This window comes from Nuphar pumila, chromosome 4 (assembly GCF_984573655.1).
Source record: "Nuphar pumila chromosome 4, dmNupPumi1.hap1.1, whole genome shotgun sequence".
NCBI classification, from domain to species: Eukaryota; Viridiplantae; Streptophyta; class Magnoliopsida; order Nymphaeales; family Nymphaeaceae; genus Nuphar; species Nuphar pumila.
In genome coordinates this window covers 140,094,853-140,166,941 of record NC_143252.1, presented here as the reverse complement: position 1 = coordinate 140,166,941, position 72,089 = coordinate 140,094,853, and the positions used below count along the sequence as shown (strand labels likewise).

Below are 72,089 nucleotides of genomic sequence, written 5' to 3'. Positions count from 1 at the left end.
TATTTGCAGATAAGATTCTAGAAGTCATAAATCCAGAGGATGATTTTGTCTGGGTGCATGATTACCATTTGATGGTGTTGCCAACATTTCTACGGAAGAGGTTCAATCGGGTGAAACTTGGTTTTTTTCTGCACAGCCCATTTCCTTCTTCAGAAATTTATAGAACTCTACCTGTCAGGGAAGAGATTCTTCGAGCCCTTCTAAATTCTGATCTGATTGGCTTTCACACATTTGATTATGCTAGGCATTTCCTTTCTTGCTGTGGAAGGATGCTTGGCCTTTCCTATGAATCAAAGCGGGGTTACATTGGACTAGAATACTATGGGCGCACTGTGAGCATCAAAATTCTTCCTGTTGGCATCCACATGGGCCAGCTTCAGTCTGTGCTGAGTCTTCCAGAGACTGAAGCTAAAGTGGCTGAGCTAATGGAACAGTTCCGACACCGAACCATGTTGCTGGGTGTGGATGACATGGATATATTTAAGGGCATAAGCCTGAAGTTTTTGGCAATGGAACAGTTGCTCATTCAGCATCCAGAGTACAGGGGGAAGGTGGTCTTGGTACAGATTGCAAACCCTGCTAGATCCCGAGGGAGAGATGTGAAGGAAGTGCAGGCAGAGACTTTCACGACTGCAAAGAGAATTAATGATGTTTTTGGAAGGCCTGGTTACAAGCCTGTAGTGTTGATTGATAGACCACTTCAGTTCTATGAAAGAATTGCATATTATGTAGTTGCTGAATGCTGTCTTGTAACTGCAGTGAGGGATGGAATGAATCTCATTCCGTATGAATATATCATCTGCAGGCAAGGCAATGAAAGGCTGGATAAGATCTTAAAGTTCAGTCCATCAACCCCTAAAAAGAGCATGTTAGTGGTTTCTGAGTTTATTGGATGCTCACCTTCTTTAAGTGGTGCCATTCGAGTGAACCCATGGAACATAGATGCAGTAGCCGATGCAATGGATTCTGCTCTTGTAATGGCTGGACCGGAGAAGCAATTGAGGCATGAGAAACATTATAGGTATGTTAGCACTCATGATGTAGGTTACTGGGCTCAGAGTTTTCTCCAAGATTTGGAAAGGAATTGCAGGGACCACGCACGGCGTAGGTGTTGGGGTATTGGTTTTGGGTTGGGTTTCAGGGTTGTTGCACTGGATCCAAATTTCCGAAAGCTTTCAATGGAGCACATAGTATCTGCCTACAAGAGAACAAAGAATAGAGCAATTCTTCTAGATTATGATGGCACCATGATGCCTCAAGCATCAATCAATAAGAGTCCTAGCTCTAATTCAATAGATATTCTAAACAGCTTATGTAGAGACCCGAGTAATGTGGTATTTCTTGTCAGTGCCAAGGACAGAAAGACTCTCAGTGAATGGTTTTCTCCTTGTGAAAAGCTTGGACTTGCTGCAGAACATGGATTTTTTCTAAGGTGCTTAGATTTCAATTGTTTCTTCTGTGGTGTTGTTTAATTTTTCTTTGAGCATTGGTTTTACCTAGCATTCAGTATGTACAACATTCATCGATCTCTTGATTACCATCTATGGATTGCTCAACGCTTTTTATATGAACCTTTACAATATGTTATTTTAACTGGGTTGATGTGTATTTTATGTTCAGGTTGAAGCGTAATGCTGAATGGGAAGCATGTGTGCCCGTGACAGACTTGGATTGGAAACAGATTGCAGAGCCTGTGATGAAGTTATACACTGAGACAACTGATGGTTCCACTATAGAAAACAAAGAAAGTGCTGTGGTTTGGGACTACGAGGATGCTGATCCAGATTTTGGATCATGCCAAGCTAAGGAGCTTCTTGATCACCTTGAGGGTGTTCTTGCCAATGAGCCAGTTTCTGTCAAGAGAGGTCAGAACGTTGTAGAAGTTAAGCCCCAGGTTGGTGTAATGCCTCTTTCATAGTTGCATTCATTTGTCTAAGTATTAATTTATGCTCCCAACTCATTTGCATGCATTGCTAAATACACAGGGTGTCAGCAAGGGGCTTGTGGCTGATCGTCTTCTTTCAACAATGCTACAAAGGGACATGGTGCCGGATTTTGTTCTTTGCATTGGAGATGACAAGTCTGATGAAGATATGTTTGAGGTGATCTCTAAAGCCATGGCTGGACAGACTTTGTCTCCCTCAACAGAAGTATTTGCATGTACTGTTGGTCGTAAGCCTAGTAAGGCCAAGTATTATTTGGATGATACAACAGAGATTGTGAGAATGCTGCAGGGTCTTGCTTTGGTTTCAGACCAAGGCCCCAGGATTTCACCTTCATGACGCCCTCCGAAATCACGACCTGCAGGATGTGAATCTTTGGTGCTTCTTATCACGGGGAGTCAGGTTTTTGAATGGGGGTTGATTGATGCAAGAGTCTTGTACCTATACCTACACTTTTTCTTCTGTTCCGCGACACTGACAAGCATCTGGTTCACATGAAGCATTGGGCATTGAGTTTAAATGGGCTTCAAGGATCTTCCACTGGTAATGCAGTAACTTCCAAGTGCGTTTAATGCCCTTCATATTACAATAACATTTTGGTTGTTGTAAACAGAATCACCAAACTCATTTGTATGTTGTGTTCTCATCCCATATACAGTGTAAATTATGTACTTGTCCTAGGAAGTTTTGGGGGACTTTTACTGATAGTCTGATACATACTCGTTTTGTGTAGCTTGATCGGTTTCCCAGAAAGTATTAATAGAAAAGCTTGCAATCATAGCTTTTTCAGTCAAACTTCTCTTTGAGTGGATGATGAAACGTGTTTTAAAGCGTTGGTCAACTGATGCTGAGGAAACATTAAACTACGTTTACTGGGAATTGAAGTCGTCTGTCATCCTCAATGCAGGCTAGTTTCACTGCCACCATAGCCAATCTAGTTACGAGCAAAATACCATTGCTTCAGCTGCACGTCCATCCTCCGTTAAACAAACTTTGAATTTCAAGTTCAGATCTACATTCAGTATTTTCTGACTATTTTTTGCTTGTATATCACAACAAACGCACAATAAAAAAGAAAAAAATCACAACAAACCTAAAATTTTAATAAAATCAAACAAGAAATCATGATTAATGCTAATTGAAAAACAAACAAAGAAAACCCTAAAATCCTAACAGAAATCAAATATAGAATGATAATTATTTTTAATTGAAAAGAAAAAATAGAGAAAACGATCAAAACCCTAATTGGACATTTATATCATGCCAAATAATGCAATCAAAAACCTAAATCCTAACACAAATCATGTAAGGTTTATTGAAAAAAAACATAGATCTACATAATTAGATATTCATGTCATTTGGAAAACCAAAGTAAAATACCCGGGTCTGTCATAGGGCACCACAGAGACGCCCAACTCGTCCATGATTTCCTGGAATTCCAATTCACTTGTTTTTGTTACCAAACACCAAAAAAAAAAGGAAAAGGATGATGAAATCTCTTCTTGGTTTTTTACCGTCGATGACTCCAAAGAAATTGAGTCAGAAACCCATGAAGCTGTGGGTGAAGACGATCTTGTAGTTGGCAGCCTCTTTGGGAACGCCGTATTCGTGGTAGGCCAAAAAATGGCCATCCCTTGGCCGGATTCTTGGCGCAGTCACCAGAGGGCCACCAAGGGAGCCATATATTCTTGGCAATGGGGGTTGTATCTACACGGTGAAGCAAGCATAGAGAACCACCAAGATGGGCGGAACCATCAGCTTTCCGGCGAGTCCTATTGGGATTGCAAAGAAGCATACCAGATGAGAGAGAGAGAGAGAGAGATTAGGGTCGGTGGGAGCTGAAAGCCCAAAGGCTGTCAGGTACGAGTGCCCACCCTCCCCACAATGTGGCTCCGCCCCTGCCTGGTCACGTTGGTCTTTAGCCTGCCGTACTTATGGTCAACGCTCAAGTGACATAAAACTCCATGGTGCCCCCCTAAATCCTTGCTTCCCCTTATGGAAGGGGATGCCCTTAGGAGGACTCAATTCATAAGCACAAGGCCCTTGGGGTCTGAGTGAAGAACACCTTGCATGATTATTTTTTCAAGTTGAAGTTGCTAGAATTGGCATGGTAAATTCAGCATTCAATTATAGAGGAGTTTCATTTTGTTTATAATTCTGATAACGTAAAAAATGGTTGCAGTTCACAGGACTTTGATTATCTTACAAGGAACTTGTGTTGGAAAAATCTGTTGGTGGTGGGGTCTCAAGATATTCGATTCTGATTTTTTTGGGTTGTCCCATTTGTTCATTATCTATAACAAATTCCCATCCCACCAAATACCAGTGATGATGCTGTGTATTTCTCACAAAAATTTCAGGACTTCTTGTCTTGGGCTGATGCATGGTTGCCAACCTTTTTGGTTCCATTGACCCTTTAGGGAGCAAGAGGGTCAAATGAACAAGTCGCATCACATTGTTTTTCTTTATGGCAGTTTGTGAGTGCAGCAGCAGCTCCAGGAATTTGGGTCCCAGTGGCGTTTGAGTTGGATATGTTTCAGAAGTCAGAGTTGAGTTAATCTTTTTTTTGTACCACTCCTTGCAAACAGTCTGTGGGTACAAATTTATCCCTTTAGTTGTGTGGGCAGAAGCTTTCCACCTCTGATTTCTGTCATTACATTGCTTACATTGATGCAGCCAGCGTCAGACTAGACATGAAAATTGAAACTTTAGCTTCCCCAGTCACCATGAATAAATTGGGGACTCATCATTTGCCTCACCAGATATCTGAGATATGTTCTCTTTTACTTTCTAGCATGTTTATTGTTGTGGCTAGAAGTGAAACTCTTGAGATAGAGATGAACCAAGAAGGGCAATTTTATATAGCAGGAAGCTAATGCATCATGTGAAAAATCAGCCTTGGTAAGACTTTTATGCAAAAACAAGCCATAAGATTGCTAAATTACACATGGTCACGTTGTGGAGGCAACGCAGTTTAAATTCTTTGAAATTTAGCTTTTGGTGGTCTCACATCAATCGTCCTCCTCCAAAAGGCCAAACAGACAAAGCTATTAAATCTAGAATAGCCTCTTGGCCACGTTACCTTTTTCGAGACAAGGACTCTCTCTCTCTCTCTCTCATGGTGCCTTAGTTATCAGGAAACAAAATGGATAAGAGATATGATGCCTAAAGTGAAAGTAGGGAAGCAAATGTAAAAAAGTAGAATAAAGCGAGAAGTGGGGATCCAATTGAAAAGCTATTATGGAAGCGCATGTGAAACTAAAAGAAAACACAGGAAACAATATGAAGCATGGGCAAGAGTAACGACATGATAATAAGTAGGTGATATATAACCAACACACTATCTTGTCATAAAATTATTTTAATATAAAAAAACTAAGTGAGTGGGAGGCGAGAGGAAAAGAAAGGTAAACGCTAAAGAAGCAAGGGAGGAAGAGAGCTTCCCATTAAAGAGAAGCATGTTTTTCACATTTTTGATGAGAGTTTCTCAAAGCTTTTCTATTTCAGAGAAGCAAGAAGTTTTTCTCTTTCGTAGCATGCTTTACGAGAAACTCGCTTCGAAAGCGCGATACTCTTAGCTTTCGAAAATTGATGATAATCGCAATTTTCCTATGTTTTTACATGCTTCATTTTATTCTTTTTATATGTTTTTTTCTCTACTTTTCATATTTTTTGATGTGTTTTTCTCACAGGCTTCTCACTTACTTTCATGTGCTTTCTTTAAATTGACAATCATCTTTTTTAAATTTTGTTAAAAATATAATTCTTACACTAAAAAATCATGAAATTTAAGAATAATCACTTTTATTTTAGTTTTTATTTGTGTTCCGTTTTGATTCTTTGCTTCTTGCTTCCTGTACATTTTAAAATGCATCGCTTCTTACTTTTGCTTCCCATATCATTTTCTGCTTACCTTCAGCCAAACCAATAATTTTCTTTCACAAAAGTAACAAAAATCGATGGCATATGTCTTAGCTGTTACTTTATAGCCTCAAATGAAAATTGCCATTGCTCTAGACCCCATATAAGTTAATCAATCCACGGGCTCTATTTAAATTTCAAAGTCTCTGTCAGAACTAGGAGCCCACGATTTTGTTCCTTTGTGTTAAGTTAGGGTGCGTTTGAATGGCCGACACGTGTGGACAGGATGCATCGGGATGTCCATGCACATCCGGGAACAGATCCTATAATAGTAAGATTATCAACACAAAAATGGATGTAATACATTTTATTGGCCAATAGAAGAGTCGTGTTCGTTTTAAGCATGCTCTGTCCGGTGGTCATCCTAAACAAGCGTCTGGTGCACTACACCAAACATGAGAACAGAATACCAACGGGAGCAGCTAATGCACGTCACCTTGTGTTGGGACGTTGCAGGTTCAAAACCTAATGGTATTGTTGTATAACTGGTACGAGTCTGCTTAACCCCAGCTGGACTTAAAAAAAACAAAAACAAAAACACGAGAACAGGAAAAGTAGAGATATCATATATATGGCGACCTGTGCAGTAACTCAAGGGTCAAGCCTCCGTCACTTTATGCAGCTATACAAAATTCAGGGTACTTTTGGAATTAATAAAAGGGCAGAGGTGTTTTGGAGAAAACACTTCATTACATTGCACATGGCAGCAGTTAGCTGTGAAGGCTTATTCTTCAAAACCAACAACATGAGGGGAGGTGAAAAGATCAGGTGCAATATGATTATACAAATATTTGTGCATTAATCCCCTGATCACAAAGATCAGGTGAAATGTTCACTTGTTAATTACAATTAACAAAGAAATGTTCACAAAACACAATAGGTATGGCGACCTAAATGCTCGCGATAAGGGTCCGCTTGTGTGCAATGGGGGCTCCGCTTGTTTGGTAGGAGTTGTTAGCGAACGTCACCTTGTGATAGGAGGTTGCAAGCTCAAAACCCAATGGTACGTTGTATAACTGGTGGGGGTCTGCCTAACCTCATCTTGCCTATCTAAAGAAAATTAAATAAGAAAAGGGTCAGTTTGTGTGCAGCGGAAGAAGACTCCATGCATGGGTTGCCGTGGAGTCTTCTTCGCATTGAAAACGAGCAGCGGTTTAGGCAGACCTCACCAGTTATTATTCAAAGTACCACTCGGTTTTGAACTTGCAACACCCCCACCACTAGGAGACGTGCACTGACAGCTCCTACCAACCACGACGGTCGGGCTAAGTACTTTTCAAGGTATTTGGCCACTCAAAATGTGACATGTATCCCATGCCTCCTTTTTTAGGGATTGCCCAACAAACCAGTAATCTTCAAAAATTGTTAAACAAAACAACAATTTTTTGAAAATTGTATGTTTAGCTACTGATAAAAGGTGTATTAGTATTAGGGCTGGACAACGGGCCAGGCCGGATATTAGTAGTTAACAATATGGCGCACAAGCAGAAGAACTAGAGGCACACTAACGGGGGCTCTGCCTGTTTGGTAGGTGCAATTTGTGCAAGTCACCATGTGATGGGACGTTGTAAGTTCAAACCCCATTGGTATAGGTAGTTGAATAACTGCCTGGTTGTACAGGGCCAGTAGGTCTTGTCTACTGGAAAGGAGGGGGGCCTTAATTCCTCATCTTCATCATCCAAAAAAAAGAAGCAGCAGAACGTGAGGCACTTTGTTGCATTTTGGGGGCCCGAGTATTCAACCTCTTGATTTTTTTTTTTACTCTGATAAACAGCTCCAGGCGGAGAGACCTATCCCTGCTAGCTCAGCCTGCCATACTTATGGTCTCTGTCCATGTCAGCTTTAAACTCCGAGGGCTTACTCCTCGACCCCAGAAAGTCGTCAAGCTTCGGCTTACGCAGGGGGGTCACTCATGGGATTTGAACCTAGACTGCCCATCAAATAATCTAGGCTCCATCCCACTACGCCAAACCCCTTGGGTCTACTCAGCCTCTTGATTTGTTCTCTAAGAAAGCTCAGCAAAATTGGTTTTCTTCAGTTTTTTTTTGAAGTCCAAAATTAATGACATGATAGAAAATTTTAGCCGTTTCAAGATATCAACCTCATGTCTGGTTTAGTGTGGGTCCGAACCGAATCCATCACATGCGTGCCGATCCTATTAGACATGAGTTCAAGCAGCTAAATTATCATATGCAAGACCAATTTATATATGCACAGATTCAGGCAGATTATTAGTTGAAATTTCAATATTAAATTAGAAAACAAAAAGTATAAACAATATAGGTTAGCCATCAGTGAGTTTGGTCCTGACTCAAGAACCAACCCGACCACCATGAGGTCAGGATTGAATCCACCCCAAGTCGGGCACGCTTAGAAAATTGGGCTTGGTAGGATCCAAAGGACCCACAAACATGACCTGAGTTGTGTAAGGCCCAACTGGACCCACTTCATAATTCGATTCTAAATCTGGATCTGGCAGAAAGACCTGGAACACTGTAAAAGACCCCTATGTGACAGTCAACATGTTGTTTGGATGTAGTATTTGGATTCTAGACAAGGATATCTAACATGGCATGACTCTTCAGAAGACACATATACTAGGATATGAATAGCCATGTCTAGTGTTTGCGTGGGTAAACCCAGTGGAAAAAGAGTCATTTCCAAATTGGAACCAAAGTTTTCAGCAAAATACAAAAAATCCACCACCTAAACGACGTTATTGGTAATAAAAAAATCCAAGGACCTTTTTGTCATTAAACTTATAGTGAAATCTCAATAATATCTACTACTCCTTCAGTTTATAAGGTGGGTGCAGTCTTGATTTTTCATATTTTATTTTTTTTTAGTTTTGTTTTTAGAATCTGAACAGCCGATTCTTAGCAAATGGATCATGTTTAATACATCTGCGGTCAGTTTTGCAAAAATACAATTTAAAACATTAAAAATCAGCAATGTCCATACCGTATGGAGGTACACAGAATATGAGAAGGCTCAGCGTGGTTGGTAGGAGCTGTCAGCGCACGTCCCCTTGTGGTGGCACATTGCAGGTTCAAAACCCAGTGGTACGTCGAATAATAATTGGTGGGGGTTCTGCCTAACCCTAGATTGCCTTTCAAAAAAGAATTCCTATACATATGTCCAAGACATGTGACCTAGGACTATAATGAATCAAAGTATTACCGCAAGGAGGAGAAAGAAATGGAACTCACCACCGCGTTTTGTTAGAACAAACAAGTCTTTTTGAAGGGATCTGATCATCTGATAGGGGCGGCTTGTGAATGTCACCAAGTCGACGAGACGTCAATGAAATCCATGGGTGATGTCCCTTGCCATAAGGTCGAAGCTGGGTGGTACTCCCTGAAACAAGAGAGGGGGAGGGTCCTCAAGGTTTTACCAACCAGAGCCCAGCCAATTTGCGGTCGACTGGGGGGGGGTGAGAATGATTTCTTCCCATAACATATATGAAGCAAGCATGCGCCTATAGTGAATATTTGCTTTGAGTGCACATGATATAGTCTAATTAATGTTTTGTTCTCGGATATCATTTGGTATTGGCCTTTTTTCTTTTTCTTTTTTAGGCAAATTAAGCTGGGTGATAACCCCAATGAGATCCGAACTCAGGACCCCAATTGTCCTAACCATTCAACTGTCTTGATGACCCTATCTCTTGGTTAAAGGAACTTTGTTTAATCAAATAGGACTTATAATTAACTCGGAATCCCAATGTTTTATTTTTCATATATATGAATATCAAGGATATGAGGACAATTTGGAAGCGAGAAAATTGTAGGAAAAAAATGCAAGTAACAAAGAAAAAATGACAACTTTTCCAATCATTCCAAAAAATGCAAGAAAATTTTTTTGAAAGAAAGTTTTTCTAAAAAGTGTGATTTTTTTATACTAAAAATTTCTCCACCTTGAGTGGGATGGAAGATTTTTCTTATCAGAATTTCTTTTTTATTAGGGCAACCATTCACCCACAACACCTCATCCCATGGGCTGCCACAATAAGAGCTTCCTCCATCTTCATCTTCTTTCTACCCACCACCTAGCTAGGTGTGTAGCTCTTTAGGCTCAGGGCACGTTTGGAAGCAAGAAAAATTCTCAAAAAAGCTAAAGACCTTCAAGTTGAAGGACATCATGAGTTTAATACTTAGTGTATGCATCTTTTGCAGGCAGAAGCAGCAGGCTCTCTAGTGGTGAGGGGGACAGTCTCAGGGTTTTACATCATCGAGCATGGTAACTACAGCTCAGCAGGATTTTCCATGTAGCAGGCCTTCCGATCGGGGATGCCAGTTTGCTCATGTAATAAATGAAAAAAAATAAATTTCAAGGATATTCATATATGAAAAAGCATGCTATCTTTAGTTATCATTTGCAGCAACGCCAAGTATTGGTAGATTTAGTGAGATCTTCCTGTTTGGTGCCAAATTGCAATTTTCTAGGATAACCATGGGCAGAAACTGATAAAAGGTATTAGCAGATCCAGATGAAAGAAGAAATTTTCAAATATCTACTTTAGCTAACTGTCGTGCATTAGTATGATGCAAATCTATAGTGAACCATCTCCCCTGGGATTGTGAAAGATGCTTTACTATAAATTTTCTTGTTATTGTTTCTATTCATATTGCTCAAAAAGTACATCCTGCTCTAATAACTCCAAATACATGCATTAAGATATAAAGGCTAATTATTCATCAACGACAAAAACACTTTTTCTTGGATTCTTTTTTTTCTTTGGAAAGGCAAGCTGGGGGTTAGGCAGATCCCTATCAGTTATACAAATATACCATTAGGTTTTGAACCTGCAACGTCCCAACATGAGGTGACGTGCACTAGCTGCTCCTACCAGGCAAGCGGAGCCCCGGTTGGTACTTTTTCTTGGATTCCTGAAAGGAGAACAGCTCCTTCTTTGCATCAGTTACCTTTCAAGGTAAGCCTCTAATAATATGAACATGATCTGCCATTAGAGAGGAGTTCAACTGCTCCGAAAGCCCTCTCTAAGTCAAGTTTGTTTACAACAAAGGATTTTCTTTTTTGGCGACGAAGGAAAACCCTCACCAAGAACTGAGTCACTTAATGGGCCTGCCTTCCTGCGAGTTAAAACTCCGAGTGGAGTTGAGGACACAACCATCCAGCATTACGTGCCCTAACTGTTATAAAACAATGGCAGCCTCCATGCACCATCAAGATTCGATCTTGGGCCTTCAGTTTAACATAGGACCCCGCTGACCACAGGGGTAACCACACTTTTTCATTATTTCATATGCTTGAGGATTCCCTTTGGAAAAGAACATGCCCATAATAATGGATTTTGGGTTCATGATGCAATTCTTTGCCAACTTTCTTATTAACCGGTTCATATTACTTGGTGAGCTATCACAATCAGAAAACTTATCCTTGTGAATTTTCTTGGCAAGAAAGATCGCTTTTTTCTATTAGAAAATCTTAAAAACAAAAGATACAATTATACAAAACACAAATAATACTTGCAAAATTGAGTTAAAAAATGCATTAGTTATTAATATTGAAAATAATTGATAAAATGAAACAAAGGTGACATCATCAAAATTTTATTTGTGATTTATTCAACAAAATTGTGACAAATTTAGTTTGCGATCCGAACCATGACCAATGTAGGTAGTTTTTGGCAATGAAGCTAGATTCCAAGCCTGAACTGACCTCAGATGGGGTCTCCTGAGCAGTTAATGCTTGTCACCTTGTGTTGGGAAGTTGCAAGTTCAAATCCCAATGGTATGGTTGTATAACTGGTGGGGTCTGCCTAACCCCAGCTTGCTTATCAATATAATATTAACCAAATCCATCAAATTGTTCCCTTGCGACTTACAGTGTACAGTTGCGCTAGAGTCTGTTTTGCTTTTGTTGAGTCTAATGTAAGCTGCCCGGTTCAGGTGAATCAATACCCCGAAGGGGCAGCCCGTATACTTGAACTGTAATCGCTTGCGGGCAAAATTGTGAATGAATTAAATGCGTTGAGCTTTCTTTTGTTCACCCTCGTTGTGATTGCTTCTTGTGATTGCAATTTTTCTCACTCTATTCTCTCTTGCTCTCTTGCACTCTGATTACAAGCTTCCGCGACTGGCAAGCGAGCTGACGAGTAGGCTTGCGGCGGTAAGGAAGGACCGTCGCGCCGCGCTGGCCCATTGAAGGAAATAGGCCCGTGACAAGTGGTATCAGAGCCCGTTCTCGTGCTGGGGAAGGGACTCCGGAGTCGGTGTCGACAGACACGCCGACAGGCTGCGATTTGTGAGCAAGACATCGTTGCACCTTATCAACACTTGCGCAACACCAAGGGCAAGGCAGTTGCCGGAACTGAGGAGATGGGTTCACCTCGGGGCCAAGAAGAGTTGGCTGCAACTGTTAACAAGCTGGTGGAAGATGTGACTTCGCATGATGAAGCGATTTCACGCGCATGTGAATCATTCAATGGGTTGAATGATGTGGTGGCGAGCCTGCAAGAGCAGGTGAACTTACTAATGGGGCAGGTCACTTTGTTGACGACTACAGTGACCGATCTTGAGTTGAGGAACCGTACGTTGCAGCGGACGGTGACCCTGAATGGCGGAAATGGTGAGAGACCATCAAGGATTGATGTACCTAGACCCGTAAAATTCAATGGTTCTCGCGACAGCAAGGCCATTGAGAACTTCTTGTTCCAAGTAGAAGACTACTTGGATATCCAGAATGTGACCCTCGAAGATCTGAGGATCAAGGCTGCAGCGGCCTTACTTGATGGTGATGCTATCGCTTGGTGGAGGCGGAAACGCAATGACATGGAGAGGGGTCAATGTGTGATAGACACCTTTGACGACTTCAAAGTAGAGTTGCGCAACTACTTCATGCCAAGAAATGCGCAGAGACAGGCTTACCGGATGGTTCGTGAGCTCAAACATACTGGTTCATTGCAAGACTATGTCAGAACATTCCAGAAGCTTATGCTGGAGATACCTAACATGCCAGAAGACGACATGCTCAACTAGTTCATTGTGGGGCTTCAACCATGGGCACAGTCTGAAGTGGAAAGGAGTAACCCCCGTATTTTGGAAGATGCATATGTGGCAGCTGAGCGCTTAGTTGACACTCAGCGCAAGCCTTTCACCCCATCAACCAAAGTTGGGAAGAAGCCTGCCCACGGAGGCAAGAAGGATGAGCAGCGCAACGATAAAGGCGAGGCGTCGACAAGCCATCAATCCGAAAAGAAACAGAACTACACAAAGCATAGCAACAGCAACAAGGGTGCGGTTGTGACATGTTGGTTCTGTGGTGATAGACATATCGCTCGGCAATGCCCAAAGCGTCTTGTAAAGGACGACGGGCAAGCCAATGCTGCACAGGAAGAATGCAGCGATACTGAATGCAGCGACACTGAGACCATGCAACCGAGGATGGGCGCCATGCGATCGATTAATGCAGCCAGAAGTTGTGCAGCTAAAAACATGCAGGTCAGTAAGAAACTCATGTACGCTGAAGTTATTATGAATGGAAAGTCTACTTCAGCAATGATAGACTCCGGGGCCACACACAACTTTGTCTCGCGGGAAGAGGCAGAGCGGTTGGGCTTGAAGCATGGGCCTAAGCAGAAGACCATTAAAACGGTAAACTCTGAGGCCAAGCCCATCCTTGGTGAAGCAAGGGATGTGGCTATTCAAGTGGGAAGTTGGGTCGGTAAAGCCAACTTCTCTGTGGTGCCCCTGGACGATTTCAAGATGATTTTGGGTATAGAGTTTCTACGAAGCCAGAATGTTATGATGTTGCCAAAATTCAACACGCTGACGATCATGGAGTCAGACCTGTCCCACACAGTGCAGTGCCTTAGGCAGAAAGGCAAGTCTTCAGTGTTGTCGGCAATGCAACTAAAGAAGGGTGTCAAGCATGGGGAGCAGACATTCTTAGTGGCAGTGCGCGCAGAGGAAGAGAAGGTGGAAGCAGCAGTGCCACCGACCCTAGCCCCACTGTTGGAGGAGTTTCGAGGGGTGATGCCCCCAGAATTGCCAAAGCGTCTTCCGCCAAGACGCGAGGTCGACCATAAGATTGAGTTGACCCCGGAAGCAAAGCCTCCCGCAATGGTTCCATACTGTATGGGGCCAGCAGAGTTGAAGGAGCTGCGCAGGCAGCTAGATGAGATATTGGACGCAGGCATTGTTCGTCCATCAAAAGCCCCATTTGGTGCCCCGGTCCTTTTCCAGATGAAACATGATAGCTCTAAACGGTTATGTGTGGATTACCGTGCTTTGAACAAGGTCACGGTGAAGAACAAGTACCCATTGCCATTGACAGCGGACTTGTTCGATCAGCTAGGCAGTGCCCGTATCTTTTCCAAGTTAGATCTGCGATCGGGTTACTGGCAAGTGAGGATTGCTGAAGGTGATGAGCCGAAAACAACTTGTGTCACCCGCTATGGTGCTTACGAATTTCTAGTAATGCCATTCGGGTTGACAAATGCTTCAGCCACGTTCACGACTTTAATGAACCAGATCTTCTACCCTTACTTAGACAAGTTTGTGGTAGTCTATCTGGATGATATCGTGATCTACAACAGTAACATGGAGGAACATGTCGGGCACTTGCGAACAGTGTTTCAGGTGCTGAAGGAGAATGACCTCTGTGTTAAACGAGAAAAGTGTCTCTTCGGGCAAGAGGAGATCAGCTTCCTTGGCCACGTTGTGGGGCGTGGTGTGCTGCGTATGGATGGGCAGAAGATAAGGGCCATCCAGGAATGGGTTCCGCCAAGCAAAGTACCAGAATTGCGGTCATTCCTCGGCTTGGCAAATTATTATCGACGTTTCATCGAAGGTTATTCCCTCATTGCTGCGCTCCTCACAGATTTGTTGAAGAAGAATCAGGTATGGCTCTGGACAGGAGCGTGCCAAGATGCCTTCGAGGGCTTGAAGAAAGCTTTAGTGAGAGAGCCAGTGCTGCGACTGCCTGATCATTCGAGACCCTTCGAAGTCCACACGGATGCCTCAGACTTTGCCATTGGCGGAGTTATTATGCAAGATGGTCATCCGATCGCATATGAGAGTCGCAAGCTGAAGGATGCAGAGAGGCGTTACACAGTGCACGAACGTGAGATGACCGCCATTGTGTATTGCCTCAGGACCTGGCGGCACTACCTTTTGGGTGCCGAGTTCGTCGTCAAGACGGACAATGTGGCCACGAGCTATTTTCAGACGCAAAAGAAGTTGACGCCCAAGCAAGCTCGATGGCAGATGTTTTTGGCTGAGTTCGACTTTGCCTTAGAGTACAAGGTTGGAAAAACCAATGTTGTGGCGGATGCCCTAAGCCGTAGGGCTGAATTAGCTGCTGCGCGCGCAGAGCCTTCTGAAATGCATTTGGAGGGTGCTTTGCTGAGCCGTATCCGCGAGGGTACGCAGCAGGATCCGACCGCACAACACCTTGTTTCTCTGGCGCAGGCAGGGAAGACTCGGCGATTTTGGCTACAGGACGGCCTCCTCGTAACAAAAGGGGGACGCATCTTTGTACCACGGTGGGGAAGCCTTCGTCGAGAGCTACTCAAGGAGTGCCATGATACACTATGGGCCGGCCATCCTGGCCAGGAGCGGACCTTAGCACTCCTTGAGCGTGGCTACTATTGGCCGCAGATGAGAGATGATGTTGAGGGGTATGTGCGGACATGCCTTATCTGCCAGCAAGATAAGGGGACAAACCAGAAGGTTGCCGGTCTCCTTGAGCCTCTACCAATTCCAGAACGTCCTTGGGAAAGCATCTCTATGGACTTTATTGTTAGTCTGCCAAAGGTAGAGGGCCTCAGTTCTATTTTGGTCGTGGTGGATCGTTTCTCAAAGTATGCCACCTTCATCTCAGCTTCCAAGGAGTGCCCTGCAGAGAAGACTGCAGAGTTGTTCGTAAAGCATGTGGTGAAGCACTGGGGCATACCAAAGAGCATTGTGAGCGATCGCGATGCTCGCTTCACGGGCAAGTTCTGGCGTGAAGTATTTCGGCTACTTGGCTCTGATTTGTTGTTTTCAACAAGCTTCCATCCGCAGACAGATGGGCAGACAGAGCGCATCAACGGGATACTGGAGCAGTATCTTAGGCACTTTGTTAGTGCCAATCAGAAAAATTGGGTGAAGCTCCTTGATGTGACACAGTTTTGTTATAATCTGCAGAAGAGCGAATCTTCAGGCCACAGCCCGTTTGAGATAGCCACGGGGCAGCAGCCACTGACCCCGCACACTCTTGCCGCACAAGAAAAAGGAAGGCCATCCTTCGCCTATCAGTTTGTTCGCGACTGGCACGAGCAGAATGAGTTGGCGAAGGCATTCTTATACAAAGCGGCGAAGAGAATGAAGAAGTGGGCGGACAAACACCGTCGGCCCGCAGGGTTCCAAGTTGGGGACCAAGTGTTGGTGAAGCTATATCCTGGTCGCACAGGCATCTTCCGCGGGCGGCACCGCGGACTACTCAGAAAGTATGAGGAACCCTTCACCATCACAAAGAAGGTGGGCAAGCTGGCATACAAGTTGGAGTTGCCCCCAGACTTCAAGGTGCACCCGGTGTTCCACGTGTGCAACCTCAAGCAGTTCCATCCAGATGATGGAGACCCAGAACGCAGTGTGCCACAACGCGCTCCCATCATGCAAAGGGCCCCGACAGCACAACGGGCTGAGAAGCACCTCAGTCAGATCCTTCGCCATAAGGTCAACTACTTGGGGCAAGCGAAGAAATATTTGGTGCAGTGGGAGGAAACAACAGAACCAACGTGGGAGCCTGCATTTCGAATGAACAGCCGCTACCTGGCTGAAGTCAGGGCTTACCACGAAACAGATGGCGCCGAGGACGACGCATGATTTGAAGGGGGGAGCATGTTCCCTTGCGACTTACAGTGTACAGTTGCGCTAGAGTCTGTTTTGCTTTTGTTGAGTCTGATGTAAGCTGCCCGGTTCAGGTGAATCAATACCCCGAAGGGGCAGCCTGTATACTTGAACTGTAATCGCCTGCGGGTAAAATTGTGAATGAATTAAATGCGTTGAGCTTTCTTTTGTTCACCCTCGTTGTGATTGCTTCTTGTGATTGCAATTTCTCTCCCTCTATTCTCTCTTGCTCTCTTGCACTCTGATTACAAGCTTCCGCGACCGGCAAGCGAGCTGACGAGTAGGCTTGCGGCGGTAAGGAAGGATCGTCGCGCCGCGCTGGCCCATTGAAGGAAATAGGTCCGTGACACAAACATTCACCGTAATTAGATCTTGTAATCAATTGACAAGGGTCCAAACAATCTGTTTTTTAGTGAATGGGGAAGATGACTTTTTTTTTTATGACGAGGAACGAAAATAAAGTCACTTAGGGCCTACCCTCTTCCAAGGTAAAATCCGGGTGGGGCCACTAACACCCAAGCTCTTACGGAGCCAGTTAAAGGCACCCACACACCCAATGGGAGGTCGATCCTAGGACAAAAAGGTCAGCACCCTCCCCAGGCCCGCTGCCACTCGGGCAACCTGGGCAATAGGGGTATCAACGAGTCAGGTTTGGTTCGGACCCAGGTGGAACCAGACCTGACCTCGATTTTCAGGTATGGTATCAGGTCTGGACCCAAATCTAATCGGACCCACTATAAGAGAAACCATACCCAGAGCAGATAAGAACTACATGAACTAGACCCGGTAAAATAATATTTTTTTTTATCATTTTTACATTGAAAAATTGCAGATCTTAATCAGAACTCAGGTTGGGCTCAGGTATGATATAAAATTTCACAAACTATACCCGGCTCCATGTATTAATGGGACCCTTGAGTCCAGACCCGGGTCTTAATCGGGTATTCTTATTTATCACCATACTTGGACCCTATAGGGTTTGGTACAGGTCAGGTCCAGGTAAACCTGACCCGTTGACACCCTTAATGGGCAGGTGTGGAAAGTTGACTACGTTGCTAGAGACACAGGATTGTGTCCGACCGGTGTTGCAATGATATTTTGAGGAAAATAAACCATCATAAGAACCAATCATAAAGAGTCACACAACGAAAGGATGAGCTCTACATGGAACACAATATAAACAGATAGAGGTTAACAGAGTGCAAAAGAAATAAATAAAAAAGCACACCAACGACCTTTTCATCCAATATCTACACCAAGTCACCAACTAGGACCTAGTTTCTATCATAGACAATATGAATAAGTCCAAGCAATTCTTGGACTATAGATTGAGTATTAGCATTGTCGCGGGCCTATTTTTTCAATAGGTCAATGCGGCGCGACAGTCCTTCCTTACTGTCGCAAGCCTTTCGGTCGCTCGCTTGGTGCTGTGGAAGCTTTGATCATTGAGAGTACAAGAAAGCAAAAGAGAATAGAGTGGGAGAGAAATCGTAATCACTCAAAAGCAATTACAACAAGCGTAAACAAAAGAAAGCTAAATATATTTGCATTCATTTATAATTTTGCTCGCATGCTCATTACAATTTAGATCTACGGATTAACCCTTCAGAGTATTTATCAACCTGAGCCAAAGTGCAAGGGTCAAGTGACTCGACACTTTACATCAAGACTCAACCAAAGCAAAACAAACTCTAGACAAAACTTTACAAAGTAGGTCGTAGGAGAACAGGCTCCTCCCTTCAAATCATGTGCCACCATCGACGCCATCTGCTTCGTGGTATGCTCTGACTTTGGTCGGGTAGCGACTCTTCATTCAAAATGTTGGCTCTCACGTCGGTTTTGATGTCTCCTCCCACTGTACCCGATACTTCTTCGCTTCGCCCAAGTAATTGACTTTGTGGCGAAGGATCTTGCTGAGACACTTCTCAACCCGTTGTGTTACCAGGCCCTCTACAAGATAGGAGCGTGTTGTGGCATGCTACGTTTTGGATCCCCCTCATCCGCATAAAACAATTTCAAGTTGCACACATGAAATATCGGGTACACCTTGAAGTCTGAAGGCAAGTCTAGCTTATACGCTAGATTGCTCACTTTCTTGGTGATGGTGAATGATCTTTCATACTTCCTGATCAGTCTGCAGTATTGTCCACAAAAAATGTCTGTGCAATCCGGATAGAGTTTCACCAATACCTGGTCCCCAACACGGAACCCAGCAGGTCGGCGATGTTTGTCTGCCCACTTTTTATCCTCTTGGCCGCTTTGTACAAAAACACTTTCGCTAGCTCAGCTCGTGCTAATCTCGAACAAACTGGTAGGCAAAGGATGACCTTCCCTTTTTCTGTGCGGCTAGAATATGCAGGGTCAATGATTGTTGTACTATAGCTATCTTAAACGGGTTGTAGCCTGAAGACTCGCTCTTCTAAAAATTATAGCAGAATTGGGCCATGTCCATGAGCTTTACCTATTTCTTCTGATTAGCACTAACAAAGTATCTAAGGTATGCTCCAATAGTTCGTTGATGCACTCTGTCTTCCCATCGGTCTGTGGGTGAAAACTTGTTGAAAATAGCAGATCGGAGCCGAGTAACCAAAATACTTCACGCTAGAATTTCCCCGTAAAGTGAGCATCACGATTATTCACAATGCTTTTTGGTATACCCCAGTGCTTCACCATATGCTTTACGAACAACCCCACAGTCTTCTCTACTGGGTACTCCTTGGAAGTTGAGATAAAGATGACGTATTTGGAGAAATGATCCACCACAATCAAGATGAAGCTGAAGTCATCTACCTTCGACAAGCTAACAATAAAGTCCATGAAAATACTTTTCCAAGGACGTTCTGGGATAAGTAGAGGCTCAAGAAGGCCGACAGTCTTCTGGTTTGTCTCATTGTCTTGTTGACAGACGATGCACGTTCGCACATACTCCTCCACGTCGTCTCTCATCTGCGACCAATAGTAGCCATTCTCAAGAAGTGCTAAGGTCTGCTTCTGACCTGGATGACCGACCCATAAAGTATCATGGCACTCCTTAAGCAATTCATGCTAAAGGCTTCCCCACAGCGGCATGAAGACGCGTCCCCCTTTAGTCACGAGAAGGCCAGCTTGCGCTAAAGAGATAAGGTGTTACGTTGTTTGTCCTGCTGCATTCTTTCATGGATGCAGTTATGCAATGTGCCCTCCAAGTGAACGTCGAAAGGCACCTCCCGCATAGCTGTCAGTTCTGCCTTGTGACTTGGGGCATCAACAACAACGTTGGTCTTCCCTACCTTATATTCTAAAGCAAAGTTGAACTCAGTTAGAAACATTTGCCATCGAGCTTGCTTGGGAGTCAGCTTCTTCTGCATTTGAAAATAGCTCATGGAGACGTTGTCCGTCTTGACGACAAACTGGGCACCTAAAAGATAATGCACGATGGACGTCATCTCATGCTCATGCATAATGTAGTGCATCTCCGCATCCTTTAGCTTCCGACTTTCATAAGCAATCAGATGACCCACTTGCATAATAACTTCATCGATGGCAAAGTCTGAAGCGTCTTAGTGAACTTCAAAGGGTCTTGAGTGGTCCAGCAACCGCAACATTGGTTCCCCCACTGGGGTTTTTTTCAAGCTATCGAAAGCATCTTGACAGACTCCTTTCTAGAGCAATACTTGATTCTTCTTTAGCAAATTTTTAAGGGGTGCAATAATGAGAGAGTAACCTTCGATGAATAACTGATAATAATTGGCCAAGCCAAGGAATGACCACAACTCTGACACCTTAGTTAGCGGATTTTATTCATAGACGACTCTTATCTTTGCCCGTCCATGCGTAGCAAATCACACTCTTGACATAAAGGTCATTCTCCTTCAACACCTGAAATACTGTTTACAAGTGCCCGACATGTTCATTCATGTTGCTGTTGTAGATCACGATATCGTCGAAATAGACTGCCATGAACTTGTATAAGGGTAGAAGATCTTATTCATTAACGTCGTAAATGTGGCCGGTGCATTAATCAACCTGAATGACATCACTAGGAATTCATAGGCACCATAGCGAGTGATATAAGTCATCTTAGACTCATCACTATCAATAATCCTTACTTGCCAGTAACCCGATCACAAATCTAGCTTTGAAAAGACACAGACACTACTTAGCTGATCGAGCAAGTTCGCTATCAATGGCAATGAATACTTGTTCTTCACCATGCCATCATGCTTTATCTAGAAGAGCACAGGGGCGCCAAAGGGTACTTTAAAAAGATGAATAATGTATGCCTCCAACATCTTGTCTAGCTGCCTATGCAACTCCTTCAATTTAGTCGGCCCCATACGATAAGGGACCATGGCAGAAAGTGCACCTAAGCACAATTTGAGGAGAGAGAAATATGTGGCTGTCACTATAATTCAACAAGTCCCCAACATTTGGCAAAGTTCATAAAAGATTAAGAAATGAAGATCATGTCTGTCAAATGGCTTTTCCCAACTCTTGATAGTGTACTTATGTTGTTTTTAGGATTGTGATAATTTTAAGGGTTGTTGATTATTATATAAAGTCAGAGAAATCAAGATCCCAATTACATTTTAATTGGAAAGACATTTTTATACTAAATTCTCATTGTTTGACACTTCCTCCTAAAATCTGTGACCGTTATACGTTAAGGCTTCAAAGGATGACTATAACAATTATCAACAGAAAGCTTGCCATTCATCATGTCCAGTATCAACTGAGTAAGAGAAATGATCATTTGGAAGAACTAGTTTACAAAATAAATACCTCCATTGAGACATTGCGATCGGGATCTTTTGGTAGTGCAGGATCATAGTCCATAGGGTGAATTTGCAGGGGTGGAATAAGCGCAGAATCCCAACGCACAAAGTACAAATCTCCATCCAGATCACTCCCAGAGCATTCATTTGGATGTGGCCTTGAAATAACAATTCCAATGTTGGTAACAATTATGACATGTGGATCAATCTAGTGACATTTCTAAAAAGCCATTTTCGTTACAAATCATGATGTTAATGATGGAGATTGATACAAAAAGGCAAGGGGTATGACGAATGTATATTAGTTAATGCATCTGAATGCATGTACATTGTCTTTTGTCTTAGGCTGTGATATATTTTTACAGAGTAACTGGGCTCTTTGCTCCTCTCAAGTAATGCCTGTCTCCTTCCAATCTTAAGCAGGGGAGACCTGAAGTAGCTTCAAAGAAAGGAAATAAAGAAAGGAGTTTGAGATGGAACTAGATGGTACACATCAGTTTTATACTCCAATAGGTGTCTGATCAACACTGTTTCATGACATTCATAAATGATTTTTTTCACATCAGACAAATTTAGAACAATAAGGTTATATTAGCAAAAAAATAGATAACCAGTAATAGTCCGAAAAGACCATCATACCTTTTCCCCTTCTGTGGAAAGACAACAGAATCAACCATATGATGCAGAGCCGGGACATCAATAGCCCGCAAGACACGCACATCACCAGGGTGTAGGCAAGAGTTTTTGGCAACTACAACTGAGCTCTGAACAACGTAAGTGGTTGACACTCTGAATCTCCAATACCACAAAAACCTGGCCATATTCCAGAGTTCTAGTTTCATCCATGCAACCCATCATGGTTCTTCCCTCTGTAACAAATAATCCTTGCTCTTCTCTTAAGTTCCCACAATTTAGTTGCTCGAAATGTTTGCAGCATCATTGAAAGAAATATCTCAGAATTTGGCATATAACCGCAATGTAGCATCTCTGTAAGAACCTTAATGTTTTCGTCTGGAGACATGACCTGAAGGGACTTCACTGCAACTTCTGCATCTATTAAAATTTTATCCAGTTGATCTACAGCTTCATTTTGTTTTGTTTCAAAGATGTGATCTTTAACCCCCAGAGTTGACAAGAGATTGATTATTTGACGATTCAGGAAACAAGGCTGGTACTTGCTCCAAGCTAAAAGGTCCAGCTGGGTGTTGTTTGACATGTACTTACACATGCTCTTTCTTAAGGACAACTTAAAAATTGATCTAGGATCAACAGCAACAACACCTTTGTAGCCTCCATATCTTATTTGGAAGGCAGATGGTGTCCTTATATTACAGCAACATTTTTCTGCCACCTTTTTATCAAAGGAAGAAGAGATCTTTCCTATTCCGTCAGAAAAATTGTACTTACCATATTCTACATCAGGAATATTTTCAACTTCAGATGCATAGACATTAAGAGTTTTCGTTGATGAATTGAATGACTGCCCCAATCTTGCAGCATATTTTGCGACATTCCTAATTTCAACCACTTTTCAGGTTCAAAGCCGCAATCTCTTAATTGGGAGAGCTTTTCCAGGGCCAGTTCTATGTAACGAAGTGGTGTCACAGAAGGACTCGGCAACTGGTAGAACTCGTTTGTAAGTGTTGGACCCACAAGATAGCCAAAGTGAACCAAATAATTTATCTTAAATAGTATATTGTAAGGCAACCTTATTCCAGATGGAGGTTTGACAATGGGAACCAATTCCAGACCATGTGAATAAGAAAACCCTTGTTGCAATGTGAATTTACCTTCTACATCTTTGTAATAAGCAAAATATTCACGGATATCTGGTAGAGAAGACTTGGAAGTTCCAGGCAGAGTGTTGATGACTGCCCTATACAACAGAGTGGCGTAAAATCTGTTCTTCTAACCCACTGTTCATCTGGAAGATCTTTATAAAAGTCAAGAAGTGGATCTCCATAAGTTACAGATGAGCTGCACACAGGTTTCTCAAATATGCGTGGTGCACCTTGCAGCTGCAGCCTGCAGATCAGGAATACAAATTGGTTCATGGCTCTTCTAAGGGATAATCATAAAATGGTTCAAAACTGAAACTGCTTGCCATATTGCATTAGCTTGTTGAAGAATCTCATTGTGTTTAATATACAATCTATGATGTAAGAGATGCAGTTACCAGTAATTTGACAAAAGTGATTTGCGTTTTATTCAGGCTATTTTACAAACTTTCAATTCAACCAAAATTTCGATTTGCCGCACAACCTTCACAAGCTCGTCATTATCCAATTACAGTTTTAGTCATTCTGATTTAAGGGTGTGAAAAGTCTTATATGTTATATTTTGACGTAGGAATTATATTGTATGTCTTACCATCATAAGCAACTATAGGATAGAAAAGAACATATGTTTGGCCGATCTTTCTGAATAGGACACATAGGACACGCAAAGCTCTACTGAGTGAAAAATGCATCGAGTGTAGGAACATGCGGTATGAGTTCGCTTGATCAGTGACGTGCAGTGGTAGCACGACATGCGATAGACATCAGTATCGTCGTTAATGCATTACTGTGTGGCAGCACAAACGTGAAGTGTTGTTCGGTTAAGTAGTGCCAACGGATCCGAGGATGTTGCCTTTAGAGATTTGGTTAAGGACTTCTCGGCTTGCAAGAGTGTTCCACACAGCGGTTGGATGCACGGGGTGCATGTGAGTTAGGGCTAATTCCCCTAAGGATCACATTAGGTGATTCCAACTGAATATGGTGACTCAGGGCTAGGCGAGTGAATGCCTAGGCACCGGCGAATGAGTTTGGGTGGTGCTCTTCGCTATGATGTTCAATCATCAATTGGTCTTCAGACTGAGGGCCATAAGGTCTTGTTCCTTTGATGACGAGGTTTTGTTATGTCGTACGCATGGAGCTATAATACGCTTCATGGCACGTAGGGCTCAGGCAAAGTTTGTGCCGCTTTTGGAAGTGATAGTTGGTATAGAACGGCTATGCACTAAGCGGCATGGACTACATAAAATGCGCATTTGGAAATGTGCGTGATCAGCTTCCACTAGGCAGCTACGCACGGGGTGGTGCACAGGGCTAATGAAAATGATTCAGCACATAAAAAGGTGTTGGTACGCGGCCTTCGGCCATTAGGCTGTCCAGCTTAGCCAGCTTGGTGTGTTGCGGGTTTGCAAAGCATTCTATGTTCGTGACAGAGTGATAGAAAGACTTGTGGCGATAAGGAAGGATCGTCGCACCGCACTGGCTTATTGAAAAAAGTAAGCCCGTGACACTTAATTGCCAAGACAAACTTATAAATGCATAACAGAGAGAAAAATGTAAATAATAAAGAACAAAGCAACAACCATATTATCAAGCTATATGATAAAGCACATACGAACATTACATTATCAATTTGGTAAATCATGGCTACCTCTATATGATTCATTTTACTACAACATCAACTCTTAAGTGGGAAGTGCATATAGAAATTTGGCATTTGTTGCAAAAGGCATTATGAAACAAGAGGACTTTGTTTCCTCTATCAATGCTAGGGGAAACAACCATCTTGCAGTGTCACACTAGCATTAGTGATGACTGATTTGATTCGTTCTATTTTTTTTCTTAATAAACTAATTTTTATCAACATTGGGGAATTGTCTAACACTAATTTTGTTATGAGAAATAAAGGAAATGTGATGGCATTTGTGAACTCCAGTTCCTAGTTTCAGCTAGGGATGGCAGTAGACAGAGGCAGGGGACAAGGACTACACCCACGCCTCATCTCAAATTTTTGCCCTCCATCTCTGCCTTCATCCTCACACGAGTTTTGATTTTAGTCTCCATCCTTGGTTCATTCCTCGTTTCATGTCCTCCATCTCCGGTCCAAATGGGGGGAGACAAGGAGGGGCCCTGTTTCCCCGATCCTTCAGCAGTTGTCGCCTTCCGTCGTTAGAGGGAGGAGAGGATAGAAATGAAAACTCTCATGACTCGTTAAAGGAAGATGAGGAAAAAGGGAAGATATTTGAGAAAGGTTCTATGTTAGGGTGAAATATATATATATGTATATATATATATATATATATAGAGAGAGAGAGAGAGAGAGAATTTTATAATATGTGTAAGGGTATAATAGTAATTTTTTAACGAAGATCAGGGATAGAGTGGGGTCGGGTGAGGTAGGGTGGAGGCAAGAGTAAGTCCATCCCTGACTCCATCCTCACATAGGTTTTGATTTTAACCTCCATCCCCATTCCATTCTTTGTTTCATGTCCTCCATCCTCAGTCCAAGTAGGGCGTGACAAGGCAGGGCAGGGCCCCGTTTCCCCCCGATCCAGTGCCATCCCTAATTTTAGCTAACATTCAAATGAGGTGTTAATTACCAACTACTACTTTAATTACCACACTGACAGAGCATTCGATTGCTGGAGCAACTCTCCAAGAGACCTTACCACATTTAGGGTTTGTTTGATTCACAAATAGGAGAGGACAAAACAATGTGTCTTGTCGTGCAGTCTATGAACAAGATAGGACATGCATATGTTCCATGAACGTATTAATTGTCATGATGTGTTAGTTGACACTAGGCAAAATGGCATGTCCCTATGACAATCCTTAACTATGTCATAATTTTTGTGACAGTTTTAGTATTATATATTACTAGGGTGTCAATGGGTCAGGTTTGGTTTAGACCCAGATGGAACAAGACCTGACCTTTATTTTTGGGTATGGTATCGGGTCTCAATTTGAGTCTAATCGGACCCATTATAAGAGAAACCATACTCGGACTCGATAATAACTACATGAACCAGACCCGAGCCATAGCTAGTAAAACCATAAATTTTATCATTTTACATTAAAATTTTTTAGGTCTTAATCATAACTCAGGTCGGCCCCCGGTTTGGTACAAAATTTCATAAACTATACTTGGATCCATGTATTAATCATATCTTTGATTCCGAACTCGAGTCTTCTTATTTATCACCATACCCGAACCCTATATGGTTTGGTTCGAGTCGGGTCAGTGTAAATCCAACCTGTTGACATCCCCATATATTACACCTAATAGCAAAAAATACTGCATTGTAAAATAAGTTTGCTCGTGCTTGGCGAATATAGGCTTGTTAAAAGAATGCTATATTTGGAAAGGCAAACCTCTTGAGTTCTTAATGGAGGCCTGAATTGAATTGTTAATCTTATGATTGTTTAATAGCTTGTTTAGGATTGGACGAAATGAACAAACAAAATGGACGGAACACTCATTTTATTTGTTTCGTAACAAGTGCACCAAGTTCAACATTTGCTTCGACCATACACGGATGTTGTGTTCCAAATGTTCGTTGTTTGTTGATGATGTGCGAACAACTTGGACATACATAGATAATGGGTCTGATTATTTCATTGTGGACAGTAAGACCTAATTCGACCATCATTTTACATGTTTTAACAAGTTTATAATGGATTTTTGTCTCTCATATAGATCCAATTACGAACATGTCTAAAATTATGATTTTTTGCCTAGAATATAAATGCTAAATTGCATTCAAATACCATATCATAAAAAATGCGCAATAATTTTTTGATATCACAACGTTATAATTGGTATTATATATGGATCCAATTACGAACATATGTCTAAAATCATAAATTTTTGCCCCAAATATGGATCTTGAATTGGATCTAAAAATGAAAAAATATTTAAAATTTTAGTATTTTAAGAAAAAATAAGAATTGATATTTTTTTTATATACAAATAATTCAATCAATGTCATATTACATCTAATTATGAATGTTTATCATAAAAATATCAAATCCTATTAAATCAAATTAACTATAAAAATCAAATTATCAAACTCTATTAAAACATTAAACCTTAAAATGCAAGAAAATAAATCATAACTAAACCAAAATAACATAAACTATAAAAAAATAAACCATAAAATTAAATAAAAAGCCCTAATTCAAACCTTAATCAAAGAAAATAAAAAAACAACCCTAATCAAATAAAAGAAAATCCCTAATAAAATTAACTATAAAAAGCCTTAATTAAAAAAAAATTGATTCAAAGCCCTAATCATAGAAAATAAAATTAAACACTAATCAAATAAAAGAAAACCCTAATCAAATTAACTATAAATAGCCCTAATTTTAAAATTTTGATTCAAAGCCCTAGTCAAAGAAAATCAAATAAAAAATTCTAATCAAATTAACTATAAAAAGCTCTAATTTAAGAAATTTGATTCAAATGCCTAATCAATGAAAATAAAAAAAATCCTAGTTAATGAAAATTAAAGAAAACTAATCAATGAAAAAACCCTAATTTATGAAAAAACCTAAAAATGGGGAAAGAAAGAAGAAGAGGGGGGGATCAAAGAAGAATGAAGAAGGGGGGAGAACGAAGAGGAAGGAAGAAGAAAAGGGGGACACCACCTATCTTGCTGGTGGCATAACCAACGATGCTGGTGTCCCCCGACGTTGCCTCGGTCTCATTGACCTCATCCTTCGCCATCGGCCACGCCCTCACTGCTGGCTGCAGTAGGTAAAGAGAGAGAGAGAGAGAGAGAAAGAGAGAGAGAGAGAGAGAGAGAGAGAGCATTCAACATTACCAAAATATTGGATGAGAGAAGAACATAGGAGTAAGACAACCACAATTTAGATGGTGAATGTGCACAGTTCAGAGTACAAGCAGATAACACCCCTGTCTCTACTATATAATTGAAGAGCTAGATACACATGAGACATAACCCATTGGCGAAGCCTTCCAAAATCAAATTTGATGCCCCTGAAGAAGATGTTGTTTCTTTCAGTCCAGATCACCCACCATGCTGAAAAAACCATACCCACCATAATAATCCCCATTTTTTTTTGCTGTAAAATCATGGGACCAAGCAAGAGGTCCCGAATAATGGAACTCAGACGAATTTGAACAGACGGTGCACCCCAAGTTTGAAAAAATAGGTCTAGAACAATCGAGCAAAACCAAAATAGGTGAGTCATGTCCTCTTTTGCCTTCTCGCAAAGAACACACATGTTGGAAAATTGAAGCCCTTGTTTTCTGACATTAATCTGGGTTTGAACACGATCCAAAGCCACTAGCCATGCCAAAGCTTTAGCCCTTAGAGCAGGCCCCTTACCCCACATACAATCAGTGGAAAACCAGTCCATCCCGAAAGGCAACAAGGAATGGTAAACTTGCTTAATGGAGAACCTATCTCCGCTCGCAATAGCTCAATGCAACCATGAGCAGCCATGGACAGGCCTAAGATCCCTGCCACTAAAGGAGCAAAGTGTCTTCTGCCACTCCAGCCTGAGGGACGAATGACACACTGAATTGGGCGTCGAAAGAAGGGAGTCAGGTAGACTACCATATTTTTGCCTAACAAACGTAGCCCAAGGAGATGAAGATGTGAAAGCGACCGAGGCCCACTTTAAGACTAAAACAATACTCCGCTTTCTTAGAGTTGGAATCTCCAAGCCACCTCGTTGCCTCGGGAAAACGATCTGTTGCCAATAAACGAGCGAGGTCTTTTTGTGAGACGCATTTCCAGACCAAAGGAAGTGCAAGAGAAAACGGTTAATTGTTTGTTCTACTGTCGTCGATATAATGGACATGCTCATACAAAAATATAGTAATCGGGACAAAACATGGAATATTAGCGTCAATCAGCCCGCAAAAGATAAATATCAAGCCTTCCAAGACTGCAATCTCCCTTGCACTTGCTCTATAGTAGACATTCAAGACGAAATTCCTGACAACTGCAGTGAGTGCAATGATAGACCCAAGAAATTGACTGGAAGGTCGGATATCAGGCAGTTGAAGATCCTTGCAGCAATCAATTGAAGAAGAGAGCCAGCATTGAGTAAGACTAGAGCGCACTTAATCTCGTTTAGGCGAAGGTCTAAAATTGCAGCGAATACTGTAATAATGAAGCACAACATGGACATTTGATTAACATTCGTATGACCAAATATTATAGTATCATCTGCATATTGAATGATGTGACCAACAAAACCAAGAATGCCTAAGGAATCCAAGAAGTCTGTTTATTCTGCCCTTTTCATGAGAATAGGTAAACCATCTGTTGCGATATTAAAAAGGATAGGGGCTAGGAGGCAACTCTGTCGCACACCTCTAGCCAACTTGAATTCTTCCCCTCTCAGTCCGTTGATGAAAATCGATTACACGGATTTCGTGACCAACTCCTTAACCCATGCTATAAACCGGCTGTCAAACCCCATATTTGTTAGAGATTCAATCAGAAAATCTCATGCCAGACTATCATAAGCCTTGTGAAAATCCAATTTTAGCAAGAAGTACGGTGCTCTAGTCGATTGTAAAGAGTGAAGAAGTTCAGTTACACAAATAAAAGACCCTTGCAAACTTCGATCTGGAATAAAAGCCCCCTGGTTCGGAGAGACAAGTCGAACAATGATAGCACACAACTGATTAGCCAACACCTTAGAGATAATGCAATACAGAACACCCATCACCGAAATCGGCCTGAAGTTGGATATGTCTGTCTCCCCTAGCCTCTTAGGAATCAAAGAGATGACTGCCACATGGTATGGTTTAGGCAGCCTTGCATTACAATAGAATTCATGAAACAAGTGGAGCAAGTCAGTTTTAACAATTGACCAAAAGGCTTTGAAGAAGTCGATGTGAAAACCATCAAGGCCTGAGGTCTTCCATCCCGAGAGGCCGCTAATAGCATTAGAAGTCTCAACTTCAGTGAATCGAGCCTGCAGAGGAACAATTTGGTTTGCTGCCAACCACTTATAACCCATACCGTTGATGACACCCCCCCCCCCCCCCCCAATGCCTAAGTCGACCAAATACAACCTGAAGAAATAAGAGGTAATAGCTGGTAGGCAATTTTGCTGACCAAACTGGCATCCATCGATCTCGACCGAAAGGAATCGGTTCTTACTATATTTATTTGATGCGTTCATGTGAAAATTTTGTGTATTATCATCACCATTAGCCAACCATGCAACTCTGGCCCTCAACTTCCATCTAAGCTTATCTTGTGCTCTTCATTCTGCAACAAGAGCAGAGAGGACGACGATACGCTCCTACATCTGAAGCACTTAACCCTCTGTTACACCATCAAGATCGACCTGACGTTGGGTCAGAGAGGAGAGCTCAGCTTCCCACTGACCGATGAACCTAAACTTGTTCAGATTATTAAAGTTGAGCCAATCCTTAATACGTTTCTGAAGACGAAGAAGCTTTGCATGGATGCAGAAGGCCACCCAAGATCTCGTAGCAGGTTGAGCTCACAATTGTCCAACCAGCTGATGAAAGTCTGGCACACGAAGCCACCACTCCTCAAAGAAGAACCTACGACACACTTTGAAGCCTGCGCCCCAAGAAACAATCAGTTGTCCATGATCGGACAGGTTCCGCGACAACAGGTAAGCAGTGACATCCAGAACTGCGTGAAATATTTCTGGGGAGAGAAATACATGATCAAGTATCCACAAGCAAGGGCGAGACCTCATATTTGACCATGAGAATTGCTCCCCCACATAAGGTACCGAGTAAAGTTGGTTCCGCCAAACAAACTTTTGAAACCTAATGGAGGGGTTGAGAAGAATCAGTAGACTAGAATCTTGCGTGGACAACAGACAATTGAAATCTCTTCCTAAACACTGAAGAGCTTCAAATGTATCCAAAACTTGGTCTAAGTCAGCTTAGAAGTTGGTCGCGAGGCAGACACAACAAGGCCATACACAAAGGTGAAGACTGCATCTTATAGCGACGACAACAAGTTTGCAGAAAGAGAGATGGAATAATGACCAATATCCACAATCACCACTTTAAGAGAAGTTTTCCAAAGAACCAGGATGCCCCCAGCAAACCCAACAACCGGTTTAAAAGCATATGTTCCACATCTCCATAAGTAAGACACCATTGATAACGGAATATCCTCCATTTTGGTTTCATAAATTGCAACGACGTTCGGACTTTCATATCTAATCCAATTAGCTAAGAACAAGTGCTTACGAGAGCAATTCATGCCCCTAATATTCCAAATACACATCTTTATGATAAATAATCAGGTAGCACCCTAGGATGCCTTTTCCTGGTTGAGCGTCGAACTGAGCTGAAACCATCTTCTTGAAGCTAGGCTTGCGAATAGGCCAATGATTTAGATCTATGAAGACTATTTGCGACCCTAGCCATCGATCGTGCTCAAGGAACAATCTGTTGCTGGATCAAAGAAAGTTGTCCGGTTGAAATCTGCATCCTAGTGCTCGTGCAACCTCAGCGAAGGACATACCCCATATGTTGAACATGTCATCGACCCCCTGCGACACTCCTCCCTGAACCTAACGAATCTGGGCAAGGTTGTGGATGCACGGACAAGCAGGAGACCCCCGAGGCCCCCTGAACAGACGCTTCAAGAACCTCCACGGGTCATCCCCCGTCTTGACCGGGTAGGCAGTCCGTCGAACACAGAAAGTGGGTTTGTTGCAGCATGTAAGGTGAACACAAGACCATGCAGGTAAAATAAAAAAAACACATCGGGGCGAACCCCATGCACACTAGGACACCTTCACACTGTAGGAATATCGTCAGAATATGAAGGGTAGAATTGGCAGAACCAAAGATCCCACGATCATCAAAAAATGAACGGGCCCAGGATCCATCATGGGCTATAAATACAACACAACTCCCAGAAGCAAGATCGTGTTGGCGGCCCAAGAGTCGAAGAGGAAAACCGGATGAACGTACAGAGCCCGATGAATTCTCAATGCAAGTCGACCCGCACTCCATCTCGCGAACAGATGTACTCATTAACTCATCAGGGTGAATGTGACAGCTTGATGGCTGAGAAGGATGCTTTCCGATGGTCATTTCGGGATACGAGCGGTAGAACTATGGTGAACGGCTGGCCTCACGGGACGAACAGATGGCACCAAATATCTTCAACGGGGCCCAGAGCGATCCTATCTTTACCGCCGAAAATGGAGAGGTACCTGCCTTCAAGAGACACACCTGTGCAACATCATATAAAGACACAACAGGTCCACGAGGAGCAGGGATCTGGTGCCTGGCCTGAGGTGAAGGTTTCGGCATACGAGACTCACCAGAGAGGCAAACAATACGTCAAATTCTTGAACGATCCGAGCCTCACCTGTGATAAAAAACTCTTGAACGAAAGTTGCGATTGAAACAGACAGTACACCACCAATCCCCCGGCTTCGCCCGACACATATCCGCCCATCGCCTAAGGTTGCAGAAAGAAGGTTGCCACGCCGACCGAACCAGAGTTCACCCCTCTAATACATCCTTGTTGGAGCACGGTCGAAAAAAAGGAGCATTGAGCGACCTCTGAATCCCATTGTCTTCCAGAGCTTCCCGGTGAAGAGACTTAACAAACCACTAGACGTCCCCTAAATCAAGCACTCGTCGATGCAAGCCGCGAACCAAGAACCTAGATAAAGATGCAAAGAATCCCTGAGACAACTTGAACGGGACCCTAGCCAGAGCCCCCCACTTCCGGAGCGACACCGCGAAGGCCCAAGCATCAGCCGGGCTTGCCTCTCATTATCAACAGAGAGAGAGAGAGAGAGAGAGAGAGAGAGAGAGAGAGAGAGAGAACTTTTTTTTCAAACAGATCGTAGTCAGCATCCACGTTCTAAGTGTAACAGGGGGTGTCACGAAAATTACTCTCAAACATGGATGCAGTGTCCAAGGATTGATTCAAGCCTTGTTCCTAGTAGGATTTCAGTCTGAAATCGAGCGGTGATAGGGGATCAAACAAGCCCTTAGAGTTATAAGACTTATGACTGGACCCCCATTCATTCTTTTTTCTCTGGTATTGAGACTTGTATTATCCAGTAGGGGTCTGCCTAAAATATTAATGCAATAAAAACTATTTACATGTGTTTGGTAAAATGGGGTTAATAATATCAGGTCTTGAGTCAAGGTGGACCTACAATAAAGGTGGGATGGATCCACGGGTGTCGTACTCCTAATCCAGACCCATCTAAAATTTACAGCATTGATTGTACTTCCAACCTCAAAGAATGGGAACTCCAATCGATCTCCCTCTTGGCCCTCCTAAAACTGAAGGCAGATTCAGTGATAGGCCTGAGTGCTTTAGAAAATACTCAGGCCATAAAAAACACAAAATCGTTGTGCACATAGCAATTTTCTATATTGTGTTTTACACAGGCGATTTTTTTATGTTTTACACAAAAAATGGCTGCATAAGATAGTGGTTTTCTGTGGCCAAGTACTTTGTAAAGCACTCTGATCCAATCACTTAACCACGCTTCCTAGATAGGCATTTTTTTCTCGCAGTATTTTAATGCCGAAAAGGTGTTTTTTTCTCTCGAAAGGCATTTTTTCTAGCACTAAAATAGTGTCAAAAAAGGGAGTTTTTCTAATGCTATTTTAGTGCCTGAAAAGAAAAAAATTTTAATGCATTTTTACTGCCAGAAATAAAAAATTTATGACGTTATTTTAGCGGCAGTAAAAACGTCTTTTCTAGCACTATGCATTTGTGCCAGTAAATGCATTACCGACAATACTTTTACTGACAAAACTAATGGCGCTAATTTAGAACCAGTAAAGGTCAGATTTCTTGTAGTGCCATATTTTAGAACAAAAATAAAGTTTAGAGATAAGTGGGAAAGATAAGGAAAGGAAATGTTAAATTTCATTCATTTTTTTTTCTTTTATTAACTAACATGAAATAATATCCACTTCTCAAACTACATAATTTGAAATCACAATAAAACTTTAATGAATAAACCATGGTGGACCTACTGATTAGTCAAATGAGATTTCAACCACAATTACCAAAAAGCAAGAAAAGAGCATGAGATAGTGGTTTTCTGTGGCCAAGTACTTTGTAAAGCACTCTGATCCAATCACTTAACCACTCTTCCTAGAGAGGCATTTTTTTCTCGCAGTATTTTAATGCCGAAAAGGTGCTTTTTTCTCTCGAAAGGCATTTTTTTTTTTGCACTAAAATAGTGCCAAAAAAGGGAGTTTTTCTAATGCTATTTTAGTGCCTGAAAAGAAAAAATTTTAATGCATTTTTACTGCCAGAAATAAAAAATTTATGACGTTATTTTAGCGGCAGTAAAAACGTCTTTTCTAGCACTATGCATTTATGCCAGTAAATGCATTACCGACAATACTTTTACTGGCAAAACTAATGACTCTAATTTAGAACCAGTAAAGGTCAGATTTCTTGTAGTGCCATATTTTAGAACAAAAATAAAGTTTAGAGATAAGTGGGAAAGATAAGGAAAGGAAATGTTAAATTTCATTCATTTTTTTTTCTTTTATTAACTAACATGAAATAATATCCACTTCTCAAACTACATAATTTGAAATCACAATAAAACTTTAATGAATAAACCATGGTGGACCTACTGATTAGTCAAATGAGATTTCAACCACAATTACCAAAAAGCAAGAAAAGAGCATGAGATAGTGGTTTTCTGTGGCCAAGTACTTTGTAAAGCACTCTGATCCAATCACTTAACCACTCTTCCTAGAGAGGCATTTTTTTCTCGCAGTATTTTTATGCCGAAAAGGTGTTTTTTTCTCCCGAAAGGCATTTTTTTTTGGCACTAAAATAGTGCCAAAAAAGGGAGTTTTTCTAATGCTATTTTAGTGCCTGAAAAGAAAAAATTTTAATGCATTTTACTGCCATAAATAAAAAATTTATGACGTTATTTTAGCGGCAGTAAAAACGTCTTTTCTAGCACTATGCATTTGTGCCAGTAAATGCATTACCAACAATACTTTTACTGGCAAAACTAATTTAGAACCAGTAAAGGTCAGATTTCTTGTAGTGTCATATTTTAGAACAAAAATAAAGTTTAGAGATAAGTGGGAAAGATAAGGAAAGGAAATGTTAAATTTCATTCATTTTTTTTTCTTTTATTAACTAACATGAAATAATATCCACTTCTCAAACTACATAATTTGAAATCACAATAAAACTTTAATGAATAAACCATGGTGGACCTACTGATTAGTCAAATGAGATTTCAACCACAATTACCAAAAAGCAAGAAAAGAGCATGAGATAGTGGTTTTCTGTGGCCAAGTACTTTGTAAAGCACTCTGATCCAATCACTTAACCACGCTTCCTAGAGAGGCATTTTTTTCTCGCAGTATTTTAATGCCGAAAAGGTGTTTTTTTCTCCCGAAAGGCATTTTTTCTGGCACTAAAATAGTGCCAAAAAAGGGAGTTTTTCTAATGCTATTTTAGTGCCTGAAAAGAAAAAAAATTTAATGCATTTTTACTGCCAGAAATAAAAAATTTATGACGTTATTTTAGCGGCAGTAAAAACGTCTTTTCTAGCACTATGCATTTGTGCCAGTAAATGCATTACCGACAATACTTTTACTGGCAAAACTAATGGCGCTAATTTAGAACCAGTAAAGGTCAGATTTCTTGTAGTGCCATATTTTAGAACAAAAATAAAGTTTAGAGATAAGTGGGAAAGATAAGGAAAGGAAATGTTAAATTTCATTCATTTTTTTTTCTTTTATTAACTAACATGAAATAATATCCACTTCTCAAACTACATAATTTGAAATCACAATAAAACTTTAATGAATAAACCATGGTGGACCTACTGATTAGTCAAATGAGATTTCAACCACAATTACCAAAAAGCAAGAAAAGAGCATGAGATAGTGGTTTTCTGTGGCCAAGTACTTTGTAAAGCACTCTGATCCAATCACTTAACCACTCTTCCTAGAGAGGCATTTTTTTCTCGCAGTATTTTAATGCCGAAAAGGTGTTTTTTTCTCCCGAAAGGCATTTTTTTTTTGCACTAAAATAGTGCCAAAAAAGGGAGTTTTTCTAATGCTATTTTAGTGCCTGAAATGAAAAAATTTTAATGCATTTTTACTGCCAGAAATAAAAAATTTATGATGTTATTTTAGCGGCAGTAAAAACGTCTTTTCTAGCACTATGCATTTGTGCCAGTAAATGCATTACCAACAATACTTTTACTGGCAAAACTAATGGCGCTAATTTAGAACCAGTAAAGGTCAGATTTCTTGTAGTGCCATATTTTAGAACAAAAATAAAGTTTAGAGATAAGTGGGAAAGATAAGGAAAGGAAATGTTAAATTTCATTCATTTTTTTTTCTTTTATTAACTAACATGAAATAATATCCACTTCTCAAACTACATAATTTGAAATCACAATAAAACTTTAATGAATAAACCATGGTGGACCTACTGATTAGTCAAATGAGATTTCAACCACAATTACCAAAAAGCAAGAAAAGAGTGCAACAAGGGACAACTAAGGCTCGAAGTGAGAAACGAGCCTTTAAGAGATGCTTGGATACGTGGCCTGCAAAGCATTCAAGAAGCATAAGTAAGAAACAATAATAGAAATGTGCAGAAATATTTAAAAACTTATTTTTTATTTAAAATAGGTTTTACATATCTTTCAACATAAGAAAGATATTTGCAATATTACTGGAATTCATTTTCATACTGAGCAAAGCAGGACTTCACATTATTTACAATAATAGTGCAGTTTCGCACTTCCAAAGAAAGTTTCATGAGAATCAAATTTTCGAAGATTTAAAGGCTTTTGTAACTATGATCCTAGCAGTGATCACATCAACTTCAGTGAGCTCATGCGCGGCTCTTCATTTCAGTACCCCTACCTTTCGCAAGTTTCATCTTCTCTTTCTTGATAGTTAGGAGCTTGTCATAGACACACCAAGGGAAGCTGATGAAATGTGGTCGGTTTTCCTCTCTGTAGGCTCCCCAGTAATTTGGATGATATGTGACATGATACCAAGCTGATGCTTTTGCATATGGACAATCCTCATAATCAGGACCATACTGCTCAGACTTGTTAGACCTTTTAGCAAACCAGCCTTTTGCTTCATTTTTAAGAGACTTTACAGCCAATTGGATGGCTTCAGAATCTCTGTTCCTTCTAAAAGATTTTGAGGGGGTCATTACACTACCAAAGAGGACTTCAGCCTCTGTTTCGAATCCATAATACTGCATGAGGCCACCTAATTTGAGATCATACTCACATTTGTAATTATATGCACCATCCAAGTAGTCCTTGTATCCATCAACTTCCATGTCTCGATCATATGCCTGTTGGGCAACCTTCTCTGTGAATGGCACTATGACGGGAGTCTGTGGAATATCCTTGACAGCCCTGAAAAGTTTTCCAATTACTCCTTTGGATTCATATGTAGGCTTGTCTGTTTTTTCCATGAAGTCTGGGTACTCTTTGACGCGAAGGTGAGATGGGATCTCAGCAGGAATTCCGGTCTTGGGAAAGTCGACGGCGACTGAGCACAGCTTGGCAAGCTGTAAGCAAGGTTCACTCAGTGCCTTCTCAGGTACCTTGTCAGCAAAGACGGTGTGGGCATTGCAAATTATGCCTAAGGTGTCGTTGATCATATAATTTACAAAGTACTCTTGAATGTCCTATGAATTTAGAGAACGCATGTCAGCAGTGCAAGGTTAATTGGCTACTTAGCTGGAGATCAACAATACAAAATCTGTCAAAGGACAGAACTGAAATACAGTAAGCAATCCACCTCAAGGCATAACAAACAGTCTTTTGCTGTTACTCTCATGAGTTTTTCAAGTCTAGGCCATAGAAGATGTATGTGAACACAAGTTACATGAGATAAATGGCAGAAGAGCATCTGTCACACAATTCAAGAAGTCCCTGAATCTGCCAGAGTCCACAATGATGGTTAAGAAATTAAAGAACCAACGATAGTGTCATGCATTTGCCTTTTACTTTATGATAGAATTACCCTTTTGTATGTTTGCATTATCTTTATGGGATCTTAATCATTTCATAAATACAGAAACTAAGATTCTTAGCTGCTTTTTACATGCAGAGTGTCTATACTTGACAAGATTCATCCTAGTTTTATTAAAGAGAAGCATTTCATTTCTTTCACTATATTCTTCTTGTTTACCTGGCAGTCTTTTCCCAAGATCAATATTTATCATGTCCTGAAGGGGACACAATGATTCTCATAACCTATACTTTGTGCAATGCTATCAAGAACGTTATGGAACCACAAGCAAAATGAGCTCAAAACAAGATGAAGAGGAGACAAAAGAGAGAAGGCACAAGAGTTGCATGTTTCGGTATTAGGCATAGGTCCATAATAGGCGGACTAAAAAATCCACTAGCAAATGTGAGAAATATAATGATGACACAAGAACTATCAAAGCCCCAAAACATACTGCACTCAAAACTCTCAGAAGTCAGAGGTGGTTCTCCATTACAAAGGAAGAAATGCTAAAATGACATGGGAAAAAATTACAAAAACAGGGCAGGTCCGGCCGTCCACTACTGCGGTACTATCACAAACTTCATTGAAAATTCTCATAGCACGATGTACAAAAAATTTGTCAGATGGGGTGATGTATCCAAGCGGGTTAAGAATTCAAAACACCCATAACAAAAAGTGAATTAACTATGACCAGTATCAGAAGATAAATACCTCCATTGAAACATCACGATCCAGATCTTTTCGTGGTGCAGGGTTATACTCCATAGGATCGATTTGCCGAGGTGGAATAAGTTCAGGATCCCAACTCACAAAGTACAGATCGCCATCCAAATCACTCCCGGAACACTCATTTGGATGTGGCCTTTCATTTGATACACCAGTACCAATGTTAGTAACCAGTGTGATGTACGACTCGGTTCAGATTAAAACTAAAAGAAAAAACTATGCAATGTACTTGAAAATGATGGTATTTCCAAAACATCAAGACAAACTTCCTTTCATATTGCTATAAGAAACATCACATCGATGTTATTATATTTTAAAGTATTGAACATATTTGTGAATATCCTTTAAGCATTGCATCTCATTACTTTGTAGCATATAGGATCAAGGTGACCAACATTATATATGTGCTGTTTGTTTCTTGCATGGATTGCAAGTTTTACATAGACAAAGGGTGGCATTGCATATTCCCCACCCTTTGATTCTTATATAGCATGATTTTTCTTTTTTGGCTAATTGGGAAAAAACAATGTTGTCAGTATCAGTATCGGCCCTGAATTGTTGGACAACCGATTCAGCTGTACTGAATCGTTTTGTATTGGCCCAAAAATAATAAAAAATTTATTATGTGTCAATCATAACATGACACATGTTAAAATCATTAAAACAAATTTAAAACAATATTTAAAATGTATTTTTTGGTATTTTTTTACATTTATTAAAAAATAGCCGATTCAGACCTGCAGCGTATGGAATTTCTGTGATACCCACCGATACTGATAACATTGGAAAAAATCACCTCACTTGCTTACAAGCTCATTGGCCTAAAAACCATAGGCTCCGGTCACCCATCAGGGAGTTCACCCAGCTTCCCCCTCACGGCAAGGGACACACCTGTGGGTTTTGAACTTGGTGACATTTATAAGTCGCCCCTACCAGATGACCCGAGCTAGGGATGTAAATGCTTTGATATGAGTCCATTTAGTGGGTTGATTAGCCAAATCTGGATCCAATTAATAATCAGATCTGGGTTTGCTATTAAGTGTTGCATTCAAACCCGAACCTGAATCCGACTAAAAACCTAACTCGATTAAGTGTAAATACCTTGCTGCAAGGTCGAAGCTAGGTGTACTTCCTGATGGACATAGAGGACCTCAAGGTTTTACCAACTGATGTAAACTGGGAGGGTGATTTATGAAGAAATCTACCCAAACTACAAATTATCTAGGGAAACAAAAAAGTAAATCTAAAAATAGCAAGAAATTCAGAAACTACTAAAAGATAATGGAAAATGCAGAAAATTAACCAAAATAGGAAATAACTTAAATGAACTAAAAATGACAATTTCTGAAATCTAACTCTGATCTCCTAAACCCTTAGATTTCCCTTCTATTTATAAATGAAAAATTTATAATCTTGATAAACACAACTTCCAATCTTCATTAAGCCGATCTAAGACAGTTTCCTAAATCTATTTAACTTCTTATTGAATATGGATCCATCATTTGGACTCAATATCCAAATACAAACTAGACAAAATCTAAATTTAATAATAAATCTTAATGGACCCTTGTGAACCCAATGCTTTTCCTCCAGTCTTGTATCATTTTTCTTGGGTTGAAGAAGACTTTCTCTCAAGTCTGGATGCCGTTTGTACTTGTTTAGGGATGGCAGTGGACCAGGGGAAAGCAGGGCCCCGCTTCGCCCCGTTTGGACCGGGGATGGAGGCGGGGACAAAGGTTAAAATTCATCCCCGTTCGGGGATGGACGCACACTTTTCCCTGCCCTGCCCGATCCCCGCCTCATCCCCATTTGAACCGGGGATGGAGGACATGAAACGGGGATGAAGGCAGGGGTGGAGGTTAAAATCCATCCCCGTGCGGGGATGGAGGCGGGGCGGGGGTGGAGACCTTGTCCCCTGCCCCACCCCGCCCCACTACCATCCCTATACTTGTTCAATTACATTCCACTTTGTGGGTTATGGGCTCACAGTATTGAACTTGATCTCGATGTTGCTTTCTAGATTAAACGAATCAAGCAAAATCTACCCTAACATGCATACTGAAGCCAAAATTTTTGCTTTTTAAACCAACCAGTCATATGAGATGCCTCAAAAGTGAAATGGTTCAAATGAATCTAAAGGAGATGGTTGAAACAAAACCTAGATACACTGTGAAGGAATCTCATCCATAGATATTTGTCAAAGCTTATATTGATCCGATTTAAGGAAGTTCAAAGTCTTAAATGGTTTTGGGTTGTAAAATATAGATATATGACAATCTTGGATCTGGTTATTAAGGTTTAGATCTTAAATATATTTAGCTATGAGTAGGGTTTGTAGAAGATTACTCTGAATTGGGTCAAGTAGGTTTAAGGTTGGATCTTTGGGACCTAAGATGGATTCAAGCAAAACTACTAAACAAGTTTGGATCTATGATGTGGTTTTGGATTTAAATCATCGTAAATTGGTTCTAGGACTTCAGATAGGTCTTGAATGGATTTAAATGAAAATTCATTTGGGGGTAAACTCTAACAAGGTATTATCTAACGGGGTTTTGGTGTTTTCTAGGTCAAATATATAAAATTGGATTTTTTATGAACTTGATAAGCATCAACTTCTTCAATTTGATCCCGATTGACACTCTTACTAGTCCTTTGCATCTATGATTGAATTTTATGCTGATCCATCGGAGCCTAACTGCATCTCAAAATGCAATAATTGCTAAGAGGACTTTTTGTGTTCTCAGACCCGGTGATGTTCAAAGGTACAGTCCATTGCATAAACCCAATCCAATAATTCACCTTGACCGTCTTGGTCTGTGAACTTAGAGCATCCAACTCATCACCATACTCAGCAGGAAACCAATATTCAACCCATTTTATCTACAGTTCTTGGTAGATGTTTGGATCTTGAGCATTGTACCTATTTTGGGAGCTTGGTTAAAGTCTAAGCTTGATCCGGTGGGTTAAGATCCAAAGTTTTAGTTTGAATATCTGTGTGAATGAGTGTTTGAATCACACTGGGTCAGTTCTAGTGGATTTTGAAGTGGGTAAGGTTCTAAGTGGGAGTTGGAATGGGTCAAAGTGGGCTTTAAGCAAGGGTTTGAAGGATTTTGGGTCCTTAGTTTGAGATTTGAGAATTTACGGGTTGGTTCTGGGCTCAATACAAGGAGTGGGTATTAGTTTGGGATGAGAACCAATTATGTGTTGAGATAACAGGGAGAGAGGGAAAAGTAGGGAAGGAAAACTGGTTCAAAACTGAACCAGTTCCATTGTCCACCCCACTCTCACCCTCAATGACTTGGGAAAGAAGGCAGTGATGGCTAGGGTTTAGAATCCCAGCCATCATCATTTCTATACCCAAGGTCAACAAAGAGGGTTTGGGTAGCAGCTGGGAGTTCCGCCGGGCATACTTGTCAGCAGTAGCTTCCCAATCGATCTTTGGTCTAGTGAGGAGAGACGGTTAGAGTGTGGGAGGTGGTGTTGTAGGAACCATGAGTGCGGGGAAGCCATCTGATCGATGGATGTGTCTCCCACCAGTTAGACCTAGCTGGTGGTGGGTCTGGTGGAGGAGGCAGAAAGGAAGACGATAGCAGTGATAGTGGAGGGGAAGACAATTATGAAGAAGAAGAAAAGGGGGCAGAAGGAGTGGAGGAAGGTGGGTGTGAACAGGGGAGGCTCGTCTCTGGCAAGTGGTTGCTCCACCAAGCAAACCCGTTCGACAGAGGACTGTCAGATGAGATTCGACTGGTGGCTAGTACTCCTCTCAGTGGATAGAGAGGTAGCAAAGAAGAAGAGAGAAGGCCAGTAGTGGGAGGCAGCCACTAACACCAGCAATTGAGGTTGCCGCTAGTCTGAGCCTGCCCCAATTTGTCGTTTCATAGCCACCAGGAAACCAACCCGTGGCCTCATTGGCTGATTTGTGTGAGAGAAAAATCAGGTAGTTGTTGGGGGCGGATTGGGTACTCAGTTGTGGTGTTTTGATGTGTTGCTGCTAGTGGACGGTGGATCTGTTACAGGTGACAAAAAAAAAGATTTAAGAAAATGGAGATCTCAAGCCTAGAGACACGTTCTTAAGATCGTTATTTTTAGAACTTCAATCGCCTCACTTCAAAATTTTCGAAGGTGCGAAAAGAATTTGTTATGATTGAACTCCCAGGATACAACTAGGCTTGAAACTCAAGAGAATCACTGCTTCGTAAGAACATATGACCTCTTTCACACTTAAACTCTGCAAGCCAAACTAGAAAGAAAGAAAGAAGAAAATTGAGGAGTCTTAAATTCGGATACTCAAAAAGATGAGAAAACGAAAAGATTTATAGACTTCTAGTAAGACCAAAACATTTTGCGATAAATGAGATTAATTGTCATAAATCTGACGATTTAAAAAGGTCTCTGAACGGTCACTCACATGTGACCGTTGATTAAATGCCTTTAAAATCGTTCAACAGCCACAATACACCATAAACTCAATATAAATGCAATTAAAACCTTTCAAACTGTCATACATCTCAAAATCAAAAAGACAAAATGAACATTTGCGCCTCATATGCACCTCGCACTGCTGCGAGCGTGCAAAGTGCACCATCAAAATGCTACATTGCGCCTCAAGCGCTCTTGCGCACACGCGTGCGTGCACACGTCCATTGTTGCACGATGTGCAGTAACATCCACAAGCCACCTAAAGACTCAAAGCTTACCAAAGTAAAGAATAAATAACAAACCTTCTATTTAAACCACTTGAAAAACTTTTCTCTCTAGATTTTCAGGCATGCCGCCACTATTCAGTTGTTACTGCCACTACCTCATATCCTTGATAGGACTGCTCCACCATGAATGGAAATGTGTCGTGATGGCTGTTGGCCCGTGTATATAGATACGGTGAATGGTACACACAATGTTACTCATTGACGACCATACTTGTCATTGATTTGAATAGCCATAAGACATGCTATCAATCGTTGTTGCTTCCCAGGTTGATCGCTTGACGAATTTGCATGGATTGTTCCTCGATCAAATCGAGACAAAATTTGTACTCTGATGTAAACTAGAGGGTCATTTACGAAGAAATCTACCCAAACTATGAATTATCTAAGCAAAACAGGAAATACACCTGAAAATAGCAAGAAATTTAAAGAACTATTGAAAAATACAAGAAATTAAGCAAAATAGAACTAAAAATAACAACTTTTGGAATCCAACTCTCATCCCTTAACCCCTTAGATTTTCCCTCTATTTATTGATGATTTTTTTTTAATCTTAATAAACCCAACTTCCAATCTTGAATAAGCCTATCTAATATAGTTTTTTAAATCTATTTAACTTTCTATTGAATATGGTTCTATCATTTCGACTCAATATCCAAATACAAACTAGAGAAAATCTAAATATAAAAATGAATCCTAATGGACCTTTGTGAACCCGGTTCTTTTGCTCCACTCATGCATCACCAGCTAATATGTGACGTTTTCCCCTTGGACTATACAAAAAATAATCTTGCCTCAAAATAATCAAGCGATGACCCAAGTCACAAAACAAGTTCAAAATAATTTTTGTAGCCACCAGAGACAGGATGGTTACATGCATAAAGATATTAGCTACATAGTCTCCATAAATCTAGCTATGGTCTCTAAATATATACCTATATCCAAGCCAGTCTCATCACAAAAGACCATATCAGATTAAGTCACACATGCAGGGATGACGACAGTATGGGTTCAAGTCAAACATCTGACCAACCCGAGTCCATTTAGATGGTTTGGCAAGTCGTATCAGAACACCTCATAATACTGGCTTTTGTGTATTGAGTATATATAATTAATCAAGTGCATGTCAAACTCGGTATTTAGTTATTTGAATTCAGATTCTTCTTAGCAATGTCCAATTTGATATTGAATCTGAATTCGAATTGATTAATGTATATCTGGTTATGTCAAGATTTGGTAAAGCCCACATCCAAACCAAGTCTGACTAGGCTCAAAGAAGGATTTATTTATCTAAGGAAGCCTTGGTTCAGGTGGTGGGGCTTGAGAGCTCCACAGTATATACGTCTCACCTTCTTAAAGGCAAGGGACGCGCACCCCTACTCAAACTCTTGATGTCCTTCATCTTGATCGTATTATGCCGAACCATCTAACCAGTCATGTGAAGCCCTTCTGGGCATCAAATTAGTATGGGTAAAGGACTGTTTCCTGATTTCTGTAAATGTGATTATCAGGTTATGACACCTAAAAGAGCTCTACTCATCTGGTAGGGGAGACTTGTGAATGTCACCAAGTTGACAGAAAGTCACAGGTTCAAAACCCATAGGTGGCGTCCCTTGCCACAACGATTGAAGCTGGGTGAACTCTGGTGGGTAGGGGGGAGACCTACCAATCGGAGGCCAACCAATGTGTGGTTAGTGACAGGGGAGTTTTCCTTTGGATTGCCCATAAGAAAAATTTCAAGTCATGGGGGTGAACATTTCACATGACAGTGCTTGTAAGTAGTAATCAGGTAACCAGTAAAAATGCATGTCGGAAATTAAGGAACTGGCATAAAATTAAACTGATGAATATCAATAACAACAGATAGACCACCGTACCTTTCCCCCTTTTGTGGGAAGACAACACAATCAACCATATGATGCAAATCCGGGACGTCGATAGCCTGCAAGACCCGCACATCACCAGGGTGCAGGCAAGGGTTCTTGGTGACCACCACCTCTCCCTCAAAAATGCAACGACAATCTGCAGCGCCAACATCGGAGAATTGTACAAAAACCTGACCATATTCCAGACTCCTAGTTTCATCCATGCAACCCATCAGTGTTCTTCCCTTTCGGACAAATATCCTCGCCTTTCTCCTAAGTTCCATCAATTTAGACGCCCGAAAAGTTTGCAACATCATCGAGAGAAAAGGCTCGGAGTCCGGCTTGTAACCACAACGCAACATATCTTTAAGAACCTTAACGTTTTCTCCTGTAGACATGAACTCAAGGGTCTCCAGTGCACTCTCTCCATCTTTCAAAACTTCATTAAGCTTGCCCACAACTTGCTTCTGCTTCATTTCAAAGATGGTATCTTCAATCCCCAGAGTTGACAAGAGATTGATTATCTGACGGTTCAGGTAACAAGCCCGGTTCTTGCTCCAATCCAATACATCCAGCTGGGTGTTGTTTGACCTGTACTTGCACATGCTCTTTCTTAGGGATAGCTTAAAGTTTGATGAGCTAAGATCAACAGCAACAACACCTTTGTAGCCCCCATATCTTATTTGGAAAGCAGAAGGTGTCCTTATCCTGCATCCACACTTTTCTGCCACCTTTTGTGCAAATTCATGAGAAATCTTCCCTATCCCATCAGAAAAATTGTACCGACCTTTTTCTACATCAGGAATCTTTTCAAATTCTTGTGCACTCACATTCAGAGTCTCTGTTGATGAGCTGAATGACTGACCCAATCTAGCAGCATATTTTGCCACGTTCTTTATGTCACTAAAGTCTCCCATCCATTCTCTGATATCAGCTGCACTGACTCTAGAGCTCGAAGCAAACATCCAAACAGAATTCTCCCTCAGCTGGCTCGTTGAGAAAGCGAGGAATTCATATTTCTTATCATCGATCACTATGCCTTTTCTCAAGGTGGAGAGTATCCTATGGTAGACGAGAGTCCGGTTGCTGCCGCCCTCGGACGCGACTCGCTGAATCAAGTCCATCGATCGGATCTTCTCCATATCCTCATCGATAAACGAGACTCGCAGAAAGTTGTCTATCTCATCGGGATACTGACGTATCACACGGTTAGAGATGTTGATCTCCGGCCCATAGAATAACACTTTTGCAGGGGTGACTTCAACCCTGTGAACGTAAACCAAGCCTCGTGCCAATGAAATGGCTGCGGTCGGAACATAGCTAGCTGACTCTAATTCTCTGAACTGTGCTTTAAGCCACTTCTCCGGTTCGAAGCAGCAATCTTTTAATTGCCAAAGCTTCGCTAATGCAAGCTCTATGTATTGAATAGGCACCTCCGAAGAACTCAGCAAGCGGTAGAATTCATCTGTAACCGTCGGACCAGCAAGATATCCGGATTGAACCAAACAATTTATCTTAAACAATACCTTGAACGGCAACTTTATCCCGGACTGCGGAAGAGGACGAACAATGGGAACCAATTCCAGGCCTTGTGAATAAGAAAACCCTTGTCGAAAGTTTAATTTACTTGGTATCACTCTGTAGTGAGCAAAGGCACGGATATCTGGTAAGGGAGCCCCACTTGGGACTTCCAGACAGAGTGCTGATGATTGCCCTATGAAACACTTTGGCGTAAAATCTGTTGTTCTGACAAATTGTTCATCTGGGAGATACTGATAAAAGTTCAGACGCGGGTCTTCTGAGCTCGACAATGGCTTCTTAAAAATGCGTGGCGCACCTTCCAGCTGCAGATCAAGAGCATACACTTAGTATGGTTCATTTAACGGATATAAGCATTAAAATCGGTCAAAACTGTAACCAGTTTCTTTGTACAATAGAGTTACAAGCTTCCAATCAACACAGCTTCCCTTTTGTTGCAGAGCCTTCACAAGCTATTGCTATATTTATATATACATTACAATTTTATTCATTATGATTTGAGGGTGCGAGAACTCCCACATATGGGCCACAAGGACACGGATTCATTCATGTGACTTGCGTACGTGATATGGGTTCTCAAAACATATATATATATATATATATATATATATATATATATATATATATATATATATATATATATATATATATATATATATATATATAGTCACTAGAATATGAGAACTATCACGTGAACTAGGATTTCTGACATTTTTATTTCATACCCAATCATGTAGATGTGTTGGCATGGTAAATTCACTGGGAATCAACTGTTGGATAGTGTATTATAGTGTATTTTTGATGAAAAAATACTATTTTTGGATGTTTGAATATTCATGAAGACTATAAGCCGTTGATTTCAAACCCTAAAGATTCTTGTTTATTATCATAATGGGATGATTCAAGAGCTAACACTACAAGAAAAATGTTAATTAGCGACGGAAATTTGCGACAGATGTTTTCCGTCGCAAATTAGCGACGGATTAGCTAGAGAAAACTTTCTTCATGAATCCGTCGCTAAGTAGCGACGGATTAGCGATGAAAGTTTTCTCTGGCTAATCCGTCGCTAATTAGCGACGGATTAACGACAACAATTGTTTCGTCGCTAATTTTCAATACCAGAAAAACATTTTAGTGAGGGATTTAGCGAGGGAATTTGTCCGTCGCTAATCCGTCGCTAATTAGCGACGGAAAAATTCCCTCGCTAATTTTTTATTTAAACCGAGCGCGAAATTTTCCCTCTCTCCCTTTCGAAATTTAAATCGATCGCGCTCGATTTAAACCGACTTCTTCGGAGGACGTCGACGTCGGAGAGTGCGTTGGAGAGCATGTACATGAGAGTGGAGGACGGCGACGCCGGAGGACGGTCGGCGATAGCTGGAGGACGTCGGCGCCGGTTCACGGTGGACGAAGACGCCGGTTCACGGAGGACGGCGACGCTAGTTAATCACGGAGGATGACGGCAACGCCGATTCACGGAAGATGACGGCGCCGGTTCATGGAGGACGGCGATGCCGGAGAGCACCGATTCACGAAGGACGGTTCACGGAGGACGGTGACGCCGGAGGACGGTCGACGATCGCTGGAGGATGTCGGCACTAGTTCACGGAGGAGGACAACACCGGTTCACGGAGGGCGGCGACGCTGGTTCACGGAGGATGACGGCAACGCCGATTCACGGAAGATGATGGCGCCGGTTCATAGAGGACGGCGACGCCGGAGAGCATCGGTTCACGGAGGATGGTTCACGGAGGACGACGGTGATGCCGGTTCACGGAGGACGACGATGCCTGTCGGGTGCGGTATAAGTCTGGCTTATTGCTGCCGGAATACCGCCCGACAGGGATCATTTTTTTTTATTTTTATTTTTTAAATTTAGCGACGGATAACATCCGTCGCTAATCTGTCGCAATATAGTTTTTTTATAGTTTTTTTTTCTAAAATTGTACCATAAGGAAATGGTCTAGATACATGGTTTTATAAAAACATACACCTGGATCATCCTATTAAGATATATAAGAAAGATATTTTAAGGCTTGAAATTAATGGCACGTAATTTTCATAAATATGCAAGCATAACGAATCACATTTCTAGATCCAATTACGATGATCCAGTAGTTGATTCCAACCAAATGGATCAGTTTGAATGCTTATGCAGGGTTAGATTTACAAAAAAACCTATGAAAATCTCAGTTCATACCAGTTTACATATTTCAATTTCAGTCTCTCTCTCTCTCTCTCTCTCTCTCTCTCTCTCTCTCTCTCTATATATATATATATATATATATATATATATATATATATATATATTATGTATTTTTAATAAAAGGAATGTTTGAAATTATACGGGTGTTGCTTAAGGTCCAACTAAGTCTGTGCACCCCAATCTCGTAGTGCTGGTGTGATCCAGTCATCCCAACCCTTTTCTGGTGTTGTAAACCCCATCCAACGTGTTCAACTCTTTTGAGAAACCCATCATGTGGTCCTAGTAGTATGTGTAGGTCTGAGTCTCCTTCCCTAATTTCACAAACCTAGTTTGAACCCACTGTAACCTAGTTAGGTTTATCTCAACCCTGTAGTCCTTGTAAAACATGTCAGATTTTAAAAAATCCCCTAGCCCAAACAGTGAAGGTTCTAGTCCTAATTTTTAAACCTAAGATACTTCTGTGTTTCCTCAATCAACTGTCCAATTTTAAGAATTAAATGAGTCTTTAGTGTCCACACTCAAATTTTACAAACCTGACTGCTTGAACCATAACTTGCATGCCTCTGTCTTATCCTAATTTTTTTAGCACCTTAAAAAAATTTGTAACTCCTTGTTTTTGTGTACTCTTGACCTAAAATTTGAACTGAACCTAGCTTAAAGTGTACGAAACTATTCTAAAAAAATTAAGATTTTTTTTACTGCACCATTTGGGAGAACCTAATTTTTTCTCAAACCTTATGTGAACCCAACTACCCTATCTACGTGAGTTGACCTATCTTAGACTTACCCCTTCTCGTATCTAAACCATTTGAACCCTCAACACAAGCATGCATCAACTAGTATCATAGCAAACCCCCATGCCACCTATGAAAACCCAGGACCAAACACAAGAGATGAATCCCAAGTTCATCAACAAGTTCACTAAAGAAATCAACACCATGTTTGGATGACGTTGAAAGTTGCATGATCGATCTCGAGGCCAACCTCCAACAAATCACGAACATGCTACAACAACTCCAAGGAAGATTTCAAGTCGTGCAACAATAATTCCTATTCACTAACCGTGGAGGAGGTTTTTGTGAAGAGCATGCCGATTCATAAGATGAGGATGTGCATAAATCTGTTCTTGGACAACACCCAGAAGAGCATGAAACGAGCCCAAGAATGCAAAATTTTAGCATTTCACTTTCTCGGCCAGTAAAAAATCTATTCCACTTTTATGAGAAAGAACCCACAAAACTTGATGTATAAGGCAAAACAATACTTTATAAGCCAAACAATTCAACCCAAAAAACAATTAAGATGTGCTATAGCTCACCTCGATTATAAGGCTTTAAGGTGGTTCCATTGGCGTGAGAAATTACATGGGACACATACCTTATTTGAGTTTGAAAGAGAACTCCTAAGGAGGTTTAGACCCTTACCCTATGTGAATCATGATGTAGAAATAAAAAAACATCATGCAAAAGGGGTATGTCTAAGAATATCAAGCAGAATTTGAAGACTTATATGCCATGTGTAGAGATTGGTATGAAACTACCTTGATAGGTACATTTGTGAGAACACTTAGGGATGATATATGAGTTGAACTCATGGCTCTGCACCCCAGACCATAGATGAATGTGTCGTGAAGGTTAGGGTGGTGTAAGAAAGATTAAAGAAGTCATCTTCTATAAAAAGACTTAATCGACTTCTAATGATCTAAAAAATCGCAAACCAAGTGAGGAAAGAGACAAACAAAATTTAATTCAAGGGTGAAGGCCGAATTTATTAGTAAGACTCAAATGATAGATAGGCGTAACAAAGGTATATGCTATCATTATAATGACAAATTGGCTCTCGGGCACAAATGTGAAAGAGAGGGTGAGAGCAAAGAAGAACAAGAGTGTGACAATAGTGAAACAAACAAACAAGAATATGAAAACTCTTATCATGCCCTTGTTGGTGTCTCTATCCCAAACTCTATGAGGGTAAAATGACATATGCATAAACAATAAGTGAAAGTACTCATCGACACCGGGTTGACCCATAACTTAGTGTGGGAAGACCTCACGCAAGTTATGGGTTGCTATGCTTAGGAACAACCCCTTTTCGATGTTATGGTTGGAGATGATAGTCATATCAAATGTGTTAGTGTGTTTCTTGATGTGGAGTTGGATCTTTAAGGACCCAAATTCAAATTGGATCTCTACGTGTTGTCCATAAAAGACGTTGATGTGGTGCTAGGGATGAGTTGGCTCTGTAATGTTGGAAAGATTAAGTGAACTTTTTACAAAATTGAGATGTGTTTTGATAAGGTCAAGAAGATGATATGCCTAAAATTAAAGCCCATAGGCTTAAGGGAGGAGATGAAGTAGGCTCAAATGAAACTCTCAAAATTTATAGAGCCACTAAAAAGGCCTTACTTTGCATGATCCATGCGAAAGATCAAAAGAGTGAGGAAAAAGTGAAGATGGTTCTCCCTAATAAAATAAAGGAGATTATTGTTGAATTCAAGGATGTACGTCACTGAATCAACCTCCCAACCTTCCCAAAGATCCCATAACCACCATATCAGCCTTATTTTGGGTGTTAGACTATTGAGTGTCAGGACATACTGATATGTGTATTCTCAAAAGGACGAGATCAAAAGACTTATTCAGGAGATGCTTGATAGTGGGGGTGATCTGGCTAAGTTTGATCTCCTATTCTTTACCAGTATTATTAGTCTGAAAGAAGGACCATACATGATACTTTTGTGTTGACTATAAGGACTTAAATATTGTGACCATAAAAGATAAATATTCAATTCTAGTCATAGACAAATTATTGGATGAATTGCATGGGGCTCAAGTCATCACCAAGATCAATCTTGGAGTTGGATATCACCAAATCTAGCTGGTTGATAGAAATATCCCAAAGATGACATTTAAGACTCATAATATTTAGTTTGGATTTCTAGTAATGTTCTTTGGATTGACAAATACCCTAGCTATATTTCAAAGAGTCATGAATGATGCATTATTAGCTAATGCTTCATAAGTTCTCGTATTTTTCAATGAGAACTTGATTTATGGCCAAAATTGGAAAGATTACTTGGGGCATGTTAGGGTGGTTCTATGCACCTTAAGGGAACATAAATTCATAGCAAAGAGATCCAAATATAGCTTTTGACACCCTGCAGTGTCCTACCTTGGCCATATTATGGACAAACAAGGTGTAAGCATTATTCTCAAGAAGATCAAAATCATGCTCTCTTGGCATAAGTTCGTATCCATCAAAGACATGAAAGAATTTTTTAGACTTACCGAGTAGTGTTGAAGGTTTGTAAGAAACTATGGTATCATTGTTTCTTTGTTAACATAAATGTTGAAGAAGATTGCATTTGCATGATCGGAGAGGTTCCAGCTCGCTTTTGAGATGCTCAAGCGGGCCATATGTGAGGCTCTCGAAATAGCATTACTAGAACTTTTTAAAAAGTTTATTGCAGAGAGTGATGCAAGTGACATCAAAATTGGTGCAATATTGATGCAAGAAGGCCACCCATTGACTTTTATAAGTAAAAGTTTCACCAATCGTGCCAAGGCCTTGTCAACTTATGAGAAGAAAATGTTCGCCATCATATTGGTGCTTGAGAAATAGAGACCTTATTTACTTGAGAGGCACTTTGTGATATGCACCGACTATAAGAGATTTAAGTACATCATGAAACAACATGTTTGGACCTCACTTTAGCAAAGGGTCACCAAAATGATGGAGTGTGGTTTTGAATTGCAATACAAGAAGAGTCTGAAAATTTGTGTCGCAGATGCCTTATCTTGGCGAATGGAAGAAGCAAAATTGAATGTTTTTTTTTGTTACAACTTGTGATGATGGAACATCAACTTGGAAGTTTGAATATAACCAGCAGAAGCATTATCTCTGATTCTTGCCTAGTGGACTAGGCAAAACTCAAGGATGAGGGGATGATACGGATCAGGTTGAACCAAATGCAAGGTCTCGGTAGCTAGAGTAGTTGGCCTTGGTGGGGCACACCCAGAGGGTATCTTCCTATTTTTAGTGAGACGAGAGAGGCAAACCCTCTTAAATATGAGTTATAAGAATGAGAAAGAGGTTGGCTTATTTTTGGATGTCAGAATTCAAGAAATAGCTGAGTTAACTTGGAGTCCAAGGAGACTTAACTAAAATTAGGAGCAATTTTAATATTTTCTAAAATTTGTGTAAAGAACTTATGAGGACCCCTTATGCCTATATAAGACCTTGTATTTTTTCTTATTGAGCATGAATGGAAAAAAATAAAGTTCTCTCTATCTCACATCTCTATCTCTAGCTAAGGCTTTTCCTTCTCTTCCTCTCTCTTGCTACTTAACCTCTTGCAGGTTGTTTGAAGCTTAGCTTGGGACTTCGGGTGCTGCCTAAGGTTCAGCCAAGTCTATGTGCCCCAAGTTCGTAGTGTCGGTGTGATTCAGCCATCCCAAGCCATCCCTTTTGAAAAGAGCTTCATGTGGTCCTAGTGGTTTGTGTAGGTTTGAGTCTCTTTCCCTAAATTCCTAAACCTATTTTGAACCCGTTGTAACCCAGTTAGGTTTATCTCAACCCTATAGTCCTTGTAAAACTCATTAAACTTTAAAAAATCTTCTAACCCAAACTGTAAAGGATTTGGTCTTGATTTTTAGACCTAAGGTACTTCAGTGTATCCTTAGTCAACCCTCCAATTTTTATTGCCAAACGAGTCTCGAGTACTTAGAAATAAATTTTACAAGTTGAACTGTCTGAACCTTAACATGCATGCCTTTGTCTTGTCTTGAATTTTCTAGCAACTTAAAAATTTGTAACTCTCTGTTCTCGCATCCTCTTGATCTGAAATTTGAATCGAATCTACTTAAGGCGTCTGAAAAAATCTTATGAAATTTAAGATTTTTCTGCTGTACCATTTGGGAGAATTGAGTTTTTCTCCCAAACCTTGTCTAAACCCAACCATCTACTTGAGTTGACCTATGTTAGACTTACCCGTTCCCGTGTTCGAACCATTTGAACCCTAGGCCAAAGCATGCATCACTTAAGCACACAAATCCAAAAATAATATGTTGGATTTGGATTGGATATCTAACGGTATTCGATCTGTTTCAACTCCTAAAAGGAACTTAAATATTGCAGTGAAAAAAAACACATATACAAGCCCCAAAAGGGTTTGGCATAGTAGGATGGGACCTAGGCCGCTTGACAAATGGTCTAGGTTCAAATCCCATGGGCGTCACTTGTGCAAGCCAAAGCGCTGCGACTCTGTGGGGGGCAAAAGGTAAATTCCACGGAGTTTTACGCTACCAGGACAGCGACCGCAAGTAACAGCAGGCAGAAGAGCACACGCGGCTACGTCTAAGATCCCGAGTGTAGTTTCTGGATGTAAATGTCAACAAAAAAGCACAGATACAACACGATTAAGATTGCAATCAATGAAAACAGACATACCTGAAATAGCAAATGCTTTGTGCTGTCGCCTTCTTGGTGATGCAGCTGAACCTTCCCAATGTTCTCGTAGCTGAGATCAAGCTTGTATTCAATGTTGTCCTGAGACAGGAACATGCAGGTTCGACGAAACCCGATCCCGAAATCAACTCTCACGTTTGGCATGGAGTAGAAACGATGGAACGTATTCGGCGAAACGAGGCATCCAAAGTGCAGCAGCACTTCTTCCATCGCAAAAAATGGAGTTCTCGGGTGTCCAACGATATCTTTCTCAAGTTCCCGAACCCAAAGTCGAGACCTCTCGTAAAAGAGGCGACGAGCTTGCGCAAGAGAACCTAAGCGTTGGGCGTCTTCGGTCGTCGCAAACTGAACGATTGTTGAGCTTTGTCGATGCCTCCTGAGCCTGCAAGCATAAACACTCCCCTCGCCTGTATGTTCCTCAAGGAAGTTCTTCACGTCCTTCGCACTAAGACCCACGGGAAAACCAGAGACCTCAACGGTCCTCCCACCCGTGTACTCGTTTTGTAAAGGAAGGCCTTCCATGTTCTCGTTTTCTACAGGAATGCCATAATTGTTGTTCTCATTTTGTGAAGGCAGGCCTCCCATGTTCTCGTTTTCTACAGGAATATCATAATTGTTGTTCTCATTTTGTGAAGGCAGGCCTCCCATGTTCTCGTTTTCTACAGGAATATCATAATTGTTGTTCTCATTTTTTGAAAAAAACCCTCCCATATTCGATCTCAAGAGTTGCACCAAATTAATGGCTATTACTCCCACGTCAATGCCCAGCACTAAATTACGCTTTAGCTTCTGCTGCTACAATCAACTGCCAAAAACCAGCGCAAGATCCTGCAACAAGAAGGTATCCCTGTTGAGAATAGGGGTATCAATCAGTCGGGTTTGGTTCCGACCAAGGTGGAACCAGACACGGACCAGATGTTCGAATATGGTATCGATCGGGTCCGAACCCGGGTCATTAAAATCAATCCACACATCAACTTTTTTTTTTTCTTTTAAATCACAAAAAGTGGTTTTATATATTCATGGATTCATCTTTGGTCATTTCACCACTCAAACTGAAAAGGAACAAACATAGGTATATTTGTGCATAAATTAGGCATAAACTCAAATTGACACATACCAAACAGAACCAATAGCCGTTAGGAACACATTAATTAATCAAACAATGTATGACTATTAGGAATCAATAACTCCACACTACCATGCATGCATGAATTCAGGCTTCATCATCAATCAGATTTATATGTTGTATACAAGTTCCCTTTATGTACTTATTTATTAATTTTAAGATAAGGTTCTTCCCAAGCCCCCAACACAAGTAAGAAATAAACATTTCATTTATGAAAGAAACAGGCTCAACATGGGTCACTGATAGGTCATTCATATCATGAATTGAGCCAACACATTTACACCAACAAGTATGTGAAACACAATAAGAAAATGAAAGAAAACTGAGGGTTAGGGATGCAAATGGGTCAGATTTAGTAATGTTTTTTTTTGGAAATTTAGGATGCCTTGGATCCGAACCTATATGACTCCACCAATGTATTTTCTGGTCCCAACTCTTAACTGTTCGCATCCCTACTAAGGGTGCGTTTGTTTCGTGCCATGTAAACGAGTTGCCGAAAGGTTTCCTGTGGGGGTGAGTTTTTTTTTTTTTTGATATTTAAACTAAGAAACCACCCTCATGATCAGAAACCTAGCTGCACTGGTGCTGCCTGCCATACTGACGGTCACTGTCTTAGTAGCGTAAAATCCTGTGGGCTTACCCCTGCCCTCGGGGAGTCACCACACAGGTTTGATTTGGGTGAAAGCAAGCGGCCCCACTCACTCTTTCCTGCTTGGTGTTTGTTTCAAACGTGTAGGCGAGAAAGAACACGGATCCCATCATTTGAAAAAGGATATATGGGCTCCATCACATATTCAATCTTAGCCATCCAGCAGAGCCATCTAGCCATTGATTGTATGGCTAGGATTGAATGTACCATGAAACCCATCCTATTTCAAATGATGGGATCCATGTTAGGCGAAAAAGAGCACCACTTTCAAGCAAAAGGGATCTTTTGCATGAAAATGGTGTGAAACGAATGCGCCTTTTGAAAATTTTGAGATTTGCCATAAGAAATGAATATATTGCTTACTAGGATCGGTAAAGTTCACCAAATATACCCGGATAAACAATTTAAGTGCGGAATAAATCAATAATTACTTCATGCTCTGCAACACGAACAAAAGCAAAGAATTTGAGAGAGTAATTATTGCTAGGAGAGAAAGCATGCATGGTTCAAGTCAACAGAGCTTCAGCATTGTGTATGCAAATGGGTCGGATCTAGGATGGGGGGTTTTGCAATTTTCGGCCGTTTCAACGCCTCCCGTGGGTTTCGAACAGTGGTCGTGCCATGTCAGTTGACAAACCACAGTCACCCCTAACCAAAAAGAACAGCGAACCGGCTCCTAGGCTGCAACACGACATTCTAAACCAGAAATCATATCTAAAAACAAACTCAAGTACTCAGAAACCACTACTAACTGAACTTATATCTCTAAGAAAACAAAGCAAAAATAAAATATATGAAGAAAAACAACAACAACAAAAAGAAGAGGAAGAGTTACGTTGCAGAAGCACCAAACCATCAAAAACTCAAAGACTATCTACGAGAGAAAGTCATACAAAAAATGTCCATGGATCGGTTGCTTACTGGAGAAGCTAAACCCAAACAACAGGCAACCAGAGTAAACTAAACGAACTGTTGAGGTAAGGAAGGAAACGAACACCCTATCTATTTATAGGGTCGGTGGGTGTGGCCTCACTCTCACATCTCGGGTGAAATGACCGAAAACAACCTCACCCTTCTAGGGTGTCAACTGGTCGGGTTTGGTTCGGACCCAGGTTAAACTAGACTCAAACCAGATTTGAGATGATGATATCGGGTTCGGACCCAAGTTTAATCAGACCTATCATAAGAGAAACCATACCTGGATCCTATAAGAACTACATGAACCAGACCCGGTAAAGTAATATATATTTTAATCAAACCCTTACCTTATAGGGTTTGGTATGGGTCAAACCTGAGCCGTCGATACCCTTACGCCCTTCTTCCCACCACATGTTTCGACTCGGGTCTGTGTTTGGCATCCAACCCAACCGGAACACAAATAAATGTTGGTTGGGTTCAAATTATGGTCTCTATCATATAAGCCATGAGGTACATACGTCTCTCAAAGTCATATGCGCAGGTTGTTCTGATCCAATCGGGAGACATGGATGAAAAACACAATCGTATGACCCGAGAAAGTATATACCCTACATTCTATGCTGTTGATTTGCTAAGCATATATATGCGTCATAATCGGATAATTCAAGAGTCAAAAACTAAAATAATAAAAAATAAAAAATAAAAAATAAAAAATAAAATACACACCAAACTTTTGGCTCTAATTCATATGTCCGATAAACTTTTGAAGGTTTTCAATTAAGCACCAAAGGTTTATCACTGTTAATCAAATGCCCTCATACTTAAACTGCCGTCAGCTAGCCCTTGAGTTAATACTAACTATTATTTTAAAGTTACTATTTTGCCCTTGCACGTCTGTGCTTTTCTTGCCAACCCAAACCTAATTTATATCCAAACTGATTTTATCCACGTTAGGATGGTGCAACGGCCCGGCCATAGATAAATGAGGTTTAAAATAAAATTTTGATTATCACAAAAATAAAAATCGATGAAGACATAAAATTCAGTATACATTTTATAATAAGATGCTTATTTGAAAAAAGTGCATAAGAAAATATAACTACCTAAACTATAAACCAAATCCAATGGTAAAAAAAAAATGCTTACTATTAAGGATGCCAACGGTCCGATTAGTCGAGAAACCTTTGGTGGTTAATTGAAAACCTCCAAAACTTTGTTGGACATATGAATTAGAGTCAAAAGTTTGATATGTATTTAAAAAATTCCTAATAATAATAATAATAATAAAGTGTTTGTACCTCATGTTACCATTATCGAAAAAAATACAAAGGGGCTTTCTCCCTCCCTTTGGTTAGGGTGTTTGTTCCACTTTCACTCATGGTGAGATTATCTGGCTAGTGTCCATGGTAGCTCAACCGGTTGGATGAATATATATACCTGTAATCGTCACACTATGGTCACCCTGATTAAAATAATAAATAAATAAACGAGTCAACTTGGGCTGAGTCCGGTTCACACAACCCAAACAAGCGCAGTCTGAACATTTCCTAACCGTAAACAAGCTGAGCATGAACAGCCCTTGCTCGGTTAGTTGATCTGGTTTAGCAGTCCCATGTAAGGTCAGCCATGGCAAACTTCAAGGGGGTTTGGCATATATAGTGGCGTGAGACCTATGCCTCTCCGGCAGGTGGTCTAGGTTCAAATCCCATAGACGTCACTTATTGTGCAATTCCAAGCGTGGTGACGGTAAGTACGGCAGTCAGAACCAGCACAGCTAGGTCTCTGAACCTAATTCTTCATGTAAATACAAAAAAAAAAAAGGTTAACCCTGGCATTCTGATAAAACAGTTTTTAATGTAACAGGTTTTCAGTCATATTACACCGCGTGCACCGAATCACAAGACATGGCAATATCGTAATTTTCATGTAAAGAAGTGGTTACTGTTAAGTCCCAGGCCAATCATCATTGCCGTGTGTTCACCCCAACGGCATGTACGGAAAGCTTGGAATATGAACCTGCCGTGTTGCTTTTTCGAACATCCCCTGTGCTTTTTCTCATGTTGAGAGAATCCCTTCCCCATTGGAGTTACTTTTCTTGACCATGGGAATCTTTTCCCCTTTCCAACTTTTTCACCTTTCCCTTCTTTTCAAGTCGTTTTTTTATTTTAACTCGCCTCTTCCGCAAGCAATTGAGTGCCGGCCAATGTCACACATCTTGTTATTGGGATTTTTTTGGTAAGGAAAATATCTCGCAATAAATTAAAACTTTGTTTTTTTCTAAGTCTTGAAAATTATCAGCATATATAATTTAAAATATAATAAAATATACAAAATTAGAGAAAAAAATTATAAAAGTAATTTAAAAGATAGTAAACTATACAGAAATATAAATTAAAAATGATAAAAATAGAATATTTCAAAAAGTGTATATATACAGGCCATTTCTTAATCTGCCTCATAGTTTTGAAGTTTTTGATGATAAATTTGAACCGTCGCATGCTCAATTTAGTGGGAATAGACTCTGGGATCATGATTTTTTGATAAAAAAATTTATTTTTATGAGCCGAAAAAAACTGATACCTTCATAGCCATTGATTTTGGATCACCGAAAAAACCTGTATACAGGTCAGATTCCGGTGATCCAAAACCCGGTTCTCATTAAACAAAAACTATCACATCTATGGTGTTAAATGTGAGAAAAAGTATTAAAAAAAACATGATTGTAAGGTGGTAGAACAGAAAGTGGGCAGAACAAGCACATTACTCTCTCTCTCTCTCTCTCTCTCTCACACACACACACACATATATATATATATATATATATATATATATATATATATATATATATATATATATATTTATTGTTGTCTAACATACGAATAATCCAGTTAAAACATAAAAAACCACAGATGCAAGTTTTATTTTGACAAAAAAAAATGATATTTTGAGTCATGATATTTCAGTACATTGTGGGCTATTGATTTTTCAATCCCTTAAAGAACTTTTTTTTATTTATAACCTAAAGAAACTGCACCCAGACATGAAGACCTGGTCATGCTGTCTCAGTCGTGCCGGAAACGGCAACGTAAAACTCCAAGGCTAAGACTCTTGTCCTGGGCCTATGCTACGCATTGGCTTGCGCAGAGGAACGATGCCCATGGGAATTGAACCTTGACTGCCCATCTAGCTAGCAGCCAAGGCCCCACCCCACTACACCAACCCCCTTGGTGCAACCCTTAAAGAACTTGCTTGAATGTTAAAAGATGTTCTAAAACATGTTTCCACTAAACACATTTTGTAGATCACATCTCTAAGGTTAGATCTACAAAAAATTGAAAAAAATGTAAAAAAAAAAGTTTCTGCTGTATTATATGTCTAAACAACTATAGCAAATATATGTTGTTTAAAAAGCATTACTAATTTACTATGGCAAAAATATAGCAATAAAGTCATGATATTTAAAAATTACAAGGTATTTTAAGGAATTTAATGGTTTATTAAAAATATCACCATAAAATCACGACATTTCCTAAAAATTGTAGATATTTGTGATATGGTCCAGGTTAAATTTTCTCTTTGGCACTATATACATTGGAAAATGAATAGTGATTGGGTGGCATCTTAATGACATTGATTTTGGGACAGAGAATGCTCCCGTGGGTTTTGAATTGTGGTCATACAGAAGCCTCCTTCCAAGCAGTTTCCCTTAGAACAAGCAGTTTCCCTTAGAACACGGATCCTATCATTTCAAATAGGATGGGATCTATCATACATTTAATCCTAACCATCCAATCACGCACAGATCCCATCATTTCCAGTGATTGGATGGTTAAGACTAAATGTACGGATCCCTTATCATGGTACATAAAGTTTTCCAAACAAGGACAGACGTATCACAAGGCTAAAAAAAAAGGAAAGCAGTGCTCAGCTTAGTGAAGGGATGCCACACATCCCTCTCTCCTTAGGGTGAAATGTGATGGCACACTTTTTATGTACGGCCGTACATGATCCCGGAATACAGCCTGTCAGGTGTGGGTCCCACAACATTTTGCTAGCGATCAAGTGCAGCAGCACACTTAAAATGTACAATCACATTGCAGGTGATCTCAATTCCTCCCTCGCACGCCCCCTCCCATAAATGGGTGGAATATCTTGCAAGGTACTTGGTCCGATAAACGGATCTCTCAAAAAAGAAAAAGAGTACTCATAGCTACACACGACAAAGAAAGATACTCTACTTGTGATGACTGAATTGTGGCCCAGTGCAAATATATTCTGGGCCCGGGACCAAAGTGCATACCTTAGCAATTAAGTAACTCCTTATTTCCTTCTTCATCCCTACCAATTTATAAGACGGTAAATGGATATCATTTGGGTTGGATATCCAGGCCTAGTATCTCTAACATCGCATCCAATTGGATATGGTAAGTAGAGATGCAAATGAATAAGGTTCAGTCAGACAACCTAGGGTATCGGTGTTTGGATCCAGGTCAAATATGTTCATTTTGCACTTTTTACATGACAAAAACTTGTTTTTCCACCTTTCTCCGCATCAACTATTGTCAATTAAAATTGCGACTTCGATTCAACTCTACTACATCTGATTTAATCTAGATAAGAAATCAAGCTTAATTGTTGTGTAATATTAGTTTTGGATAATAATCTGCTACAATTCAGCCCATGTCTGATACATTTACACCCATAATGCTAAGGGTTCCTCGAATCAACAGTACTAAAGGTCTAACTTTTGGCATCATCTTGTAAATTATGGTTAATCCCATTGATGTTCTTGGACTCCAAGCGGAGCTGGCTATACCAAAACTGGATTGGGTCCAAGCAGCGCTGGTAAACGAGCCGAACCCACCTTGTTCAAGTTCAGCACGTTTACAATTTAACTCAGCTCAAGGTCGTCTCATGCTCGTAGGTAGGCGAGTTGAGCTTGATCCCGAGTCAAGCTCAACTCAGCTTATCCCAGCCATGACCTGGCTCGTGTAAAAGCATATATGAAATTTAATGATGTCAATAATGGAAATTGAAATTAAAACCTCTCTTTGACATGTCTTGTGGCTAACTGTAAACACCCCAAATATTCACTTTTATCCAGTGCTCACATTTCATGTGTCATTGTATATCATTGCATGCATTCGGCATACCATTTCATTGCATTGCATGTCATTACATGTCATTACATCTCATTATTGAGATCCAACACTCTTGTTTTTAAAACATTTAATCCAGATTCTATTTTTAAAACCTTTCTTTCAAAAACCAATTTCAAAACCTGGGTTTTTATTCAATATTCTGTCATTTTCCAACCCGAGGACTTTATATTTCGAAATATTTTCTCAGAAAAACAATCTAGATTCATTTTAAATTCAAATTTTAATTGATTTCAATTCTCAGATGAGACCCATTTAAGTGGTGTCGCTTCTAGCTTCCTTTATTTGTCAAATTTCTCAAAATTTGAGAGTTTTAGTCCGGTCAGGGCTCTGTCTCAGAGTCTTGATCCAGTCAAAAGTCTGTTTTGAAGTCTGTTTCACTTCCCTTTTCAATCTTTTCCATTTGTTTTCAAAACTTAAGTCATTTTATAGAGTCCAGTTAGTTCAGGACTCTATTTCAGAGTTCGGTCGAGTTAGGAGTCTAACCCTGACTGTGTTTTTTTTAATTTATTTCACCATTTCTTGATAAAATCTTTCAAAAATCCTTTAATCTGGTTTTTAAATCCAAAATCTCAGAGTCCTAAGAGTTCAGGACTCTAACTCGGAGTTCCAGTTCGCTTGAGACCCTATTTTCAAAAATCTTGAATTTCAAATATGGATTTTAACCCCTTTTCAAAGCTGTTTTCAGTGTTTATTTCAAAATTTTCAAAAACTCGATCTGGGGCCACTCAGTTGGCACCATATCCAGAGGAGTTCTGACCCAGTTAGAACCCTATGTCATTTCAAAATGTTAGTTTCAAAGTTTACTTTTGAAAATCTTTTGAAAACTTTCTCAATTTCAAGTTTTAAAATCGCTTTTTGAAAAACTCAAGTAGGGCCCACTCGGGGTGGCGCCATATTCGAGTAAGTCAGGGCTAGACTAGGGTTAGTCAGTGTCTTGGTTAGTGTTAGAGGTTTAGAAGAGTCAAAAGTTATTTCAAAAACTCATTTTGAAGTTTGGATTTTAAAACTAGTGTTTTTAAAGGTTTTTTTTTTAGAACTTTAAAAACCCAAATGTAGAGAATGCCAAGTGGCATCACATTTGGGGGGTTTCTAGGATAGTCTAGGGGTTAATTAGGCATTAGTTAGGATAATTTAGGCTAGGGGTAGGATAGTAACTACACCCCAGAATCGCCCCCCTTAGAAGAGTCCAAAAATTTCAAAATTGATAATTTTCAAAACCTAAAAAAAAAATTCTATAAATTGAGACCCATAGGGGGTCGATTTCTCCAGCCACCTCTTGAGCAAATCTTGGAGCTTCTCTCTCCTCTCCAGCCTTCCTCCATTGCTGCAATTCCAAGGTAAATAATTTCTTCACTTTTTAATATTTTATTTAGTGTTTTTAATGATTTAAACCTAGATTTAGCCTTGGACACCCCTCTTTATATGGATTCAACCAAGATTCAACCTCAAGAACCATCAAGAACGGTCCAAGAAGGTGATCTAACACTGTTTTCTATGTTTTACAGGGATTCTAATCCATTAGAATCGATTTTAGTATTATTCTTTTCATTATTAACCAATAAAACATGTGATTTACCCTTTTAATGGGTTAAATCCATGTCTTTAAAGCTAACATCAAATTTCAGCCATTGATTCCCTGATTTTTATTTATTTAATTGTTTATCCATGTTTATTACACGTTTTTCAGCATAGAAATATTTTTTATTTACTGTTTTATGGTTTGTTTTATTGTTTTTTAATAGTTAATGCATGATTTCTTAAGTTTCTTAGATTTCTGTGTGTTTTAAGTTTAGAACAATCAAGATCATACTATTTCATATTGAAGTACTTATTGTTAATGCCTGATTTTTTTATATATGATACCTGCATATATAAATAAGCTACTGTAGAAAAATCAGAGATTTGGGGATTCGGGAACCCTGTCAAAAAAATCAGACATCAAATCAGGTTTTTAAAACTTTAAAATCGTTGTTCAAATCAAGAAGGTAACTTGTTGTTATGATATTTTTCTCATCATATATCCGATTTGAGATCTGTAAAGTGTCATGGATTCATATTGATTATATCTATCTACTGTGAAATTTTGAGTTTTTTTTATTACTGCTAAGTATTTTTCCTCTGTTAGAGAATCTGATTTTAAATTTAAAACTCGTTAGGGTTTACCAAAACCCTAATTAGACTTGTGTTATTCATATATCCCAAAATACAGGTCCGATTCATGATCTGTAAAAGGTGAGTATTGTTATTTTTCTAATCATTATTCACTATTAAAATCTCAAACATTTTAAATGAGTGCTGTTATTTATCTCGGAATTTTCAATTGAAAGTATCAGTTTGAACCAAAGTTAAAATCAATATATTCAAGCCCGGATTGCCGGAAGAGGATCTCCCTGGTCCTAAATGATTTTTCCAATCTGTAAAAAGAAAAAGTTCTATTTATCTGTCTATTTTGCCTCTGTGAAAAATCAGAGATTTCCATGAAGGGTTGGCCCCTGGTTCAGGTCCTAAAGTGAAACTGGTTGGTGACCTAGGTTAAAAACAACTTATTTTAGGTTGTTAATGTAATTTTCGGATTAAAACAATGTCAAAAAATTATTTTTATGATTTCAATCTGATTTTAAGGTTATAATAAGTGCCTGTGCCAATTTTTATGAAATTTAGGATTCATTTGATGTCTGAATTATTAAAATTGCAAAACAGGATCCCTGAAAGATCAAAAAACACTGCCAAAATCATAATTTTTGTGACATTTCTTGATTTTCGTGCATAAGTGTATGTTTTTAGGGTTTATTCATGTCTAGAATCATAATAGGATGTTTCATGTTTGATTTTATGTTTGTTTCAATCATAAATCTCAAGTTTTTACCAAAATCTATTTCAGAAAACCCTGATTTCAAGGCCATAGTCTTGCTATCAGGGGTAATTTGGTCATTTGACCTCAATTTCGAAATTTTAAACCCTAATTTTCACATTTTTAAGCATGTCATATCATATTTAGTTTGATTTATTTTTATTTGAACTTCAAAACTTGCATTTTACCAAATATCTTTTTGAAAACCCTGATTTCAAGGCCATAGTCTTGCTATCAGGGGTATTTTGGTCATTTTGACCCCAATTTCGAATTTTCAAATCTCATATTTATTATTCATTTAGTTTTATTCCTTATTTTATTAAGTTTATATCAGAGAATCATGGAAAAGGCTTATATCTAGCAAAATCCAGTAATTTCCAGATATTGCTGGATAAATCTAGAAAAGCCAACATATCATCACTAACAAATTTTTCTAGTTTTGAAGGAACATTGAAGACTTTATTTTCCTTTAATTTCCTGTATTTAAATTCAATAGTGATGTAAATTAAATTAAATTTAGAATAAGAATTTAAATTTCAGCTTAGACTAGGATTGCATTGCATATAGTTTAATTCTGCAAATATTAATATCTGATGAATGCATTATTCATGCACATATTTCAAATTCACTATGGTCTACACGAATGGAACGTGCACTAGCTCTTATGGAGTTGACAAACTTGGTGGAATTTGTATTTATGGCCATAGTCAAAATACGAATGATACCCAGATTTGTAATCTTTGTATTAGCCACATTCAGCCTACACTCTTAGGCTAACTTCAAAAATGCACTGCATTTCTCAAAATACAAAAAGAATTTTCTCAATTCCTCAAAATCAAGTGTTTCAAATCCATATTCATTCAATTCATGCATTTACAAATTCCAATTTCAATTCAGAAAAATCAGTTTTCTCAATTTTTTCTAAGTCTTATTCAAAAGTTGATTTTCTCAAAACATTGATTTTCCAATGATATTTCAAGTATTTCCCAAGTTCCAAATTCGATTTTCTAAGTTATATTTTCAATTTCAAAGTTTGAATTCAAAGAAATCAAGTTTTCCAAAGTTATTTCACATTTCTCAAAATCAATTTTCATAAAATCTTTATATTTCTTCAGAAATCGATTTTCACTTTCTCAAATACAGTATCTCAATCATGATTCACGATTTTCAAAGAGTTTATTTTCCAAATATTTTTCAATCTTTGAAGCAAACATCATGTTTTCAAATATGCATTTTCAGAAATTCATAGCACATGCCTGATTCTTTGTGCATTTAGGAATTAGAATATGGTTTAGACAAGTTGAACAGAGCAAAGCAGTAGATTGATCCTTGGTTCAATTACCCCTGGTAAAGGCGTCAGGAACGGTTGAACCTCGTACCGACAGGCGAGTCCCATTCTTCGGAATTATCCCGCATTTTAAAACGGAGGCGAGTTATTTTCAAAAACTTTTTCAAAGGTCAGTTTGACTCGCAAAAAGTAAAAATTTTGCGATGATAACACTAACCAAATATACAAAACTTCTTTTCATGAAAAAAATATTGCACCAAAATTCTATATCGGTCTTATATTATTAAGAGCTTACACGAGCCTAACTGAGCCTAGCACCCTTTGTTTGTACTCAGCTTGCTAGCTACATGAACGAGTTCATGGCGAGCCAAACCAAGCCTACCCAGGAGCCACTCGGCTTGTTTCCCAGCCCTAGGTCCAAGGTGTCATAGTTCTATACCATCAGGTACTTTTCTTCTTTGAATGATAGGCAAAAATCGCTTTGCTCACAAAGTTCATTTGTATAAAACCTCAGGCCTCCTTTGCCCACCAGGGAGTGCCCCCAGCTTCACCTTGCAGCAGTGGACACACACTAGTGGGTTCTCAACTCATGACATCTTGTAAACTTAGTGACTTTCACGAGCTAACCCTACTAGATGAGTGGAGTTGGAACATAAACCACACGCCACTTGAAGTTTCTTCAACCAATTTATAACAAATTCAGATTATTCGATAGTGCATATGATTATGCATGCCTATTTATACATGTGAGTGCGGCTGGTAAATGAACCCAGCAGCTTTGTGACTCTGTTCGGTTCTGCTTGTCACGAACTCGTTCGTGATCGGTTCATATAGTTGGCAAGCCGAGCCACGAGCAGCTTGTTTAGCTTAAACTAGTCCAGCCCAAACACAAGGTGTTCAACTTGGCTTGGCTCGGCTCGGTAGTGCTTGTATGGTATTTTGTGTAATATATAAAAAGAAGAATGCATAAAATATATATAAAAAAGAAGGATGAATGAAAAATATATACATAAAATATGGACTATTAAGTGTAATTTATGAAAAGTTATATATATTTTCAAGTATAATATATAAAAATGTATATACTATGCATAAATAACATGAAATGTTTTTATATGAGCTAGCTCATGTCCGGCTCATCTCATTCAAGGACAAGTTGAGCTCAAGCCCGGCTCAGCTAGCTAAACACGAACATGACCCAAGTCACGAGCTCAATCCACTAGTAAACAAGCCGATCCTGAACATGCCCTGTTCGGTTCGTTGGGCTTGTTTACCAGACCTACATGCATGTGAGTACAGATATCAGCTCACATATGCTTTATAAGAAGGTAAAATTGGGTTCACAATTCAAAACTATCGACTAATTCTAACCATTTAGACTTGTGTTATCTAAACAAGAAATTTTGTTGACGATCACATCAGTTAGATCTCTCATACAGATGCAATTGACCCTTCCAGAAATGAAGGTGCTGCTATAACCTGACCAGACAACGTGACATCCAGCAGTTGGTTTGGGACGAACACATATTATATGTGTTCGAGGCAAGATCAGGTGCAATCACACTGCACAAATGCAATGTGCTGCTGTGGCCTGATCACCATCCATTTGCTGTTGGGTTCCACTCTGACACCAGAAACTGTCATTTTTAATTAGAGGTGTCAACGGGCTGGATTTACCCGGACAAAACCCTATAGGGTCAGCGTATGGCGACAAATAAGAAGACCCGATTAAGACCCGGGTCCAGACCTGAAGGTCCGATTAATTCATGAACTAGGGTATAGTTTTTAAAATTTTATACCAGACCCAGACCCAACCCGAGTTCCATTAAGACTCGCAAATTTTCAATGTAAAAATGTTAAAAAATATTATTTTACCGGGTCTGGTTCATGTAGTTCTTATCGGGTCCGGGTATGGTTTCTCTTATAGTAGACCTGGGCCCGGACCCAATACTATATATACCCGAAATCTAGTCCAAGTCTGGTTCCACCTGGTTCCCCACCAAACCCAACACGTTGACACCCATAGTTATTTTACATACATATTATCCACGTACCTAATGAGCATGACCTTACAAAATAATGGTGATTGGCCCAAGTTGTTAGTAGCTGTTTCTATTTACTGTTTTGCTGAAACATGTTTTCCCTTATTTTTTGTTAGAAAAGTACCTCTTATTTTCAAGAAAAGATATGCATTGTGTACCATTGATAGGAATTCAAAAGAGAAAGAAATTAACTGATCTTGCATGATTACAACTGTATCAATGAATTTTTTCAGGTGGGTTTGTTTCTCATTTTTGAAGGGCATCCTGTGTTTAAAAAAAAACAAGTTTTTTTAGTATATATATATATATATATATATATATATATATATATATATATATATATATATATATATATATATATATATATATATGGAGAAACTGAAATATGTTTACCAGCAAAAGATGTTTTGGCAATTATAAGAAATACACTAAGTTTTTTATATTGTTACAAACGCACCTAAATTCATGTTCGTGTTGTAAGAGGGAATTGAATAATCGTGTGAATAAGGAAGTACATATCTTCAGATGGACATGGTTAAAATGCAGAAGACGAATTCCTGCTAAAATATGAAGAATATGCATCTATAATTCATTGATTAGCCCATGTTTACTACTAAACCTATTGTTTCAGAACATGTGGATCCTGGCAATATGAAGAATGCTAATCTTAGTTAAGCACTTGAGTCTGTCACCGTGTAACAGGAGTACTTGAGAGTACGTAGGACATGCACACTCAAAAACCCGGAGTAGAACTGGGGATCCAATAATTTGTTATTCACATTTGAACACATTTTTTTCATCTCCCTCTCCCCTTATTCACACGCCAAATTTGTATTCTATAATCTAATATTTGTGGTAATCAAACTTGATCTTTCACCCGTCGAAAAGAAGAGCCGTGTTATATATATATATATATATATATATATATATATATATATATATGGAGAAACTCATGAAATATGTTTACCAGCAAAAGATGTTTTGGCAATTATAAGAAACACACTAAGTTTTTTATATTGTTACAAACACACCTAAATTTATCTTCCACTAATCAAAATATACTTTAGTCAATTTAACTTGGGTTATCACTAAACCAAGTTGAGTTGAAGGGATAAAGTTAATAATTTTTCTCAAAATATTTTTTTTTGAATTTTTTTTTCAAAGAGACGCCAAAAGTTTTCATTAATAAAAAACACACCTAACTCTTGGCAACTTTAACGGAAATAAGCTTGGGTGCTTTTGATTAACCATAAAAAAATTAGGTGTTTTTTTAACAATATTGAAAACATAGGTGTGTATTTTTATTATCACCCAAAACAGGTGTGCTTTTGAAAAGTCCAAAAAAAAACTCAAGAAAGGAGAATAAATAGTTAAAAGGTAGACATGAGTTTTTTTAGGAAAATAAGAACGAGGTATAATTTAAGTAGGTAGACATGCCTTTCGCATTTTGTACCATAGTTAATATGCGAACGAACGAGATTTTCATGTCCGTGAGCTTTGTAAGCGATGAAAGTTTTCTATTAATCCGATTTTTTTGCGCTTTTTGATAGAGAGTTTCTTGTGCTTTTTTCATTGTAAGAAGATCTGATGTCGGTTATGAGGGATGCTTAAATTTCATGGTTTAAGGTTTATCCTGGTATAGATTAGAGTGCATGATCTTTCACCCCCTTATTAGTGCAATGATGTATTCTGTTTGATAGCATATGCGTTGAAGGGGAAATTAACTGGTTGCTATTGATGAAAAGATCTCTACCCAAATTCGCTTGCACTTTACAAGGATTCTTGTATAAGTTCAATTTAATTTCGAGATCTTTGATTCGATCCCTATTGTCTTGGGCAGGTTCTATAAGGGAGACCTTTATAATGAAGTTGAATAGGGCACACATATTTGTGAGGTGTGCAAGGCAAGATCGCATGCCACTATAAATTGCCCACATAATAATCCAGCATCTAATGTGTTTGGTCTTAGCAAAGGGTGGCAGCAATAGAAGCACAAAGCCAAAAAGGTATGGTTCCCGAAAGTCTGATTTGAAAATCATAATTCGTTTAAAACTCTTGAGGAGAATCAAGAAGAGGAAGATGTTCCCCCATAACAACCAATTGATGATGTTGTTGTCTCTTGATGACGCTTCTCATCTTAGGAAACAATGTGTTCCTTCTGTTGTTCAGATTGTTGGTTGTCCTATTATGGAGAAAGAAAATGCTTGCCTCTCTGCCCAAGACATCGATAGCTCGACTTTTCTTCCCTCTACACCCATGCATCATACCACAAAAGATACCAATGAAGAAACCTTTTTATTCTGATCCTGCTTCTCCTCTAGTCTTTTGTCATTTTGAAAACCAAGAAGTTCAAATAGTGGCTAGGATTTGTGGCAGGGATCCTTTGTATGATCTTACTCCATTATCTTTAGATCATCGATTAAGGAGACTCATCATACCTTTGTATAGAAGTTTTGCGATGCTCAAACTAAGTGCACATGAGTTTCTTTCATGCCCCCTATCAAGCTAGTGTTTGAGAGCGCTACTGAAATTGAGATGCTAAATGTGAACTACAAGTAATATGCCTCTGTGTTCAAGGAGGACTTCAAGATGTACTTAGTCTATAACTGTAATATCCATCTTGTTGGTTCTTTACTAATGTGATGAGTGAGCATCATCTAATGTAATCACCATCTCATCCGGGTGATATCTCATCACTTAGAATCTTCTATGTAATTCTTTTCATCTTGAGAGCTAATTTACTCGTTGACACCCCTCCAATTGGCCCCTCGAGAAATGAAGGTGCTGCTATAACCTGACTAGACAACACATGTTAGTGGGTCCCATAGAAAAGTAGGGGGGTGGGGTCATGGGGCCTCCTCTTGTATGTAGGGGGCACGCATTATGTGGAATCTAGTGGTTGGGAATGAACATGTGTTTTGCCTGGATCACACTGGACATGCTCATATAGCTCCTAGGCTCCCAACATTGCATCCTACTTTCTTTTTTAAATGAAGGAAAAGCCTTACTGAGAACTAGAGTCACTTAATGGGCCCTCCCTGTGGGGGTAAAACTCTGGGTTGAGGGCATGAATACCTAGCCTTTGTGCCCCAGTCGTTATAAAGGAACGACGGCCTCCATGTGCCAACTGGGTTCAATCCTAGGCCTTCATCAGCTTGACACACGACTCTATTGACCACATGGGTTAATGTGTTAATTCATTCATGCCTACTTCTATGAAGAAGGTATTTCAGGGGAAAGTCAGCTTCACAAGAGTTTTTAGAAACTTGTACTCTTTCCCATGAAAGGTGTCTCC

At 39.9% G+C, this 72,089-nt stretch overlaps 2 protein-coding genes and 1 pseudogene across 7 annotated transcripts in view; 1 reads left to right on the top strand and 2 right to left on the bottom strand.

Annotated features, from left to right (window-relative positions):
• Positions 1-2,738, top strand: part of LOC149841323 (alpha,alpha-trehalose-phosphate synthase [UDP-forming] 6-like) — a 4,961-nt gene extending 2,223 nt beyond the window's left edge. For all 6 annotated transcript variants that reach the window (XM_090003759.1, XM_090003762.1, XM_090003761.1 and 3 more), the window contains 3 exons: positions 1-1,432; positions 1,621-1,894; positions 1,986-2,738. The exon at positions 1-1,432 is cut by the window's left edge. In XM_090003759.1, coding sequence (XP_089859885.1) covers positions 1-1,432; positions 1,621-1,894; positions 1,986-2,282 — 2,003 coding nt within the window. In that variant the 3' untranslated portion in view covers positions 2,283-2,738. The remainder of the gene's footprint in view (positions 1,433-1,620; positions 1,895-1,985) is intronic.
• An 18,624-nt stretch (positions 2,739-21,362) lies between these two features.
• On the bottom strand, positions 21,363-30,251 carry LOC149841322 (RNA-dependent RNA polymerase 1-like; annotated as a pseudogene).
• A 6,703-nt stretch (positions 30,252-36,954) lies between these two features.
• On the bottom strand, positions 36,955-55,403 carry LOC149841321 (putative RNA-dependent RNA polymerase 1). Its single transcript, XM_090005244.1, has 4 exons — positions 54,738-55,403; positions 45,557-47,388; positions 38,962-39,112; positions 36,955-37,921 (listed from the first exon to the last, which is right to left on the bottom strand). The coding sequence occupies exons 1-4, from the start codon at positions 55,401-55,403 to the stop codon at positions 37,103-37,105; spliced, it is 3,468 nt and encodes a 1,155-aa protein (XP_089861370.1). The 3' UTR covers positions 36,955-37,102.
• Positions 55,404-72,089: the final 16,686 nt, after the last annotated feature.

Bases quoted from the DNA above. Each gene is read 5' to 3' on its own strand.
- LOC149841321 (XM_090005244.1), bottom strand. From the start codon at position 55,403: ATGGGAGGCCTGCCTTCACAAAATGAGAACAACAATTATGATATTCCT. The intron at 47,389-54,737 runs GTATGTCTGTTT...CTTGATCTGCAG, and splicing joins CAAAGCATTTGCTATTTCAG to CTGGAAGGTGCGCCACGCAT. The intron at 39,113-45,556 runs GTACGGTGGTCT...ATCAAATGAAAG, and splicing joins TTCCCACAAAAGGGGGAAAG to GCCACATCCAAATGAGTGTT.